The 60,948-nt window shown below is 48.4% G+C and overlaps 1 protein-coding gene across 1 annotated transcript; it reads right to left on the bottom strand.

Moving 5' to 3' along the window:
• Positions 1-15,550: 15,550 nt before the first annotated feature.
• Positions 15,551-18,229, bottom strand: LOC149347938 (dol-P-Glc:Glc(2)Man(9)GlcNAc(2)-PP-Dol alpha-1,2-glucosyltransferase-like). Its single transcript, XM_089585697.1, has one exon. It carries the CDS (start codon positions 18,202-18,204, stop codon positions 16,588-16,590), a length of 1,617 nt encoding a protein of 538 aa, XP_089441823.1. The 5' UTR covers positions 18,205-18,229; the 3' UTR covers positions 15,551-16,587.
• Positions 18,230-60,948: the final 42,719 nt, after the last annotated feature.

The raw sequence follows: 60,948 nt of genomic DNA, 5'->3' as shown, positions 1-60,948 counted from the left end.
CCAGAAGAGTACTGCATCTTTGCAACTGATGAAACAATGCTCAATTGTTTCTGGTTCATCACAAAGGCGGCAATTAACGGTAGACACAAAAATGCCCTTTTTCTCTAACCATGTTCTAACGGGCAACGTACCGGTGTGTAACTTAAAGAAAAAGGTCTTTGTACACGGCGAGACTGGCATCTTACGTGCTCTTTTGAGTACGTCATGCCCCGGTAAACCAAAATACAGAGAGCGGTACATGGGCGGAGGGAAGAGCATACTAATCAAATCCTTATGCAACTTTTTCCTCGACACTAAAAAAAGGAACTCAGGAGAAAAACGAACAAGTAGGAAACGGGCAGCCAAATACACCTCTTGCATTATGCCCCACAAACACGGACGGTCACAAACATTGGAAGACACAATGAAATTGGGTAAAACATGAACTAAATTTGTTTGCAGGAATGAACGTACTATTGGGTGTGTAGTGCCACGGAAAAACATGAAACATGACACTATCTGTCGGACATACAGGTGAACTAGACCAAGGCCGCCAGCGCTTACAAGCCGAAAAAGGTTATCACGCCTCATGGATTCAAAAGACGAATCCCACACAAAAGTAGCGAAAACCCTGTGAAAACACTGGATAGGAAGTCTAGCGCAATGAATAATTTGCAGTACATAATATATTTTAGTGGCGAGAAACAGATTACAGGCGGTCGCCCTGCCAAAAATTGAGAGGCCATGGGGAACAAACGTTTGAGCATAGCGCTGAAGAGTTGACACGCGGTCTTTCCAATAATGTGCGCTATGCTTATAGGCACTCAAAGGGACGCCAAGGTACTTTGGTGGCCTGCATGTCCATGTTATACCAGCATATTCAGCAGGTGTCGAACCCCAGCTACCAAACCAAAGACCGCAACTCTTAGAGCGATTAATCTGACTTCCTGACACCGAACCAAAGTCATCCGTTAAACGAATAACCTCATCGATGCTTGGCTTATCAGTACAAAAAAAACGCAAGGTCATCTGCATAAGCCAATACCTTCAGTTCGTGGCCCATTATTCGGAAACCATTGACAGCTCTACTGTTTATAACACTTATGCAAAGTGGCTCCAAGTATAATGCGAAGAGGAGCGGAGACAGTGGGCACCCTTGTTTCACCGAAGACTGAATTGGGACTGGTTGCGAGAGACAGCCATTAACAATCAAGCGCGTAGTACAGGATTCGTAACAAAGGCGTATGCCAGTAGAAAGTATTGAACCGAGATTGACGTGACTTAAAGTGCAAAAAGAAATGAATGGCACACTCGATCAAATGCCTTTGCCAGGTCAATTTGCAGCATTGTTAATTGTTCTTGAGCGTCACTGGAATACTGCAACACCGTACGCGCTACATGGAGGTTAGATTGTATTGATCGTCCCCGCAAGCCACATGTTTGATGAGGCCCAATCAAAGTAGACATTGCAAGCTGCAGCCGCTTTGACAGTACTTTAGCAAAAAATCTTATAATCTACATTAGAAAGCGTGATTGGTCTGCAACCATCTACAAATCGAAGTTTTTCCTTATCCTCGGTTTTTGGTATAAAGACAATATGACTTTTCGTAAATGACTGAGGCAGAAATTCAACATCAATACTTGTCTCAAAAATTTGGAGCAGGACAGGGGCTAGAACGGATTTAAATGCCTTGTAAAATTCTCCTGAGATGCCGTCAGGGCCCGGGGTTTTCGAAAGCAGCAATTGATCAATTGCATCTTGCAATTCACCCAAGCTTAAAGAGCCACTTATTGCCTTGCACTCATCCTCATTGAATGGGTTAATCATGGACACCAATCGCGCTATATGATCATCATCAGCAGTGTAGTTCTCCTTGTCCAGGACGCTGGAGAGTGTTTGCAGAAAGGCGTCGAATCAGACGGATGCCTCCCAAACGCCCTCCAGTGTCTCCAGCATTTAAGATTCACAAATAATTGTGTACTTAATCAACATCTTAACCACGCATCAGTGACACAAGCTGCAACACCGCGCAAGAGGCTTTCACCTCACTGCACTTTAGGTCAACAAAGTGCCCCCCCCCCCCTCCCTCCCCTCCTGATTTTTTTTTTATTTCATTCTCCTGTCGCCCACACACATGCGCGTCGGAGATAACGGCATTCTGGTCGTAACAGAAAACGTCCTGCTTCTGAGCGGCTCGAAAGCGCTCTCAGGCCCTTGGCACGGATGCCAACATGACCAGGCTACCCTTCGTGCACCTGCCTTCGTTATCAGTCGTCGCCGTGTGTCGCGGACAGCAGGCCTTGCAGGTGGCACGGGGTCGCTGCGTTGGAGTGCATCCGTTCGTCTAGCAGCCTCAGCAGAGCGAATACTGCAGTTCTCACCGCCCGCATTGCCCGCCGGGTTGTACTATTTGTACGGAGTAGTAGTAGTGGCTTTATTTTTGCATTTAATATGGAAGGTAGAAGAATTCTTTTCTACCCCGGCATCTGCTATCGCTGCTGGAAGCACCTGAGCTGGGGCAGCGGAAATAAAGGATAGCAGGCAGTGTGTAGAAGTGAAAAGAAAGAGGTGAGGGGATAGTAGAAAGGACAGGGGGAGCGGTACACTGGCAATAAATCCATTTACATATTAATATGATAACATATTTACAGGTCGTGCGCGAGTGAAGGTCTTGCAGAGCACAGCACAAACACACGCGCACGACACAAAGCACAAAACAGCTGGAGTGAGGGGGGCGTGCAGCTGTTCATCGTCCAAGGTAGCACACGCGGAGCGTTCGGTCACTGCACGTAACTACCTGGCGGAGAACAGGTCAAGCCCGCCTGTTCGATACGGAGTGCCTCCTGGTCCCGTATTCATGCTACTAAATCTTACGACTCTGCCAAATAATGGTAGTGAATTGTGAAGAATGCAATGCAGCTGGTTACAAAGAAGCGTGCATTATATTGCGTAATTTTGCTGGTTCACAACGTTTGTGAACACTACATAAAGCGACACTGACTGCACTGATTTCTTGTGGAATTAATTTTCTCCTTCATTTTCAATGCCTTTTTTACTTCAAATACAAACTTCGGCCACCTTCGGGTGCAACTATTTGGTCAAACAGTACTAAACTTTACGTTATGCAAAAAAGGCAATTCGTATAGTTACAAACGCTGCATACGATAGCCACAGTGGGCCTCTGTTCATGGAAGTGAACATTATCGTACATCTTGACATTTATAAAACAATACTTATTAAGCATTACACTAACGGAATTAAACAGAATCAAACATTTTAAGTGACATAGCCAACCTTACCATAAAACAACACGCACGTAATACTCACAGTATTGAACTCTGGGAAATACCTCGAGCACGCACTGACTGTGTTTGCCATATGCTACGCAATGTACTCCTACAGCTTCTAAACAAGACAAATGTTCTATAGCCACAATACTATTTTTCAAAATGTATCGTAGCCACACTACCTGCACTTTTATGCCTTTTTCTTAATTTCATCGCACGCTGTATACCAACAAACTATTTGTCAATCTCGCAATCAATCTCGCTCACGTCTTGATTTTGTGCCAGATCCTTCCATGTCTAATACGTTGTTTTTGTATCCTCGTTTTTTGCCAATGCCATGTTTCGGGGACGTGGACCCTGTCAAGCCCAGTTAGAGGCATCTTGTTCACGGTTCTCAGCATCTCTATTGTTGATGCTGCAATAAAACGAAATGCACTGAAATACACGAAATCTTGCGGCTGCATATGTGTTAAAATAATCTTCGAAAACGTTACGAAGGTCCGACATTCGCATATTGAGGAACACATACATCGACCAGCAGCGGGAGGTCAAATTACTAAAATGGTGAAAATATCTCTGCCACCTGAGGACACTCAAGAACTAGAGCATATCTGAAGTGCACTGAAGTGTAAAAATAAGTCGAAAATACAAGTACGGAGTAATTTTTTATTTTTATTTTTTATTTTATTTACGAATACTGTCAACCCTCATTTGAGGGTCATTACAGGGAGGGAAAGTGAAGAGACAAAAAAAAATGCATATATAACCATGAATGAACAAGCTTCTTTGAGCATACAATACAAGAGAGCATTGAAACGCAACACAGTCCACACCACTGTAGAACCACCTGCTACACAAAAAGCAATATTGGACAATCAGTTACGCGCCCATCTACAAGAATCCCATGCCTAGACGGAATCACCAAGTGCATTCAAGAATGCCGCTACACCTGTAGACTCAGCAACGTGAGCGGGCAGTTTATTCCAGTGCTCAATAGCATCCGGAAAGAATGAGCAGCGAAAGACGAAGAAATTATGTCCGGACGTAGTATGCTGAGGTTGGTAAACAACACGAGTGCTTTATAAAATTACACTGCTTATCAGAAGTAAAAATAGAAGTAATGTCAATGGCGTGACACCCGTAAATACAAAGGGTATAAGCTTTAAATGAGACAGTTTCCAATGACCATAACTTTTTTGTGACCATACCCAGCAGTTCCGGACAAAACCGCTTATGAATATACTTTTCTCATATAATGGAAGATTTCTCTATAACAATCAATGTATCCACAGATCACCCGACGGCAGACTTGTATTTTTTTCTCTATTAACATTTTAGCTGTCTTCAAAAGCGGTTTTCCATGGTATTCTTCTTAACTGTTCGATGCGATCTACGGATACTCTTCAAAAGAAAGATTTTGCTACACATCAGAAGAATGTACCATTATCTTCAATATTTCCATAACAGTATCGTACACTTTTCCAATTTTCTAAATTTTTCTCCGAGAAGGTCGGACTTGTTTTATGCACGAATAAGCGTTTTACAAAATGCTGCGTAGTGTACTGCATGAAGCTCACGTCCTGTGTTGAATACGTATATGAAAGAAAACATGTTCACATCTTAAGATTTAGCTGCCATGGTGGTCTAATGGTTAAGGGTTCCTGCTGTTTAGCTCACAGTCATCAGATAAAAGGCCCGTTAGTAATGTCCTTATCAGTTTTGAGCATTTGGAAAACGCAATCATCCTTGGCGTTGTGGCCCAAAGAATTTTCGCAATTTCGATTAGTTACGTGCACCGGAGGGGTTGCTTTGTTTGTAAGTTTCTCAAAAGCGCGCGAATTTTGTCCCGATGCAGCCTAAATTTATTGGGCCACAGCACCGAGGGTACGTTCGCGCGTTTTCGAAATTCTAAACACTGATGTGGACATTACGTACGGTGGGCTGCACGCCTCTCAGTGATTAAGGAGGCTATGGGAGTAATAATTTATATATTTATTTTATTTATTTCGTTACTATCAGGGCAGTTAAGGCCCTGATAGGCCCAGATGGTAGTGGCAAGTAATTATACAAAATCAAATACAATAAAATGAGTTAACATACGTGATGAGCCGCCGCGGTGGCTCAGTGGTTATGGTGCTCGGCTGCTGACCCGAAAGACGCGGGTTCGATCCCGGCCGCGGCGGTTGAATTTCTTTGGAGGAGAAATGCTAGAGGCCCGTGTACTGTGCGATGTCAGTGCACGTTAAAGAACCCCAGGTGGTCAAAATTTCCGGAGCCCTCCACTATGGCGTCTCATAGCCTTAGTCGCTTTGGGACGCTAAGCCCCATACACCAAACCAAACCAAACATACGTGATGAAGAAGTGCAGATTTGAATGATTCTCAGCAAAAGCGAACTGCTCAGTATTAGTTAACCAGCCTACTAGTTAGCACGGCTTAGCTGTATTACGATGCGCTACCCACCGCAGCGGTAACCTAGTGGTCCAGGATGGCAGTCAGACATGCAGACTTTGACGCGAGGCCGATAAGAGGGTATTTTCGTGAATCTTTTGGAAGAGTTATTGAAGGCCACAAGATAGAAAACCCAGCGATTTCGGAGAATGGAAGCTTTGTTATACATGCGAGAATTTTAATGTGTTGACATAACCCCAAGTGCGGGTGACGTATTTTTATCATGTATTTTTATGTGTTCTTTGCGTGGATTGGTTGGTAAATTACGTGCGGAAGTCGGCAATACAGAAAAAAATAAAAAACGGAAAAAAGCGGTGGCCTAGTGGTCTGAGCATCTGCCTCGCATGAGGGAGGTTCGGGGTTCGATACCCAGTGCCGCCGGGTGCCCACCGGTGATAGAAAGGGTACGAGCTCTCCCCTGCCTGGTGCTCGGCTTATTCAGGGTGGAATGCTTGGGAAGTGGGTCTTTGACCCCAGCTTGAGTAAAAATAGAAAACTTTGTGCCATGGCGCTCTTTGGCCGCAGATGCCTTCGCGCCATAAAATTCGCTATCATCATGATGTGCTAACCTGCTGACAATGCCATGCCGAAAAAAGCACTCTTCTAACTCAAAAAACCTATTTTTAAAATTGCAGAACATCTGAGTGAAACACCCGGTACAAACAAGTTCAGCACATCGTGTATCGTGGAGAATCAATGTCGGACCACGCAAAATACCTTAAAAAAAAAAAAAACGTTAGAGGTCACTGCGGCACCCGCATTGGGGAAATGCGTACGCATTGTACTGACACTCCTTTACACTGTTTCGCTTCCTTTTTTTTTAATGCGTATTTTTCTTTCTTGGCATGTTGACTTCTGCATTGACGTCCCAATTTATCATGTCACACTTTATGACGTCACACCTTATCACTTCATCATCATCATCAAAACGTTTATTTCCACCGAAATGAGACTCCTTTTTGGACCCCCCAGGCACGCAGGCCTAAACTGAGCCCTACTTAGGAGCCTCGCAAACTAAGGTCTGGTGAAGACACATTGTCTCTTCACGGCCTCAGCCGCCAGGCGGATGGCTTGTTGCTGCTTAGCGGGGTCCTCGCTTCGCAGCAAGGTCTCCCAGGCTTCTCTATCTTCTACATTTTGCTCGGCGCCCGGGCTTCCAGCACATTCCCATATGACATGGTCGATAGTGCCCCTCTCCCCGCAAGTTATACAATATTGGTCTTAAAATCCCAACACTGTGAGCCTTGAACAGGCATTCTGCGGACAAACTTCGTCGTCAGTCTTCTCGAGTCGTCGTTAATCGCGGGGTTCAAGGATTGGGCGTGCTCACAACCAATCCCTCACCTTATCACTTCTCACCAAGACGTCGACGTAACACCTCCACACTTTTCACGTCAAGTGAGACTCGTGACCGGAAGTCGAAATCCTCAAACCGGAAGTTGGTGACTTGTCGATGCCTTATCGATACCACAATTAATTATCTTACTCAATCAAGTTTCATCATTTGCCAATCTGAGTTTTCAAACTTCGCGCCACGCTTCGTTTTCAAATTTGGCGCCGCGTGTTTATTCCGCCCACACTTGCGGTCACGTGGTGCCACACTACTTGGCGTTTTCAAATTTGGCTCCACTTTTGTTCCGGCCCCGCCCACTTTTTGGACATTTCTGGCTCTAATTAATCCCCTAATTAACCCAATTCTACACCCCGATTTCCCATAGGAGATTTTTTGATGCTCTATCTGACAGTACCATTCTTTTTCGCACAAACCCATTCGCTCGGACGTAATCGTGCGGACAAGCTCGGGATGACACGAAACCACAAACATAGCCATACAATGTTGGTCAAATGTTTAGGGGAACCTCCCAAGGTGGAGTAAATTTGTAATAAGGGAGTAATTACTCATTGACGTCCACCCGAGCGCAGCCATACGGCTACAAAGGAAAGCTATACATATTTCTCAGAAACTTCGTAGTTTCTGTTAGAAACTTTGTTCCGGCATGGATATTAACGAAGAGGAGGAGTAAAAGCAAACCATGGTTTACTCGGGAGCTACGCAGTATTACGCGCAAAAGGCAACGTGTTTACGTTAAATTTAAAGGAAATCCGACGCGTGAGAATTGGTTCAAGCTTCAGGAAATTGCCGGAAGAATGAAAGTTGCTGTGGCAGCTGCAAAGAATTCGTTTGGCATTTCAATGGAGACGAAATTAAAAGAAAATCCAAAGGAATTTTGGAAACATGTAAAGAGAAATGGAAAAGACTCTGTAACTATACCACCTCTTGTTTCTGGTGACACCTTTGTTGATGATGATGCACAAAAAGCTGAGTTCTTTAATAAATATTTCAGCTCTGTTTTCAGCTCTGAAATCGAACATGCCGATATGAATACCCCGAGTTTCCAGCCAGTGGTGAGTGTTATGGATGATGTTGTGATCAGCATCAACGGTATACAGTCTCTGTTGCAGAATCCGAAGATTGCTAAGGCAGGTTGTCCTGATGACTTGCCAAACAAATTCTACAAACTGTGTGCTGAGTCGGTTGCACCCTACTTAAAGATAATTTTTGAAAAATCGCTTGAAGAATCCTGCCTTCCAGATGACTGGAAAATTGCAAGTGTTGTGCCAATCTACAAATCTGGCCCTCGCAACACTGTATCAAATTATAGACCGGTATCTCTAACTTCAGTTGCGTGCAAGACACTCGAACATATTTTGTTCACCAGTATAGCAGCACATATGGACGCACATTCATTGTTTAATCCTCGTCAGCATGGTTTTCGAAGGGGCCTATCGTGTACTACGCAGCTGACTGAATTTGCGCACGATTTGGCTGAGGCACTGGACAGGCGACTTAGCGTGGACTGCGTGTTTTTGGACTTTAAAAAGGCCTTTGATACCGTGACGCATTCTTTACTAATTCAAAAAATGTCTTTTTACAATATTAGCCCTCAAGTGATATCATGGGTAAAAGATTACCTATGTTTACGGCAGCAGTTTGTGGTTATGAATGGCGCCGAGTCTCAAAGAGTGCAGGTTGTGTCTGGTGTTCCCCAGGGCTCCGTGTTAGGACCACTATTGTTCCTGCTCTACGTGAATGACATTGGGGACGGAATAGTATCCCAAATGCGGTTATTTGCGGATGACTGCGTTCTTTATAGTGTTGTCACTAGTGATCAAGATGCTGAAATGTTCCAAGAAGATTTGAACAGAATCTCAGAGTGGTGCGTTAAATGGAATATGAATTTGAATTTGTCCAAGACTGTCCATATGAAGTTTACAAGAAAGAAAAACCCTGATGTGTATTCATATGTTATTAGGAACACAATGTTAGAACAGGTATTCGAATTTAAATATCTAGGCGTTTATTTTACTCCTGATTTGAGCTGGCGCCGTCACGTCGATTATATCTCTGCTAAAGCATGCAGAAACTTGGGATTTCTTCGCCGAAATGCAAGCACTTTTCCACTGTCATGTCGTGACATTTTATTCAAGACTTATGTCAGGTCGGTTCTGGACTACGCGTGCACTGTCTGGGACCCGCCTACTGCTAGAGATAAAAATAAGTTGGAGAGGGTGCAGAACATTGCCTCTCGTTTCGTGTCTGGCACACGCGGGGCTCGTTACAGTGCATCGCGTACGAAGGATGCACTCAACTGGGAATTGCTTGACACGCGCCGAAAGAAGTTGCGTCTGAAGCTGTTTCATGCTGTTTATTATTCAACTGTTCGGGTTGAACGCGAAAGGTATGTGCAGGAGCCTTTTTATAGATCCAACCGTGTTCACCATGTTTTTAAAGTCCGCGAATTCGCGGCAAAAACTGAATTGTTTAAAATGTCTTTTTTTCCGAAAACCATTAGAGAATGGAACAGACTACCGAGCGATGTTGTGAGTGTGACATCTAATGATGCGTTCTTTCGTTCTTTAACGATGTGATGCGATTGTGATGTGTTCTTTTGAAGTGAGATGTACATGGTGAAAGTTTTATGCTTGTAACTCTGCCTGCGAGCGGAGGTGTCATGTGTGCTTCTTTGTTGCACATTGCCCCCCCCCCCCCCCCCCACTGTAATGCCACGGCGCTGTGGGTTCCTTACTAAATAAATAAATAAATAAATAAAGAAAAAAAAAGCAGACGGCGGCAGAGCACTGAACCCCTTCCCTCCTTCGGAGCGTTGCAAAAAAAAAAAAATGCTTGACGTCACGAGGTGACGTCGCGATGGCCTTCGCGGCAGGTTGCAAGCTAGCTTCGTCTATATAGCAATCCACGACCTAATGGCATGCGCACTGTATGCGCTCGAAAACCGGAAACAGCTGTGTCTACCGGCTGGTGGCCATATATTCACTCTTCTGGAAATGCTAGATGCAAGAGTGATCTGCTTCCTAGAGGTACGAAACGGAATTCGAGAACTGCCGCTAGTGGAGGGTCGTCATACAGAAAAAGACGCGCAAATTAGGCATCGTTGATTGGGTTCGCGTAGTGTCCGTAATTTACTAACGAGATCGAACTGATACGTACAGTTACGTCAACAGCAGTTTATCTTCGACTAATCGCCCTAAGACCAAGCTTTAGCTGCAACCGTCTCAATGCGAGAAAATGATTATCTCAATACACAGGAAAGGGCATATCTCCCTTTGTATGCCATATCTGCGCATGCTTGGGTTCTGTTCAGATATGGATATAGAGGGCTACGCACAGATCTGGCTATACGTGACCTTATATCATGCCCCGTTAATACGTCTCCTGTTAATATGGACGACTCGAACTGGGGACAATTTTCTGAGGGCCACACTTTTTTAATGTATTTACGCCTCGTTAATATGGGAATTCGCTGTCTGTACAATGTACAGGGCGGAAATTAACAAAGCCCATCGGGGTCCATGTATTTCTGTCACGTTATCCTGGACAGCGAACCAACTCTCGACTGCTCCAACCAGATGTTTTCCTTCCGGCATTCTGAAAGCAGGAAACCACTGAAAGGCCGTACAAAAATGCAAAGGCCTTAGTGACAACCCTTTTTTTTTTTTCTGCGAGTTCATATTTCGAAGTGTCAAAGCGCCCATTTCACGTTTTTTACGGTCAGCTGTATTTCATGACTTGTGAAGAATGTGAAGCCACTTTTAATAGCTGCCAGCGAAAAACTACGGATATGCCACCGTGGTGACTCAGTGGTTATGGCGCTCGGCTGCTGACCCGAAGGACGCTCGTTAGATGCCGGCCGCGGCGGTCGCATTTCGATCGAGGCGAAATTCTAGAGGCCCGTGTACTGTGCGATGTCAGTGCACGTTAAAGAACCCCCAGGTGGTCGAAATTTCCGGAGCCCTTCACTACGGCGTACCTCATAGCCTGAGTCGCTTTGGGACGTTAAACACCCATAAACCCTAAACCAGAAAACGATTACCATTTCCCTGCACTGAGGTGTTTGAGCTAATCGGGAATCTCTGTGAGGAGAGTAAGGGTCCTTTACTCAGGCCTGTTCAGCCAGCTCTCAGTGAAAGGCAGGATATGGGGACAGTTCCCAATGACGCGAAGTGTGCGACAGGGTTGTCCCTTGCCGCTAGCATTGTTCGCTGTCACTTGACCCTCTTTAGATGGGGTTTGAAAGCGACAGCGGAATTCGAGGCTTCCCATTCACGGGAGACGACAGCGTGTGCATTTCTGCGTACGCAGATGACGTTTCATTACTTCTGTGCAATGTTGGAAGCTGAAATGTTTTCTTGAACATCTTCGTTTAGTGCGCTGGGATATCTGGCGCTCAGCAAAATCCAGAAAAGAGTGGTTCCTTATCTTTTAAGGAGAAAGCTTGTAATGCCTCATCGTTGTCGACAGAAGGTTGTCAGCAGAGATGTCACGCTTTCTTTACTCAGGCCAGAAAAAAAAAAATCTCTGTGCACGATAGGATTCGAACCACCATCCTTCCGTTCGGCGTCCAAGCGTGGTAATGGCTACCCTACTTCCTGCCAACGCATATGTAGTTCTCGTTGTCTATAGGACGCTGGAGAGTGTGCAGAAAGGCGTCGAATCAGACGGGTGCCTCCCAAATGCCCTCCACTGTCTCCAGCATTTGAGATTCACACATAATTGCGTACTTAACGTCTTAACCACACATCTGTGACACAAGCAGCAACACCGCGCGGAAGGCTTTCGCCTCACCACACTTTAGGTCAACAAAGTGCCCCCCTGAATTATTTGGTTCGTTTGCTCAAGCTTTGCCTCATGGTGTACTCTTTACGTCAGGAGTACGGGTACTGGGAGTGCTTTTCGAACCGTAAGGGGTCTCACCCGGGGCGTGGGATGAGGCGCTTGAAGGCTCTCAGGCTGTCAACTCAGTCGATTCACATGATCGGACGTTAGATGAAAAGGCTCTTTTAAAGACGTGTGGAGCGGCGTATGCTTCCTTATGGCACGCATTGTCCACATGCCTCGTAGCGTCTCAAGGACGCTGTCAACGCTTTCCGATCGTTTTTTGTTCAATGGAAAGCCCACATTGCGGTCCTAGTAGAACCTGGAAACGGAGAGCGGGGGCTTAGGACTGCCGGCATGGCAAGTTACCGCAAGGACTTTCACTGTGGAAACCGTCCTCGAATTGTTAGCGAATGAGCCAAAACGAGGTCGTAATGTCTTGTTGTATTGGCTCGCCACTGCGGGTGCTTTGTTCCTACCACGTCATTATACCGGGAGAGCTGCTGCGGACTTTTTATAAGGTCGTTTAAGGTTTTATGGGGTTCTGGCAGGGTTAATACCCGGATGAGGACCCCAGGGAAGCGGCGGTCGCTAGGACTGCACAGACTGATGCAGCGTTGGAGCTAGATGAATATCGGGATAGAAGATCAACAGTAAGGAGGTGGTAACTCTCTGCGTCTGGCCTCTTACCTCCTCAGGTTAGGGATTTTCAATGGCGACAAACGTGGAACGACCTCCCCACTAGGGAGCGCCTTGCGGGCTGGGGTGTTAGGTGTTGGATCCCTTAGGGCAAAAGGGCGAAGAGACGCGGGGATAATGAAACATAGGGCATTATGGGGGTACAACAAATGTGAACTACTGAGAGGTATTTGGAAAGGAATAATGGTGCTGGGGCTTAATTTCGGCAATGCGGTTCTGTGCTTAAGGGCAGAAGTTCAGTCGTGATTAGACGTCATTCAGAGAGCTGTTGGAAGATCAGCACTAGGTGCCCACGGCAAAACCACAAACGAGGCAGTACAAGGGGATATGGGCTGGGCATCGTTCGAAGCACGGGAAGCTCAGAGTTAAATTCTACATGAAGAACCCCTGAGGAAATTGGACGATAACAGGTGGGCAGCTAAGGCATTAAAATACTTATACAGAAAGAGCGTTGACTCACAGTGGCGGAAAAGAACTAGAAAACTAACCAGTAAGTATGCCGGACACGAGGATGGAGAAAGAAAGAGCCTTAAACGACAGGTTAAAACGAGGAAATTAAAAATTGAAATAATTCAATGAAAAAGAAGCATAATGTAGAAAATGTAGATCACGAAGGAACTGTTCTATGATAACTCAAGAGGCAGTGCCCGACTCTTTGAAGGTAGGTCAGAGTGTCTTAAAACGCGCAGCTGCACAAAAAAGTTAACCACGATGATGATATATGAGCTGTGTGTATTAGATCTGTAGAAACAATGGAACACCGCATACTCAAATGTGATGGTATCCATTCGTATGTCTATGCAGGCAGAGTCATTCTTCCTAGGGCCCTAGGGTTTAGGGATAACAATAATCATGTAAATAAATCTGCGGTGGAAATTAACAAAAAGTGATTGGAAGATTTGTGGCTGGAAAGCAGAGAGGCGACACAAGGTTAGAAGCGTTCCTAGGAAACCCTGCTGAAAGAAAATGGCGAAGTTTACTGACAATTTACGACACAGTTAAACCAAAATAAAGAAATAAAAAGCCGAGCGCGGTGGCAATTTCTACCACGCCGTTTCAAAGGGGACGCTCCTATCTTCCACCCATTCCATCCCTCCATCCATGTTGTGCCATCGTCGTGGTGCCCGAATCGTGATGCTATCGAGACCCAACATCATACCTTAGTTGAGAGTGTTGCGCGTGCTATGTGGCAGTTGGTGCTGCGGATGTTTGCTGTTGAGGTGCACAGCCATCGTACATCAATGTTGTCGCTTGATGAGCGAATAATTATTGTCACAACCATGTGCGTACTATCGAGGAGGCGTTGCCTCGACGTGTTGCGCGGCCAAAGGCTCCCCGCAATTTACCCGTTAATGTGGAACTTGCGAGTATTGGTTTGGACTTTCCTTCAAGACGAGCCGTCTCTTGGTGGGGAGGCATTGCTTCTCCGTCGATAGACGACAAGGTTCATGAGGGTGAACAGACATACTAGCTGTGGATACTGTTTATCTCATACATGTCACGAGTCAGGGTTGTATACGTTGCTTTTGTTTGGTGTATGTTTCCGTCCACTGTACGATCTTTTGTGCGTCCCACGTTTACATTTTGTGCCCGAAATGGCACCGGTATTGGCAGTGTCTGCGTGCATTGCATAGGCCTTTGAAATGTCTATAACTCTGTCTAATCGGTGACTCAGTCAGTCCGTGCATAATTCGCACCTGGTACGTAATGTCCAGAAATTGTGTCTGTGCGTGGTCCAAGCGTGAACCTGTCATCATAGTTCCACAACGTATTCCACTGTTAGTGGAAAAGCACTAATCCGGAAGTTTAGAGCATAGCAAGATAGTAGCCCGTAGTAGCCCGCGTCCCACCCGGCGCCAACCAAGGTTGCACGATTCATGAGGTGCGGTCTGAGCGCTCGGGTTAGTCATCCGCTCGTAGCAAGCATCTACGCGTGGTCACGTGATGTCAAGGGGGGGGGGGGGGGACGCGTCACACGAAGGTCGCATGGTGTCACAGGCATGGTGTTCATGTTATCAAGGTCAGTCTAGTGAGCTCTTCAGTGTGAAACCCAAAGTGGTTCTGCGGAGAATTTATGTCCAATCCCGAAGCGGTGGCCTTGTGGTAGAGCAGCTGCCTAGCATTTGGTAGATGCTGAGTTCGATCCCCAGCGCTGCCGGTTACCCACCGGTTTCTTTAACGGGTACAAGATTTCCCCTGGCCTGGTGCTCGGCTGTTCTAGGGTGAGATGCTTGGGGGGTCTTAGACCACAGTTGCCTTGACGGATCAGAGATCAGTTCCGCCGTTAAGCAACCCCAAATCCGCCTCTTGCGGTAGAAGCCCAACTTGGGTCCCATTTCTTTTTTTTTTTTCGCTAGTCAGACAGCCGGAAAAACCGTACTGTCTGGTCAGCTGTGATACTCTACAGTTTCCTCTTCGGAACAAAGTATCGCTTACAGTAGTGTTAAAAGCAGCAGTGTTTGGTGTGAACCCCAAAGTGGTTCTTTAGGAAATTGACGTCCAATCCCTAAAGTGCATTTGTTAATCGCAAAATCTCCTAATTTTTCTTCACCTAAAACAGTAATTGGCATCTAAAGATGAGCGACGAAAATTTCCTTTCACTGCTTCCGCAATTATTCAGAAAAATATGTAAATTTAGCGGTCAGCTTGCCTCATGACGTCACTGTTTTGAGGGGCCAGTGTGGCAACACTTGTAATGCGTCTGTGTTGTAATGCGTTGTAATGCGTAGTGTCTGACTGGATGTTTTGATTATAGCATCCAGTATGATTTCCACAGCGAAGGCCAGTCTGGACTGGCTTAAAAGCACGGAAAGCTTTTTCAGTGCCAGACCCATGGTAAGCAGCCGTGCCTTCTTAGTACAAGAAAACTGAGGCTTGAAAAAAGAATGAGCACACACCTTTTTTCAATGTCATCAATGCTTGTTTATCTACAACATCAGCAAAAGTGTGACACGTAAGCAACAAGCACATCCAAAGAGCACATGTGAGCCGCATTTTGTACGACGCTGTTCATGGAGTAGCGGAGCTATACTATGCCTCAAGTTTGTTAGGACTAAAAGTGCAGCTAAAGATGGCGCCAGGAACACGGGGGCCAAAGTATGAAAGTAGTTCGTTTAAAGAGCGGTTTGTGAATGACTGGTGCCCGTGCCGTATAGTTTCAGTAATCGAAGTGCTCCGGTGAACGATAAACAAATCGTCGGTGCTATTCACACCACTCAAAACCGCGAGCAGCTAAAGCATTTGACCCCTTGTAAACGGGAAACAACTGCAGATACGACTACAGTGGAAATAGATTGTGAAATGCAGCGGGGTCAGGTTCAGAAAGGTGTTTGTTCATAATAGTAATGGCGGTTGGTCGACTCCTCAACTTAGCACAGGCTATCGTTTGGGAGCAGCCTAGCAAGCGTAATTCCGTTCCCTCAACAGTACGGATCCCGCGACTCTCGGTTTCGTCTCCCGGTTCGTCTGACTGCTCTTTTAAACGGCACTTTGGATCAAATGCTTCTCAGAATGCAGCCCATAAGTTAACTAATACCCAAGAGAAATTGTAAACAATTAACGTAGTGGTAATTATACGTGTACAAAGAAATGAGGAAACAAAACTTCTTTTCAAAAAGTGAATTCGAATTGCGGTCGTGTGCGTTCAAAAACGCAGCCCTACTCCATTGCACGACAGCTGCGATGGAAATATGCTATTCATATTAAAAAAAATTCTCCTACTAGCCGCCGCGAGGCGCACCTTAACCGGAAGCTGGGAGACTGAGCCGTTTATAGAACCAGACGAAACGGATTCATGCAAGCAAAGATCTCCAACCATTAACAAGCCAAACAGCGAACAACATAACATAACGCAGCCGCCGAACATAACGTTAAATACTCGCGAAAAGCGCGTAAAACATGTTCGAAGCTCTGTTAGTGCCAGCGAAAAAAAGATCAGAACAAAAATTCCACAATCAGTTGCAGAACCCCGCTACAAAAAAAAAAAATACACTCTGCCTACCAGAAGAAACTTTGAGCCGAACCGTCAATGTTCCACACAACGGTACGGGCGAGGAACATATAAAGCATAGCGCAGTACACGGTAGCGTTGAGGATCAGTTCTAGAAGGAGCTCTCGGTACGTCTCGTTCTTCATGTGAAGCCGGAAGAACACGTAAGGTACGATGAAGTAGCGAAACTCGAGCATTTGGTGGAACGAGGTAGCCGCAAAGGTGCACGCGATGAACAGTACCCGCCATAGAAGCTTGGTGTGTCCCAGTCGGTGCAGCAGCGCGTAGCCAGCGTACACGTAAGCCGGCACCAGGCAGAAACGTACCAGGGGGCCCTTTCCCAAGACGTGCGTCCAGACGTGGAACGTCAGATGCCGGTTGTCTAGTAGCGTATACCGGTGCAAGTGTGTGTGGTTCTGTACGGCAAGCACGCACACCAGCCCAACCACGGCGTACAGGAGCGGTCTACGGGCGACGCTGTTGGCGAAGTCTGCCACGACCGAGGGCCTGAACATGTGCGGGGCAGCGTGCAGTAGAGTGAAGACCAGGAAGTAGCCCATCTGGGGTGGGTGGAAGCACATTTCGTGATGCTTGCGGTCGCCTACCACGATGCCGTCGTTGTAGACAACAAAAGCCACGAAGCAGACGCCAACGAGCATGTAGCCAAGGCTGTCCTTGAAGGTCGTGCAGAGGTCGTTGACGAGCCGCTTCCAGACGATGCGGACTCGCACTTCTTTGTGCTCGGTTAGGTCTTGCGTCGTGGCTGGACAGGCGTCGGCGATGCCGTTGACGACGCCATTAGTGATACCGCTGACGGCACCCTTGCTGACACCGTTGGCGACACCATTGGCGACACCATTGGCGATCCCATTGGCGACGCCATTGGTGACGTCATTAGCGACACCATTGGCGACGCCATTAGCGACACCATTGCTGACGCCATTGCAGACACCATTGACGGTACCATTCTTCTCGGAGTCGCATCGCTGAAGTTGGAAGCTCGCCTCTAGCTTGTCCAGGAGCAAGGACCCAGCCGTCATGGCCACCCACAGGACAGAGGACTGCCGGAAGAAGATGGCGATGGCGCCGAACGTCGCGGCCAGCCAGTGGCGTCGGTTCAAGTACGAGAGGTACATGAGCAGGAGGAAGAAGACGCTTCCCGGGTCGGTGTAGTACACGTGCGTCAGGGAGAGGAGGATGGGCAGCGAGTTGACCGCGGCGCTCACCAGGACAAGCCTGCCACGCGGAGCGCCAGGTCCTGCCATCTTGGAGGCTACGGCGTAGGCGACCATCCAGTTTCCCAGTCCGACGAGCATGTTGGTGCAGCGAAGCACGTACACGGTGCAGAGGTTCGCGGAGCTGAATAAACCGAGCACAAAAAGTAGCGCCATGGCGAGCCCGTAGACACCCGGAAGTGTGGTGACCTCTTCGTCCCAGTGGCTGTAGTTTCCGGCGCAGTAATTGTACGCCATGGGAACGTGCCAAATCTCGTCCATGAACGGCTCGGGCTCAACCCTGTGGATCATTAGCGACACGGCCACGGAGCAGAGCGATACGGCGCACAGGGTGGCCCAGAAGTAGACATGCTCGGTAACGCGGGGCCTCAGCCCTCCCCAGGAGTACATCGTCTCTGATGCTCTTTAAGCGGTGGCTGGCTCCAAACGGGAAGAACGCTGCTATTCGCCTCGCCCTTTATAGTGGCGTGCAGCTGGGAGAAGGCAAGCGGAAAGTGAGAGTACCGTCACAACATGCGCCGTCCCGAACGCATCCTCGTAACATCCTTGCCGGCTAGCCCCATCCATCCAGCTGGTGCGGAAAAAAGCCTATACGTGGATGACGGCCTTATAGGCAGCGGCCGCGCGGGTCTGGAATCCGTGCAGATGCAGAGACTCATTGAAACCGCTTCTCGTTTATGCTTTTCACTGTTTTTGCGGGTCTGGCCTAGCGGCTCAGAACTTGACTGAGCGTTTCGTTACAAGAACAAAGAAAATGAGGCCGATGCGTGACTTCCACGCTCTTGTTAAAAGGCCCTTCAGTCTTAAATTTTAGATTCATGGCCGACGTGTACTTTTTCAAAGAAGAACCATTCTCTTGGTGTATAAATGCATATGTAAAAAAGATTTACGCGTATCTATGGCTGCATATGCATCCAAAGTGCGTAAATTAAACATGTATCATGATGCAAGAATCGCCAGTATCAGCACAGTGTGGTTAGTTCGACAGAAGTAGCGTGTAACCCTTTACGTTCAATAACTGTTTGCGCTACGATGCACGCATATTTATACCATTTTGCTAGCACACTCTTTTATTAAGGCCACTGTTAATCATTTGTAGAGTTATCGTTTGCCTGTATTTTTCACCTTTTTAACCCAGGCGTTTGCGTTATGAATTGTATCACGCGTAGCTGCACAGCTTTTTGCATTAGGTTGCCACTCCAGTGTGAAGTTGTCAACTGTGTTCAAGACGAATGCATTGACTTGAGATCAGGCTTCATTGTGAAGACATTCTGTGCAGTTATACCTATCATCATTATCAGCATCATCAGCCTGACTACGCCCACTGCAGGGCAAAGACCTCTCCCATGTCTCTCCAATTAGCCCTGTCCTTTGCCAGCTGCAGCCCCGTATCCCCGCAAACTTCTTAATCTCATCCGCCCACCTAACTTTCTGCTACCCCTTGCTACGCTTGTCTTTTTTTTTTTGCAATCCACTCCGTTACCCTTATGGACCAGCCTATACTAGTAGTGTTTATAATAAAAGAAGGAAAAATCAGCAATGCTTTGCGAAGAAATTTCCTTCGAGTTTTTGTTCTTTTGCTCGTAACTCTAATAACAAAATATGATTATAAGCACTGGATTACTAATTTATAGTGGTTATGCAAACTTTCTCTTTCTTTCATGAGAGTGGAACCCTTCTTGCACTGCTACTGCTGCAAGTGTTGGGTTAAGGCGTAGAAGCTCTAAGGTATGTTTTCTGGTATAGTATCTCGGTATTCTTTAATAGTGCAAAAACACTATTCCGATGGGCAAGCCCCGAGCAAGGTCTTGCGATATTTGTGGGTTTGTGCCAAGCCACACCCAACAATTCAGGACAAAGCGGGAAACGCTTTATGAACGCAATTTTTTCATATAATGCAAGATTTCACTATAAAAATCTATATATCCGCAGACCACCGGGCGGCAGTTTTGAATTCTTTTTTCCATTAACGTTTTTGCTCTCGTCCAAGCCGTTCCTTATCAGCTGGGAGTCTGAACTGTTCGGTGCGATCGATGGAAACACTTTAAAAAGATTTTGCTTCATATCAGAAGAGTGGACCATTACCTTCAATATTTCCGTAAAAGTATAGTAGTAGTAGTAGTAGTAGAAGACCTATTTTCTGCCAAAATTTACAGGCCGGGCATGTCGACCGCCTGGGCGACCAGAAGTCGCTGTTCTTCCTCCCCTTCAGCGCCAAGCCAGTCGAGCCAGGTGGTGGTGGATAAAGAAGGTGGGGGGTAGGAACCCGACTGCTGAGCAGCCAGGCAATAGAAGAGGCAATGGGCAAGGTCCGCATAGATACAGGGGCAGTTGGGACAGGAAGGGTCCGATCGATAGCGATTTACAATTTTCCTGTATTTAAAACTTTCCGCCAAAATTGTTGGGCATGCCAAGTGAAATAAATGAAAATAAATCAAACAAATTATTGTCGCTACTGGGATTCGAACCCGTGGCGGCGCAAGCAGATCACCTTCACAATGGACAGCGCGCGAGAGTACTAGGTTATCGCCGCTTTTTATTTCCAACATGGTATTTACTATACGAGGTTATGAACCCAATGAACGCAACGAACGTCAACGGCTTATGGCTTCAGGGCCGTGTTTCTGCCTGCCTTACCTGAAGGTCAAATGAAGGTGAAATCCACAAGCCCGGTGACCTTGCCTTTACCTAGCTTAGTGAATCATTCGCTCCAAAAACATGTGATAGGGTTCGCAAACAGGTTGGATGGCCACGAAGTAACGCACACAGTAGGAATTTAAAACAAAAGTCCCTCTTTAGCGTCCTTTGCAGGACATCCGAAAACAAAATCGCATCCTTGCAGTTGGTGAAACAGTGCTCAATGGCTTTAGGGACGTTGCACAGACGGCCGTTAACACACGGTATAAAAATGTTCTTCCTGTGGAGCAACGTTTTAACAGGGAGCGAGTGCTTCGGTATGTTTATAGAGAAACGTTTAGTTGCAGGGAGGATGCGGCATCTTGCACACGCGCTTTAACTCATTGTGACCCCATGAGGCCAAAGTGCACACAACGATACAGTGGCGGCGGACAGTAAGAGCAACGCCATCAAATCTCTGTACTGACTCACGCGAAACATAAAATAAGTGCACGTCGTTTTATTGCCATACTTCGACAAAACAGCAAAAAAACTGCAACCCACTCTTACGCAGTGCATTCCACGTCGTCTTTCTCAACTTCCACCTACATGTGCGCAAAAGTCACGAAAGGAAAGGAAACGCGCATAACTGGTTCCCTGGGTCAGTGCACACCTCAATCGCGCGCTGAGCTACGTGGCGGTAGTGAGAGATATGCGCTGCTTGGGTTTGCTTTGACACCGCTTTTGCAAAAACCCGGTATGATTGCCACGGCATAACCGGCGATTATCGGGTTCATTGGCGTTGGCGTTGACAACGTTGTAGATTCCGTTGATTTTGAAGGGGAGGAGGAGAAAACATTTATTGCAACACTGTGCCGAATTGGGAAAGGGAGGTGTGGATGGTCGTTGACCTGGGTGGCAGTCCCTATTCCGGGACGCCATTGGCTGCCGCCGCTGCCCGTGCTCTCTGGACCAGGGCCCGCTGGGCCTCCAGGTCCGAGCTGGACAGGGCCGCCTCCGAACCCTCCCTAGTTGGCTGACTTATAACGGCTGTATATGTATCGTACTGGCAGGCCCACACCTTGTGGTATAGGTCAGCGTACTGCCCGCAGAATGTGCACCTGCCCGTGAATGTCGCGCCCACATGTTTTACTACGGCAGAATTAAAGAAAGGCCCGGTTTGGAGCCGTCTAAGGTGGTACTCCTCGGTTCTGTCGAGACCCTTGGCGGGTCCCGGGAGTACCCTCCTGCAGAAGCGTAAATGATTTGTAATATCCGCGTAAGAGATTAGCGGAATCGGTATGACTGCCGCGGCAGAACCGGGGGATTGAGCGGAACCCGGGGAAAGGAACGCTCGGGAAGCCGCGTGAGCGGCCTCGTTCCCCTCAACCCCCTTGTGGCCGGGCACTCATATTGTGTTTTACTCATAGCCGAATCCGAATTGCTCTCAAATGCCAATAGTATTCTGCGGGCGAGTGGCGCTATCCTACCCCGCACGTAATTTCGGCAGGCCTGCTGCGAGTCAGACATTATGTACGCTGCGTCGGAGTGGGTGGCGGCCAGTGCAATCGCCACTTCCTCCAACATTAGCGCGTCGCTACTTTTTACGGAGAGCCCGTTCACCTGCTTTCCCTCGTGCACCACCGCAATGGTGCAGATGCCCTCCTCGGTTGGACCCGCTGCATCCACGTAGTATATGCCCATCTTATTGCCGTAATAATTTTGTATAAATTTTGCCCTGGCTACACGCCTCCCCTTTAGGGCATCCCCGTACTTCCCAGCGTCCTGATCTGCCACAGCGGGCCCATACTGGTGAGCCGTGACGCAATAAGGGTGATAAAGACCGCTGAAAGCGGAATTATCCCTCCTACTCTTCTTATTACATTCCCGAGTGTCGGCACAGCTGCAGACACAGGATCTGTGCTTCCAAATCGCAACAGATGTTTCGGTCCCCAAACTGGCAAAGATTTTAAATTTAATTCCGTAACCGAAGTAAACTCGTTGAGAACAAGGGCTACCACAACTGCTACAGCTCATGATCCAAGTAACAGGTATGTACAGTCTTTGTCAAAAATATACAGGCCAAGTGGTTGGCTTCCAAGCCATGTAGCGGTGCTCTTAAGTACATTTCACAGTCCTAAGCTTGGAAGGACTGAAGACTTAAGCTCCTCCCGCCTTCGTCGTCTTAGGGTCCCTTAGCATGCGAGAGGAGCCGCGCTGCAGGGCTCGGAAGCAGATTACTTGGGCTGTATACTTTTGACAAAGACTGTACGTATACTGATGTTCAGCATATACTTGCGACCAAACACTCTGAAACACCTGAACAGGCTCAGCTTGACGATAAAGTGTGCTTGTATGTGTTGGTTATCCTGCTCAAGTGAGCTCCCGCAGAAGCTCCTGTATTCAAGTGAAGAAATCATCATCGTCATCAGCATGACTACACCCACTGCAGGGCAAAGGCCTCTCCCGTGTCTCTCCAATTAACCCTGCTCTTTGCTAGCTGCAGCCACCGTATCCTCGCCAATTTCTTAATCTCATCCGCCCACCTAACTTTCTGCCGCCCCCTGCTACGCTTGCCTTCTCTTGGAATCCACCCCGTTACCCTTAAGGACCAGCGGTTATCTGTCCTTCGCATTCTTCCTCTTGATTTCGACTAGGATGTCATTAACCCGCGTTTGTTCCCTCGCCCACTCCGCCTGCTTCCGATCTCTTTACGTTACACCTATCATTTTTCTTTCCATAGCTCGCTGCGTTGTTCTTAACTTAAGCTGAACCCTCTTTGTTAGCCTGCACGTTTCTGCCCCATAGGTGAGTATTGGTAAGAAACAGCTGTTGTATATTTTTTTCTTGAGTATTGCTAAACTGCCAATCATGACCTTAGAGAACCTGCCATATGCTCTCCGCACCCCATTCTTATTCTTCTAGTTATTTCCCTTTCATGATCCGGATCAGCTGTCACTACCTGCCCTAAATAGACATATTCTCTTAATACTTCCAGCACCGCGTCATCAGTTGCGAACTGTTGTTCTCTTGCTAGACTTTCTGGTCTACTTTGACTTCCAACCGCATCTGGATAACATCGGCAAGCTATAGCCTCCTACTGACGCGGCCATTTATGTTGCGTTCGCTACATGTGGTTTCACGTAAGGTGTAAATGTAGACGTATAATGAAATGGATCATGCGTTTCGAGAAATTTTGGATTGTATGTCGTGAGAACTAGTTTATTAAACCTTCGAATACTACCGAACGCCAGTTAATCGTTTGCTTACTGATCGGGAAATAGAGACAGTAACAATCATATTCCACTGAATAAAAAGTTCCTATCTCTTCGCACCTTTGACATTGTTGCTCCATTGAGAGTATGAATATCTTTGCTATGTTTTTTTTTGTATTATACGTCCACGATTGCATTGTTCATCCGCTTTTCCGCGTTCGATCTACCCGTCAGCAGCTTCCACACAGTTTTTTCCGTCCGTCTATCCGCCGACAGACGCCACATCTGTGCCCCAGTAAAGCTCAGCTGGATTACAATGGAGCCCGAAGATAACACGATAACAATGAATGGAAATAAACAATAATATAAATAACAGTGAGTATGCGTTTATAAGCCCACACTGCGTGTATGGCCACATTCTATGGAGCGCACAGCAAGCGTTACAGTGTAGGTTGGAGGACAGGTTATTACTGTTACCTGAATCCAGAAGAAAAGGAAGATGATGATGAAAAAGCAATGCATGAAGACGAATACAGGCTCGATGAAATGAATGAATTTGCGTGGGAGCCCCGGCAGGAATAGCCGGAGACAGTAAGTCGCGAGAGGCACTTAGCTGTCTTTCAATGCAGCTTAGACCTTACCTAGCAGCACAGGTAATTGGACCAATATTGCAAATGGACGGTTTCACTATGGTCCTTTGTAGGACCGGCATTTACCAGTACGTGGCCAACATTGGGCCAATTACGTGTGCTTCTTGGCAGGAGAGCAACCATGTATTTACAAACTCAAATAATTTCCGCGAGAAACTCATGGGTCTCTATGGAAGCTACGTGAAGGGATACGCAGCCAGACGATATTAGTGCACAAAAGAATGCATGTTTCTGCAGTAAATGCATCAGGATAAAACAGGCGTAGCACTAACTGCCCTCGTAAATTTTTATCGGTCATAGATGGAAACGTGAAGCGCTGCTGCACAGTACCCCAGTAGCACAGCTAACCGGCTCAGTATTGGAAATGTATTCGCAAAGGCATACAAAGGAGCACTGTGAAACCATTCATTTTTCCAATAATGACCCGATTACCTGTGCTCCTTGGGAACGTTTATATTTTAAGGCGAAAGCCTTTAATGGCTCATACTGTCGTCTGTTAGCAGGGGGTGTCACACCTTTTGCAGCGTGTTAACTTGGGAACCTAGAAAGATAGGAGAAAACGAATCGTTGCTTCGGATAGAGGAGGAAAGAAAGGAACCTAGAAGTCACGTTTGATGACTGTAGAGTAACTAGTTAATTATAGTCAAAAATGTCAAAACGGCGTCGAAATAACGCAGACGTCGATATAGCCACGGGAACGGTGTGACGTCACATCCACCAGAAGTCGTCACGGCTTAGTGAAAATTGTCACATAATGGTCGGAAAAACGCCGTATTCGTGTCAAATTAGATAGAAAAATTTGTAATTAGGCATAATTAACACTTAAAATATCCGAAAGATGTATAATTCGGGTATCGATATAGCCATGAGAACGGTGTGACGTCACATCCACCGGAAGTCGTCACAGCATAGTGAAAATTGTCACAGAATGGTCGAAAAAACGCCTGATTTGTGTCAAATTAGATTGAAAAATGAGTAATCAAGCGTAATTAACACTAAAGATTCCCGAAAGATGTATAATTTGGGTATCAATATAGCCATGGGAACGGTGTGATGTCACATCCACCGGAAGTCGTCACGGCATAGTGAAAATTGTCACATAATGGTCGGAAAAACGCCTGATTTGTGTCAAATTAGATAGAAAAATGTGTAATTAAGCGTAATTAACACTTAAGATCTCCGAAAGATGTATAATTTGGGTATCGATATAGCCACGGGAACGGTGCGACGTTACATCCACCGGAAGTGGTCACGGCATAGTGTTCTCGGCTTTCGCCTCCCAACACTTTAGTTGCGAAAGTGTCCTCGCAATTTTTGCATTCGATTTCTGCGCCGCATAGGGTGGGAGCCCAGGCAGGCAGACTAGATGAGCTTGTAACTGAGGTACCTTAAATAAAGTTTCTTCGACCACTTCGTACTAAGCTCTTCGTTTTAGAGTGCTCCCACGAGAACGAACTAGCATAGCGCGGCTTCCTGCGGTGCAGTGATCGGTGATCTGCAACGTTGTGCCAGCGCTGCATGTAGAAACTCGCAACATGCGCAGCTTGCACGGCCTGTGTGAGAAACTGTCGCAAACGTCATCCCTGCGTTTGTGCGTCGAAAGGTACCTGAAAATATCGTGGATTGCCGCGCAACTGAGTGTCCTTCGCTCGCCGTGCTGAAACGTTACAAAAAAAACATCTGCCGTGTGTGCCAGCCGTAGAAAGGGCAGCTCACGTCGGGCAGACGTAATGTTCTCATCATGTAGGGGTATACAAGAGCGGCCGCAATATCGTCTGCTTTTGTTGCACAGAAAAAAAAAACAAGAAAAAGCGCTTCCTGTGTGGTATGAGCTGCATATGCGTCTACCCTGCTTTCAGCATGCGCTGCTGCCTCTGCCCTTCGCTACTACTGCGGCAGCGCGGCGGTTGTGGAAGCTTTATTTTTTTCTTCATTCTCTTAACCTATTTTTTTTTACTTTGGCCGCATATTCGCCGCCCGGCTCCAACGCCATAACTGGCCCCGGTTCAGCGAATGACAGATAGATATTTGAGCTTGAGTTTCTTTATCCCGCCACAGACAAAATTTTGCATCATAGGAACATACGAGAAAAAAACGCTGTACAGCAAACTGTGATAAGGAAGGCGAGAAAAAAGCCATGGTTTTGTTGTTTTACAGGCCACATCTCCCATAGAACAAACATCTGCATCGACAGCGGCAGAGGAGAAAAGAATATCATCAACAACAAAACATCACCAAACAGAGCGATACAACCAATACAACTACACCAGTACAGGAATAAAACTTTTATTTAACAGAAAAGAAGTTGTATTCCCTGTTAAGCCTGCACTGGTCCACTGGGTAGACCCATTTCTGGGACGACCTCTCAGTGGTCCATTCCATCAGTTCTTGCTGAAATTCTTTGTCTTGGAAATGGCGTTCCCAAGAATCCGGGGTTGGCATGTGCTTTTTCGGGGGGACTTTTCCCGACATCCCCACATAATGTGATTTTGTGTAGCAACCTCGCTAAAATTTGGACATAGGGGACTGAAGTCCTCTCTAGTGATTACTTAAAGCCTGAGAGGGCTTAAGATCGGCGAGGTTCGAAGCCTCCTCAGCATAGTGGCCTGTGTCCTACTTAAAGATCCTTAATCGTGGGAGGGCAGATTCTTCTGCCTTCCTTGTACAGCTGCGTGATTTCATGGTATGGGCTTGCAGTGTCTTCTAATTTCGAACATCTCTGACTTACGTACAGTCGTGAGTAAAAAATATTAGCACACATGACGGAACACCGGAGCGCCGGAATGACAACGCATGGCGCTGCGGGTGGCGAAGAGGCTGATAACGAGAGTGCCGGGCCGTTCCCATTCTACAGTATCAGGGGGGTTCAGCGGACTGTCACGAACCACCAAAATTACTGGCTAAAAGCAGCGCTATCTTCTATTGTTCCCGCGAGCTCCTTTTGACAAACCATCGCGAACATAAAAAAAAAACAGTAATTTTTAAAAGAAGTCATCTTTGCTCATGATAACCGAGCCAAAATAAATGCCACATGCACAGTCACGTGGTGTCGGCACTTCGACGCTCGGGCGGTGCACGCTTGATAAAGCTTACTTCCTGCCGTCCCCCACTATAGGCTGCGAACATGGAAACGGCCTGATAGGCAGGTCTGCGAACCGCAGCGCCGCGTGGTGAGATATACGAATTCTGATCGCCAAAGATCTTTGCTAATATTTTTTGCTCGCGACTGTACATCCGGTTGGTTAAACCTCGGGCCACCGTGTCCGCTGCTTCATTTCCTTTGTTCGTGGCATGTACCGTAACCCAAAGAATACTGATCTGTTCTAATACTTTCCCTGTGGCTAATATTCTAGCCGCTGCTTTCTCGACTAGGTCCTTACTGTAGTTTGATACGGCTCCTTTAGAGTCGCTCACTATGATCCTGGGGGAGGAGTTAACGACCTCCAGGGCTATGGTTGCTTCTAAATGTTCCCTGTCCACTTGTTCACCTGAGTCTCTCTTGAGTCTCTCTTGTGTGCGCGAGCCTCTTGCGGTACTGTTACTACGCAACTTTCCGCTGCCTGCCAAAGTACCGGAGGCCGTAGGTCTTTGGTAATGTCAGTTCTGAGACCGCCTATCTCTAAAAATGCGGCACATAGCGGAGAAAATTGCGCTTAAAAACAGGACAGAAGTTGACTCGCCATAACACAGCGCCCTGTGTTGCGCCGTTCGTCGCATCTTCTGGCAAGTTAAAACGCGGTTATTTCTCACCACGTACTCACGCCATCTATTAGGCAAACTCGATAACTGTCGCCAAAAAACGTTCACGGCTCTTGTTGGTCCAAAACTCTGGGTGAGGAGGTGAGCTAATTAATTAGCCTTAAAGTTGAGGATTGACTCAAAAGATTAATCCTACAAAAGGAAATAGTGTGTTGCCTACCCATTTCGTAAAAAGTATCGTGCAAGCTTCCAGATCGGAAAACAGATAAATTACTAGTACCGCGCTCAAGTTTCTCTTTTACGAGAGAAATCAGAATCAATTTATTGGAAGAAAAAATAAAATATAGGGTGGACAAATTTGTACAGAAGGAGGTGCCGTACTCAGTGACTGTATTGGGACTGTAATGGGAAGGTGAAAATAAACCCATTGAGCTTGTTGGAATAAAGGTAACCAACATGTAAAGTTTCAGTCTGATCTCTTTCAGAATGACCTGTGCGATATTGATTGACTCTCACGTTGCTTGTGGCATTCATGGGAGCTGCAATGATATTTTGATTGGGTCTAGGTTATGCATGTTCCGAAATTGAGGTGTACGTACATGAAATCAGAAAAACGAACACGCAGATTGGCACGAACTACCGACACAGATTTATTGGTAAGTCACACGTTTTTACGCAGTCCACACTTCATCTGACACATAGCACATCTTAGAGGAATATAATTTGATATATCAAATAGCTGTGATCATGTGCGCTGCCTGATCCCAAAAAATTCATAGGGGCACTTAATTCCATTATGTGTTGGAAATGCGAGGCCATTAGCAGCTGTTGATGCCTGTATCGGAAATGACTTCTCTTTCGGTCTGGTGACGTCACTTTCCTCCAGCCATTGGGAATGCTACGTTGTGATGACGTCACTTCTCTCCAGCCAATCGGCAAATATAATAACCACCGAGGCATTTGGACTCCACAGTTTCTACGCAATTATATTCTATATAGCCACCGCGGTGGATCAGTGACTATGGCGCTCGGCTGCGGCCCGAAATATGCAGGTTCGATCGCGGCCGTGGCAGCCGAATTTCAATAGAGGCGAAATCCTAGAGGCCCGTGTGCTGTGCGATGTCAGTGCACGTTAAAGAATGCCAGGTGGTTGAAATTTCCGGAGACCTTCACTACGCCGTCCCTCATAGCCTTAGTCACTTAGGGACGTTAAACCCCCATAAACGATAAACCAAACCTTCTTTTAGCCTTTGATTTCTGTTTTCCCTCCCGCACCTGTGTGACTGGCCCTGTACTCCCACGTACACCGCACTATTAGCACTGGTTTTCAGTTTGCTCCGGTGAACGATCAAAACTTTAGCGCATGCGATAGAAACGGCTGCATCGTAGTCGGCTGCATGAACAATTGCTCGAGAAATACCGAAAATAAAGTAACGTTTCACATAAAACAAGAATTGATCATTACCGAGTTGTAAACATAACAATTATTGGGGCTTTTACTTCGGCCGATAACTTTGGCCCTTGATGGTGGCGCTCTGAAGCAATAACGGGGAAGAATGACAGAGGAATTATGCCGCTGCCTTTTCAGTGTGCATGGAGCTTACCAACTTTGTTTTGCTTCAGAATTATTAGTTCGCCATCACGCTGGTATAAAGCGGACGCTTTCAATTAACTGTCTCCAGAAACTTGGCGCCGGTCATCACCGAAATCTCGTTGCGAGTTTAATAAATGGGAGGCTCGAGTTTCTGGCATCGAAAAGCCCGCTCAGCAGACGACATCGTCTCCCTCTAAGTAATTTCGAAAAGTTTCATGTTCCACAACGATTACAGAGCTTTATGAGACTAAGGTCTACGTAGATGACAAAAGTACGTAACACCCGCACCACGGCCCACCGATGCGTCGTCTGCTTTCGCCAACAAGATGGCTGCCGCTTTCAAGTATCGCGCCAACAGCTACACTGCACCACGGCCCACCGACGCGTCGTCTGCTTTCGCCAGCAAGATGGCTGCCGCTTTCAAGTATCGCGCCAACAGCTACTCTGCACCACGGCCCACCGACGCGTCGTCTGCTTTCGCCAACAAGATGGCTGCCGCTTTCAAGTATCGCGCCAACAGCCACACTGCACCACGGCCCACCGACGCGTCGTCTGCTGTCGCCAACAAGATGGCTGCCGCTTTCAAGTATTGCGCCAACAGCTACACTGCACCACGGCCTACCGACGCGTAGTCTGCTTTCGCCAACAAGATGGCTGCCGCTTTCAAGTATCGCGCCAACAGCTACACTGCACCACGGCCTACCGACGCGTCGTCTGCTTTCGCCAACAAGATGGCTGCCGCTTTCAAGTATCGCGCCAACAGCTACACTGCACCACGGCCCACCGACGCGTCGTCTGCTTTCGCCAACAAGATGGCTGCCGCTTTCAAGTATCGCGCCAACAGCTACACTGCACCACGGCCCACCGACGCGTCGTCTGCTTTCGCCAACAAGATGGCTGCCGCTTTCAAGTATCGCGCCATCTCAACAACCACACTGCACCCTCGAGCAACAGCAGGGTTATGATTTTCAGCTTACAGCCCACACGGGCCCGAGCAGCACAGAACAATGGCCCTACCTTGGAAATGTGTTGACAAAGACCGCTCCTACGAAGGAGCAGTCCTTGCCAACACATTTCTAACATTGGGGCCGATGCACTGTGCTGCTAGGGAACTCTCAGTCTGTCACAGATGTTTGTTACCCTTACTCCCTGTGATGAGAGCGTGTTCCCAAGCAGCACATGTAATTGGCCGAATATTAGAAATGAATTGGCGAATGCCGGTTCTACAAAGGACCACAGTGAAACCATTCATTTCCAATCTTGGTTCAATTACCAGTGCTGCTTGGATATGGTCGTTCCGCTGCAGGTGTTTAGATTCAACGGCCTCATTAATAACAGCTTTGCCACGTGGTGCCTTTGTGTTGTTGTTTTCGCGTACACTCTTTGCGGTTGGCGGAAAAAAAAACGGGAAATCGTTCAACATCCCAGCACGTGGATGTTAAGGCTCGTGTGTACGGCGTACAGCAGCGCGACCCTTCATGTCGGTGAGAAGATATAGAGGTGTGGAAGGACCCACTTTTCGAAACCTTGAAACGTGCTCTAGTCCCACACGTGCTCAACTTGTGGGGTACTGAAAAAACATTCGCAGCTTTACAGCACTACTTACTGGAGTGATCTGCCCTTGTTTTTTTAAATTCTGTATTTAAAGTGGTATCGAAAAACTAACGCTGAAGTCATCCTAGCTACTACCGCATGAACTGCAACAAAAATTTCATCCGTCACAGTTGTTCATCGCTGTCGCAGTGCGCGTGTGCGGCTTTGGACGAGATAACAAAGAAGTACCGCATTATTCACTATTTAACCCCATGGTTGTTTAAGAAACACCAATTCATGAGCGGACACTTAAAATTGAGAAATTGATGAACAATTTTAAGCGTGCCGTTGGTTGCGAGAAAACGTATAGTATTTCTTGTTTTTGTTTATTCTTGCCAGCTCAATTGCCTGCTCATTCTTGCCTGCTCATTGTTTATTCCTGTAGGAGCATCACAAAGGCGACAATTTGTCGCAGACACATGAAACATAACCATACTGTAATATATATCATGTTCAAAAATAAAACCTTGATGGCCTAGGGTTAGCGTGTCTGACTCGGGATCTAAAGTGCATGTGTTCGATTCCCATCGAACACAATTTTCTTCAGAGCAATTACGTTAATTTACATGCTTACATTTCGTTTGAGTAGTGCTGCGACCTTATATTCGCAATTTATGTGACTACCAGCGCAAACATTCAATACGCTGCCATTTCGTTCCCCGACACTGGGCCTGGGGGAAATGTCACGGTAGAGACCGTCCTCCGAGGGTCCACGAATCGCAGGGCGAGTTTGCCGGCCGAACCCTTCAGCACGCCAGATTCTAACGGGGACACAAAGAAGGCGTTGTTGGAAGGGCGTAGAAAGTGCGCGAATCAGGCGGAGATAACCTTAAAAATTGCGAGGACAATTTGGCAACTAAAGTGTTGAGAGGCGTAGGCCGAGGACACTACGCCGTGACGACTTCCGGTCGATGTGACGTCACACCGTTCCCGTGGCTATATCGATACCCAAATTACACATCTTTCGAGGATCTTAAATGTTAATTACGCTAAATTACACATTTTCCCCTTAATTTTACAAAACTCCCACGTTTTTCCGACCATTCTGAGACAATTTTCACTATGCCATGATGACTTCCGGTGGATTAAACGTCACACCATTCCTGTTGCTATATCGACGTCCGCGCTATTTCAACATTTTTGCCTATAATTAATTCACTAATTACTCTACAGTCATCAAACATGGCTTATAGGTTCATTTTTTTCCTCCTCTATCTGAAGCAACCATTGATTTTCTTTTACCTTTTTAGTTCCCGAGTTAAACGCGTGCGACACCCTCTGCGAACGGACGACAGTATGAGCCATTAGAGGCTTTCGCCTTAAAAATATGCGCATATTATGGAGCGGGAGGAAACGTTTAGGTCATTTTCAACAGGAGCAAATATAGCCGTGTTTTCGGCTTCATTAAAGGCCGAAAGGCCTGGATTTGCGAATTCGTTCCGGAGATGAAGCGTCGTTCGAGAGTATGTATCGTTTCTCGGCCAATATTCGTCACAAGAAATGAAGTTGCCGTGGGCAGCGGGCAAGGAAATGGCGGCGATTTTCTTCAGCGAAACCAGCCATAGCGTGACGGTGCTTTAAAGCAAGAAACGACTGCCAATACCTCAGTTTTAGTTCGCTGTGCCTTAGGTGATGCGGGAAGGGCGAAGTTAATTTTAGTTCTTTTCCCTTCCGCATAACTCAAAGTATGTTGCTGCTCAGTGGTACACAGCAATGCGTCCACCCGGCAAACTGAAAACAAAAAAAATTACGAAAAAGAGAACTATTTGTTTTTTAGCGAAAACTACACTAGGCTAGTCGGCGGCGCATTTCGGGCGGTCGCCGCAGGCCAGTACTGCGAATGCGCTGTAACCATGGCAACCATGGCAACCGGTTGTCATGGTTGTTAGGCGCCGAGCATGTTATGTTAACGTACCTTTCGCTATATATATCCTGGCCAAGCTGAGCCAAGCCGCAGCAAATTTTAAGGCGAAAGCCTTTAATGGCTCATTCTCCGTCCGTCCGTCCGTCCGGCGTTACATCCAGCGCCTGGGGTGACTCATCGACGAACGCAGCTGCCAAAAAGTGACGACATCTTCGTCGACAGGCAGAGCTGCCGGCGCGGCGGCGTCGAGCTAGTCGAGCGCTGCTCCGTCGTCAGTCGGTGTGCGGCAGCTAGTGGAGGAGGATGGCTCCCAAGCGATGGAGCCCTTAAAAAAACATAGCCTGTCATTGGTAGTCGAAGGAGCGCGACGAAGGCTTTCGCCTAGCGCGCTATAGGCTGTCAAAATGCCCCCATAGTTTGTGTTTGCCTTGCATCATGAGAATGATTCTTAGCGCATAAAGCCAACTCGTTCGGTTTCTGGAGTCCCAGAAGGTTATAGTAGCTACTAAGTTCAATATCCTTTCAGCCTTCACCTGCACCCAATGATTACCTCTTGTCTCCTAGAGTAAAAAAAAAAACTAATTACACCTTCGGCTAGAGGTTCACAAGCCGCAAATGAGAAGCTCACATAGCGAGGGGGAGTTTCCAGTTCTCGAAGATGGCAGAAAAGAGTGTTTTCAGAGTTTTTAAAAATGCACACGTGCATGCCAGGGCACGTGCATGACAGGACGCGAAATAACAATGATAAAAAAACGTGTTAGAAAAAGTTCGAAGCTGTAACATAAAAACATCGCCCCTGGTCGACGTTGTATTCCTGAAAGTTAGTTGCATATCGAAAATAGGTTGCTCTCTTGTACTAGCTTTTCGGTATCCCGAAAACATGTAGCGTTGGCAGCGGTTCAAGGCCGACTTTGTTATCCACATGAATATTCCGTTCGATAGTAGGTAGCGCAAATAAGCAGTCAAAGCTGCGTATATGGTCCCGTATGTTTTCAGTCCTATAAATGCTTATAAAGAGCAGAGCCAATACGGTTTTTAACACTGCCACGTGCCTTGCTTCTACTCTGCTCTTTTTTTTCTCCGCCAGGAACGATCCCATTCGACATCCTACTCGCTAGGAGCAGGAGGCGCCTGCGTCAACAGATTCCGATGGTACCGACGGGATGCTCGTAGTATTTTTCAGAGCCGACGCGATGTCGCTATTATTATTGCGATTAATAGAATGAAAATAAAATTTTAAATGTAAAGGCTAAGGTATGAGACAGCTTTGAAATCCCAATATTTCTAAAAAAAAAAATCAGTTTTAAAATTTTTGTTTAATCAGAAGAATCAGTGATTTCTAAACAAACTGCGACAAAAATTATCTTCCTAATTAGCACCGATCTAAAGATACAGTCGAGGCTGTAACCACCCCCCTCCCACGCATTAAGGGAAATCGAAACTAAAACTTTTATACCAAAATTATTAGCTGATTCCTGTATCATTAGTTATATTTTATTATTGATTTTTCAAGCTAAATTAATAACGATTTTTTGTGCAATTTGTGCCTCTTTTTCGTATTTAGGAACTAACGCTCACAAATGCGACTCAGGGCGTGTGGAACATATTGTGCAATCTGTGCCTCTTTTTCGTATTTAGGAAATAACGCTCACAAATGCGACTCAGGGCGTGTGGAACATATGTCAAACATTTTCGGATAAAAATTTGCAAAACTGCAACATGCTGTCATGAAAATATTCAACGTAATGGCCCATTCTTCTGATATGTGGCACAATCTGTAATAAGGGAGTAATTACTCATTGACGTCCACCCGAGCGCAGCCATACGGCTACAAAGGAAAGCTATACAGCTTTCACAGAAACTTCGTAGTTAAAGAAAAATTCGTCCTGGTCCGGGGTTCAAACCCGGGACCACCGCTTCACCGGAGCAGTCGCTCTACCAATTGAGCTAACCGAGACGGCAAGCTTATGGTAGGGCGAGAGCGAATTGATCAATAACTCGAAGTGGGAACAGTGTTGACCAAACTTCTTTCTTTTACAGTGTTTCCACCTCTCGCATCGAACAGTTAAGACTGCATCTGTAGTTACAGTCGAGCTCACTTATAACGAACCAGACGGTCACGCGGATTGTGTTCGTTGTATCCGAAGTTCGTAGTAAGAGGATTCCACATATTACCTCTAAAGGTACGGTTTCCCAACATAGCTGGCTTTCATTTCTTTACGAAAAAGTGCGTTATGTGCTCCTATTCCTTCAAAGCACATATTGTCGTGACGCTTTCGAAGCTTCTCAGCGCACTCATATTCTCGCTGACATCCATGGTGCAAAACAGATGATTCAGGGACGCAATAAAACCAGCCATAAGCAGCACAGGTAATCGGCCCAGTATTGCAAACGGACGGTTTCACTCTGATTCCTTTGTGGAACCGGTCTTTGTCAATACATTTCCAATATTGGGCCAATTAGCTGTGCTGCTGCGGACTGCATTTGAAGTATATGTAGTATTCGTTAACTTAGCAGTTCGCTACAAACAGCACATAACTACCTCTGAGAGTACAATGCTTTCGATCGCCAATTTAACAACACTTACACGAACATATCCTTCGCGTTCTGCTCATAACTGGACGGTACCTTTGGTACGGACGACGTTTGGCCAGCAAATGCTCGCCCATACTCTGCCCACCCTGTTAAACTATTTTCGCCAAAATAAAGTTAATATTGAAAATGTTAATAACAAATCAATACATTCATTCTTTCTCTCGCAAATGTAATTTTTTTTCTGGTTTCCTGCAGTGTGTTCCTCCTATGTCTTTTTGTAATTTTGTGCGTTTGTTGCTATGCACAATTGCTGTTATTCGCTCATCATGTTTATCATTCACATTGAGCCTTTACCCTTAACACACACACACACACAAAAAGTGAACTATATGTAGTAAGAGTTACAATCTCTGGTAAATGTACTGGTATAACTGTTATTACCGACACCTCGCTGTTTTGCCATGTATGGGGTCCGAGCGCCGTCAAGTGAATTAACGTTCACTTTTTGTCTCGGGTCCCTCATTTCTTACTGAAATGGGAATAAACTTCAACTTCAAACTCAGGTTCTCGGTGGTTACGAAGTGTTCGTACTTCACGTACAATCCCAGACAGGACAGGTAATAGGCCCAGTATTGCAAATGCGTGGTTCCGCACTGGCCCTTCGGAGAACCGGGCTTTGACAATGTGTTTCCAATGTTGGGACAACTGCCTGCTTAGGATGTGACTTCTCAAAAGCACGGAAATGCCATATCAGGGTCCGCACCAACATAGTCGCCCCAGTTGGCATCCAGCCAGCTGCGCATAAGCGGTGCGTTGCATCATATTCTACGCGACTGTTCGAATGCTTTTTTTTTGACAGCGGAATTTTGTTCCTAGGCGCACACAATGACGAACGTAGCATAGCGCACACGTGCGCACATAACGTACAAGCTGCACTAGCTGCTATCGACTCGCTACCTGAACACGGTAGCAGTACAAAAAATTTGGCAGTGGCGTAGCTGTGGTTAAGCCTGGATATACAAGCGAAAAGGTTCAGTTACGCTTGGTTTGACGTCATGGCTGTCGCAGTTCGCGCACAATGCACTGGGAGCAACACGATAGCGGTGGACGCGTTCGGCCGTCCACACACTGCCTGTGCGGAGGCGGAGGAGACGGAAATCGGCGCGGTAAAAATTCAAAGGGGCAATTTGGCTCTGTAAAGTGTTGCAAGGCGAAAGCGTTTCTTGGCGCGCTGTTTTTTTTTATTATTTTTCGTATTTTATTTTTCATTTTATTCTTATTTTTTATTTTTTTTCTGATTGCTTATTTTTTAATTTTTCGTATTTTTCATTTCATTTTTATTTCTGTTTATTTCTTATTTTATTGTCTTTAACGTGGCCGCGGTCGCCTCCTTGGCGACCTCCACATCGACATCTACATATCTGATACGTGTTGCCATTGCCGTGATACGTATTTTGACGGCAGCAGCACCCTAGTTTCTAATAAGCGATCGTTATTTATATGTTCGGCCGGTTAATAGGGCTGGCCAGTATTCCCAGTCTTGGTCGTTTTAATGCGACAGCGTTAAGAAGCTCGTGTAGCATAAAATCCGGCGTCGTCGACGCCGTTGATCGTAAGCGCAAAATACGCGAAAAATTCCCAGAGAAGCAACCTAGGAAAGAGGTGGGCCACCTGGGTCACGTGACCTTGTGACGTCATCACAACCTGCCCGCCTGGATTATGAGCGAACTGCCCACCATGGCAGGTGGCAGTTGAAGTAATGATTGGTCGCTACAGTGGTTGTTCAGCAAGAGCAACATCGGTCACACAAGCCCCACAGGATGGCAGCACCTGTCATCGCAGGGCAGTGGCGCATCCCTTAACCGCTGCACCCATAGAGTTTCTTACTATTACCTAGAGGGAAAGCTGGCAGCCCGTCTATGGGAGTTTGCATGGCGACCCCTCGAGACGACTTCAGCCACCATGGGCGCTCAAAGCATCATGGGGCGGTGAGCTACTTGTTGCGGAACTGCAACTTTTGGCCAAAATATAATAGAAAAATAAAGCTGTTTGATAACTACAAACGTCCTAACATTCAATATCTTGTCTAATGATTGCAACAAACGAGCAGAAAAGCATTTAAGTGCAAAGTTTGCCCAAAATTAGAGACGACTCGCTCTCCTATTGGCCTAGTAATGAACACTATAGAAACTAATATTTCGTACTTAACAGGCGCACTTTTAAAAGTAAATATGTTTTCAAAAAAGTTGTTGTCGCTTAAATACTATAAGAGGTTTTTTAATGGCATTTCGGAAAAGTGAAACCTTTTATTGGCGTCGTGTGTCGTCGCGTTTTCACTACTATGGGTTTTGCCCACTGCGTTCGCGCGAAAGTCGTCTGCGCACACACGAACAGCGTTTTCGGAATGAAAAATTTTAGTAGTGCCACTCCATGTTCCCGAAAAACTACGACTGTTCCGCAACAAGTAGCTCACCGCCCCATGATGCTTTGGGCGTCCATGGTGGCTGAAGTGCAGCGCCGCCAGCTTTCCCTCTAGGTAATAGTAAGAAACTCTATGGCTGCACCACTGGGCCAGGAGGGGTATGAGGACTCACAGAGATCTATGAATGTCAACCAGAGGATGAACAAATTCGGGCATAAGGGCACTAAACCCGTTAACGCTCAAGCGTCATAGCCTGCAGGCGGAGCTTAAGCCTCTTCTCAAATTTTTTTCTCGGAACTCACTCTCTTGCTATTCCTGCCAACTTTATTCCTGTACCAGATACTTTTTTATTGGTTGGTTTATTTGGGGTTTAACGTACCAAAGCAACTCAGGCTATGAAGGACGCCGTAGTGGAGGTCTCCGGAATAATTTCGACCACCTGGGGTTCTTTAACGTGCACTGACATCGCACAGTACACCGGCCTATAGAATTTCACCTTCATCGAAATTCGGCCGCCGCAGCCGGGATCGAACCCGCGTCTTTCGGGTCAGCAGCCGAGCGCCCCAACCACTGAGCCACCGCGGCGGAGCGATACTTTTTTACTGAAACAATGTAGACCACTTTTGATAAACTTAGCTTTGAAATGAACCACAATAAGCAAAATCGTGCGTGTTATCTCTGCATGTGTTCTTAAAAAAAGATGGCTATATGAAAACCATTGTTTTTAGTCATTCCACCACGACAATATGACAGGTAATGGTCCCAATATTTTGGTTCATCATCGTTTTTATGCATGCCAGTGAGAAAGCAATTTGCCTAGCAACGACCTCAACTGAACTTTTTACTGCCGGTGTCAGATGTGTTTTTAGCACGCTTATTTTTTTCATATTTCATCCGCTTTACCACCTGATCAGGATTAGAATTAGACGCAAGCGACCTGAGCTTAGGAGCAGCGTTGCTTCAGGAGCATGAAGGCGTCCTCAGTCCGGTTGCATTCGCGAGCCGTTCGTTGACGCCGGCAGAGAGAAACTACTGCGCGACAGAGAAGGAATGTCTCGCGATAATTTTTGCTCTGCGGAAGTTCGACTACTACGTCGACAGGGTGGAATTTGTGATCGAGACGGATCACTTGGCGCTCAGCTGGCTGAGATGACTCAGCGATCCGAGCGACTGCCTAGCGCGTTGGGCCCGGTTGCTGCAGCGGCACGACTTCACCGTGCGCTACCGCAAAGGGAAAAAATGGCTGCGGTTTGCAAGCGAAAGTCACGCTTGCATAACCAGCGTGAAGTCACGCTTCGACCTAATAAGGCGAAGCCTTTAATGGCTCGTACTCGCTGCCATGACTCTGTCCGTCCGTCTGTTACATCTGAAATGAAACTCATAACTAGTCATTACTAGTCGCAAATCATGACAAACTAGTCATTAACCAGTCATCAAATAATTAGTTATGACTAACTAGTCATTAATCAATCATCAACTAATTAGTCATGCCTAGTTAGTCATTAACCAATCATGACTAGTTAGTTTCGCGTCGCGCGCTTTGGATAGTCAAAGTGCCCCCTGAATTTTTTGCTGTAGTGCCGCACTTTCCTTAAAATCATCGCAGTTTGAACCATTGTCAACGCCATCGGCAATGAACGCAATAAACGCCGACGGCCTATGACTTCAGTGCCCCGTTTCTGCCGCAACGTTGTCAACGCCAACGCATGCAGCGCACATCTGTCACTACCGCCACGTAGCTTAAAGCACGACTGAGGTGTCCACTGTCCCAGAGGACCAGTTATGCGCCTAACTAACCATCGCTTTCGAAGTGTCCGCCCTTCATCGGTTTCGGCTGCCCGTTTAGCTGTCGACTGCTAAATCCCTCGCACGGTTGCCAATGTCGACCGGATGATCAGACCCGGCCCGATCGATCTGCGAGTACCCACTCTCGAGGACGTCGGCTCCGGCTGACTTGCTTTGTACAGAGCGGGGCACTGGATAGGCAGACAAAAGGGGGGGGGGGGGGGGGGGGGGGGGCTGCAAGCGTTCGTCACGAGCGGACGTGCGATACATGGGCTCCGTTGTGGCAATCTTCGATTGCGGCGGATTAAAATACTGGATCACCGTATAAATTTAATCCCTTAGTTGACCCCATTCCCAACCCCTCGGAGGAGCAGTGGGAGGTCATTCTGCTCAGCGATGATCCTGACCGTCAGCACTGGCTGGTGGGGAGGGCCAGCGCAGCAGCAGCAGCCAATGGACTACAGGACTGGGCGGTCCACCCACATGTTCTGAGAATATTCAGCAAATAAAGATGTTTTCAATCAATCAATCAATGGATAGGCAGCGCGAAGCGACCGCGGCTGCACGGCTGCGAGTCACGTGGTACGTCACGTGGTTACTTACTGAGCTCCGCTCCTCCTGTTCAAGGTCATTCGTGCAGACACTTCGAAATGGGCGCAGCTATAGGCTAGTAGAGCTTTCGCTTTAAAACAACGCCGTGGCTGGCGCACTCTCGCGAGCGCCTGTACAGGGCGGGGAAGGTCAAACGACCGACCATCCCGACAGCCAGAGAGGGTGAGGGGCAGAACCGAGCCGTAGCCCATGGAGGGACGCGGTCAAACCGTTGATCCCGGGCGCGAGTGTGAACCACGTGGACTACGCGAATTCCGTGGGGATCATGTTTAGCAGAAAGGAGCTGCTTGAAGCTGAGCAGAATGATCCATTTTGTCGAAAGGTGTTCGACGAATTCCGGGAACCGGGCGACACTGCCGCGGCGCACACGGAGACAGCTGGTTTTGCTGTCGGTGCGGTGCGCTTGGAAACAGCTGGCAGTGCTTTGAGAGCGCTGAATTTTCTTCTTGCTGGATTCCGACGCCGTCCTGCTGAAATGCACCCCCTTCCGAGAACGATACAAGCGAGTCGTTCGAGGTGGTGATACCGCGAGTGTTGAGAGCGGCACTGTTACGCTACTTTCACGACTCGTGCATCGCTGGGCATGCGAGCAGCCCCAAGACGTACGCCAAGTCGTGTCGCTTTGCTACCGGGCCTGGCATGAAAAGGGACGTAAAATACGCTACGCCCACTCGTGTCATGTGTGCCAATGCGTGAAGCCCCGAGGCGGACGACTGCCCGGCATCATGCAGCCGATTAACAGCCACAGTCCTTGGCAAATCGGGCCGTGTGACATCATGGGGCCGTATCCCATGACGCCAAGCAGGAGCAAGTTCTTGCTGGTGGTCACGGATCCCTCAGCAAGTGCCTAGAACTTTTCCCCCTTAGAAAGCTGTCGGCACGAGTGATCATGGAGAAGCTGATGGAGGTATTCAACAGGTTCGGTTACCCAGAGCAGCTGATAACGGACAACGCGTCCTACTTCACTGCGAATGCATTCGTAGATTCGTGCGCTGAACTCGGCATTAAGCGCAAGAAAAAATTCAGGGGCACTTTGACTGTCTAAAGTGCGTAGAGGCGAAAGCGTTTTCCGCACCACTTTGGCTGCTTCTGTGGCACTGGTGGCGTCACATGTAATGGAATACTAATTACTAAGTGATGACAACTCACTAATTAATGGTTAATTACTGATTAATGCCTGAATACTAATTAACTGCTAATTAATGACGTTTAAGCTTCGCCTTTAGGAGTGGAATGCGACAGCGTGTTGTAGCGCTGCCACAGAACGCCACCACCCGTTCGGCGCGATGCCTTGCCGTTTGAACGCAACGCTTTTTGAGGAAAGGAAACGGCGCTGTAATTCTCTGTCATCTCGGTGCACACCTGAGCCGCACCGTACTCGTTTAAAGACATTACTTTATCAATCTGGCCATAGTCTTTATCCCCGCCCGTGTAAAGGTCTCTCAAAGGCGGAGGAGCGGCTTCTGCTTCGCCTATATACAAATACTTTGCTGTGCCCGGCAACTCTAAAACACTTTGACCCTTCTTTCTCTGGCAGCTGTCCGCACTGTGCGGAGAAGTCTTCGGACATCTACCACATGGTGTGGGCCTGCCCCTCCAACCCTGCTATCCCCCCTCACCCCAACCCAACCCGGGAGGACTGGGAGGCGACCCTGCTCGGCTGCTCTGACCTGCAGGCCCAACGGGCCTTGGTCGCGCGAGCCCGGGCAGCGGCCGACGCCACTGGGGTCCCGAACTAGGGACCTCCACCTAGTACTTGTGAGGGCTCGCCCCCTTTGGGTCAGCTCATACCTCACCTCCCGAAGTTTATCTGTAAATAAATGTTTTCCACCACCACCGCACCGTACAGGAAGGGAGGAAGTGGGAGTGAAAGAAGAAACACAAATATGGCCCATAATGAAGAAAACGAAAATTGTATTTGAGGAAAGGAAATTACGCAGTAACTGTCTCACATATCTCGGTGGACACCCGTCAAAATTCAGTGGGGGGGTGAGGGGGGGTGCACTTTTCTGACCTAAAGTGCAGTCACTGATGTGTGGTTAAGGTGTTAAGCTTTGCCTCTAAGAGTGGAGCCAGTTGGCAGACCCATGCACTTTTCCTTTTCATCCTTCTCTCAGTCGCAACCAACCAACCCTCTAAGAGTGGAACGCGACAGCGTCTTGCAACGCTGCAAGGGAGTCCATAGAACGCCATCGCCCATTCGGTTCTACGCCTCGCTCGTCGGTAAATTGTTTTTTGAGGAAAGGAAATCTGTATCTCATATTTCGGTGGACACCTAAACCTCGCCGGAAGGGAAGGGAGGAGGATGGCAGTGAGCGAAGACACCGTATTCACTAGACGCGCCTTTGTTCATTCCAAACCATCGAGCTGGCATGGCGGAGTGGATAGCATGCTCGTCTCGCACTCCGAAGACCGGGGTTCGATTCCCGAGCTCGACCAATTTCCTACTCAGTTTTATTTATTTATATGGCCTGACTAGGAAAGTTAATTAGGCTAATTGGGTAATTAAGCAATTAACTAAGCACAGTCCCACTCTCTTGGAGCATCACTATATGATCCCTTCAATTGGTTGCATGGTTACTAGCCAAAGTACAATTGGCCCCGTTTGAAATTACCTCGCTGTGACGTCACGACCCTTTCGGCCAACTGAAAAGCGTGACATTTCTGTCGACAACTGCTACTTACAACGATGAGACATTAAAGGCTTCCGCCTTAAAACGACCCCCTATCATGCTCAGTCGAACCCCACGGAACGAGTCAGCCACAACATCAAGCGTATGCTTTTCGCATTCTCTGAGAGGAGCAAAGATTGGGGCTGCTATCTGCCGGAGATCGCGCTTGCTTTGCTTTCCACCGTAAACCGCTCGACTGGGTATGCGCCGTCTACTCTCAGTCTGAGTAGAGAGCTGCTAAATCCGATGGACCGGGTTTTAACGGACAGCAGGAGGACGCCAGTCGCTTCGTCAGCACCAGCTGAATACGCGACGCAGCTGCGCGCTACGATGGCGCAAGGCCTTACGCAAGGCCCTCCGCAACCTGAGGGTGCAGCAGAAAGCGCAGTACGAGCGCTCGCCCAGGGGTGTTCATCACTAACTGGGTGATCTGGCTCTTCGGCGCCAGCACGTTCTCAGCGACGCTAGCAAACAGTTCGCGGCCTCGTTGGCGCTTAAATGAATCGGGCCATTCCGCGTGCGAAAAAAGCTGTCCACGCTCGTTTACAGGCTCGAGGACTTGAGGTCGAAACCGACGGGCGGACCGGTGCACGTATGCGACCTGAAACGTTACGTGCAGCGGGATGAGTGGGTAGAGGACAGAGCCCGACCGACGCCTTAATCGGACAATGAGAGCTGCGATCAACCGGCGAACTCCGCGTCCCGCTACAACTTGCGCCGTATAGGCAGAAATAGAATCTGCCTGCGCAGCCTGGAGCGAGGCCGTGAGCCGGCAGGCAGCCTCGGTAGATGCATGAACGTACGGGCCGCTCATACCGATCGATCAGTGTTACGTAAGACTGACTGGCGTTAACCCTCATGACTGTCGTGAGGGTCGACCAGCTATGTATATCCCGCGCTGTGGTAGTTGGCTGCGTTGACCTCTTTCAGCGCAGATGGAAAAGGAGCAGGACACATCCGAACATTGTTCACCACTCGCAACCTCCAGCCACCATCCAGCATGGGCAACGCGCCGTGCCCATGCAAGGCAATGCCATGCGTTTCCGGCGACCTGCAGCCGCCACCTTGATCCAGGCCGCCCCTGCCACACCGTATCGGAGCTGTCCACCTGTCGACTGGACGCCGCCGCCTGGTGAGAGCGCATCCGGCGTGTTCGTCGCAGCCACCTACCTGAGAGCAAGCTGGCCAAACACAGAGAGGGCAGGTGCGGCCCCATAACCACTGCGTGCAGCCCTGAGCCCTCGCCTGCTTACCAAGTATGCCACAGCAACCTAACCGTGGCGTCGACCATAGAACGTCGCAGCCTTTGTCCCTAAACTAGAGATGTGAAGGCCTGAAAGAAAAAAAAACACTGCAATTTTGGAACAAAAAAGAGAGTTTTTATCGTTTTTTTTTTTCAGAGGAGAAAAAATGGAAAGAAACATCGGAAATTTCACAATGCAATTTCAAGGTTTTATGATTGCTTGCTTTTAGTTTAGGTTTTTGGTTTTGCTTTGAAAACCATTACAGCGTGCACCGTTGAACGATTGGAGAGCAGTCGTCACCGCCGGTGCCAGGTTGTGCTTTTAAAACGTTCGTGCTGCGAGTACGCGGGTTGAAGGCCAGGTCACATATAAGATCCAGGCTTGACATAAAAACACACGAATACTTGAACCCACGGCTGAAGTAGAACAAAATGGCTGCAAATTCTACAGCCCTAAACACATGACATAAATAACATAGGCTGCTGTGCACGTAAGCGGCTTTAGCCAAATACACGCCTAGCTTCGTGATTTCCAACGTAGCAGTGTACAGGACATCCGCAGGAATTTGGTCCAGGACAGAGGTCTTCAGCGAAGCACGTGGCCACATCTACCTGGTGGCAAGGCCTTTGCGCCAACCAGCCGCTAACTCGTCTGGCTTGCCGAGTGCTGCAGATACCACCATCATCCGCCAGCTGCGAACGAAACTGGTCACGTTTCGGAAACGTCCATACAAGGATTCGCAATAGGCTTTCAGGGGAACGCGTCCGAAAGCTTGTGTATGTGCAGTCGAACCCAGCTGTGGACACAGCTTCAATCCATGCTGCTTAGCGTAGTGCCGCATCCATCGATAGTGACTGGAGTCCGATATGGAGTGACTTATAGATCAGTCTTCATGTTCCCTTTCTCGGAGCAATAGAACAAGTTGTTCGTTCCACAAATATGATATTTATATCTCCATATTCGCCTGAAGTGCGCATCATTATTTATCTTCTCGGTGCAATAGAACAAGAACCTCGTTTCACAATATGACATCTATAACTGCATATTCGAGTGAACTTCGGAGTATTATTATTGAACGTTGTGCTGTTGAAGATAAATCTGTGTTTGTCACGTTTTGCAAAATTTCCAATTTTTCCATGGAAAAAAAACCTGAAAAAACGGTTTAGGGCCTAAACCCAGTCTCTCAGGGTGGCGCAGCCATAGACATGGCCTCTAAGCAATCGTAGCCGGTGCCAAGGAGGCGATCGAGCAAACTGACCGCAGCGGCCCCGCAGCACGTACTGGGAAGACCGAGACTGGGAGCCTTTCGACATCGTCATCCTGCTGGAATCCAAGCCTTCTGAGCCATAGAGTTTCTTACTATTACCTAGAGGGAAAGCTGGCACCCCTTCTATGGGAGTTTGTATGGAGGCCCCTCGAGGCCACTTCAGCCACCACGGGCGCTCAAAGCATCATGGGGCGGGGAGCTACCGACTGCAGAACTTCAACTTTTGGCCAAAAAATAATGCAGAAATAAACGCTGTTCGATAATCAAGAATGTCCTAAAATTCAATATCCTGTCTGTAAATTGCAACAAACTAGCAGAAAAGCATTAAGTGCAAAGTTCGCCCAAAATAAGGGATGGCTAGCTCTCCTATTGGCCCAGTAATGAACACTACAAAAACTAGTATTTCGTGATTAGCGGGCGCACCTTTGAAAGTAAATACGTTTTCAAAAAAAAATGTTGTTGCTTAAACACTATAAAAGGTTTTTTAATGGCATTTCAGAAAAGTAAAACCTTTTATTGGCGTCGTGTGTTGTCGCGTTTTCACTACTATGGGTTTTGCACACTGCGTTCGCGCGAAAGTCGTCTGCGCACACACGAACAGCGTTTTCGCAGTGAAACATCTCAGTAGTGCCACTCCGTATTCCCGAAAAATTACGACTGTGCCGCAACAAGTAGCTCACCGCCCCGTGATGCTTTTAGCGTCCATGGTGGCTGAAGGGCAACGCCGCCAGCTTTCCCTCTATGTAATAGTAAGAAACTCTATGTTCTGAGCAGCTGATCGGCAGGGGCGAGGCGCTGCAGTTAACTGATGCACGGGCTGGAACCCATTCCTGGACGGCGAGGAAATTAAGTAACGTTGTCCCTGCTTCTACGTTGGGGAGGCTTCTAAACAAGGGGAGGATGTGGGATGCACTGGTATCTCCCTTGTCCCCCGCGCAAGCGGTGAGCGCGCCGGAGTCATGTGACCACTCGCGTCACCGCAGGGACTTAGGAGAGAAAGTACTTCTCCCTAGACTCCGCAGACTCCGCATACTTTCCCTAGACTCCGCTGCAGGGAGTTGGGAGAGAAGGTACTTCTCCCTAGACTCCTACAATGATGTGACGTCACTACAGCGCGCTGGCCACATCGGAAAGGGTGCATTTTATTGCGAAAGCAATATTGCTAGCCCTTTTCTGCCGTCGGCGGAGGTCGTTCCTTCGCTGTCACGTTGCACGACCACGTGACAGCGTGACGTCGCGACCAGAGGAGAGCAGGGGCCCCAACTCGTCTCTCCGGCCGTAGTCGTTCCTTCGCTCGGCGCGGCGGCTACCACGTGACGGCTTCCTCGGCCCTCCGCGTGAGGGCGCTCGCTAGGAGAGGATAAACGGGGCGCCGCAGGCGCGCTCCGCTTAGTCATGTCTGAGGAGTTGTACAAGGCGTCGCTAGAGCGACGTGCTGCGCGCAAACGCCGGCGCCGTGCCGAGGAGACAGATAAAGAAAGAGCAAGGCAAGAGCGGTTGGCTAAGCAACGCGCCTATGCCGCAGAATGGCGAGCCCGGCGGCGTTCTACAAGTTCTCTTTCTTTCAGTCGCAACAACAAGGCATCGCGCCGAACGGGTGGTGGCGTTCCTCCCTTCCTTTACGGTGCGTTTAGGGTGTCTACCGAGATGACAGAGAATTACTGCGCCATTTCCTTTCCTCACAAAGCCGGTAGCCACGCGTGACCTGTAGACGCGGCGAACTGCGTTCCTTCAGTTGGAGGCGCTGCGCGCTTTCGCAACCTACGAGGCTTAACCAAAGCTAAGCCCCCGCCAATTTTTTATGCTTGCGAGACTGCTGCGAGGTGGTGGTGGTGGTGGTGGTGGTGAAAAACATTTATGGGCAATTAAATTTTTTACAGAAAGGTGATCGGGGTAGGACCCTATTGGCCCTTTCCCCTCACAGTACTAGGTGGAGCCCCTATTCCGGGGCCCCATTGGCAAGCAACGCCGCCCGCGTCCATTGAACCAAGGCCTTTTGGCTCTTTAGGTCTTGACAGCCGAGCAGGGCCGCCTCCCAGTCCTCTCTGGTGGGGTTGGGGTTGGGGGGGATAGATGGGTTAGATTGACACGCCCAAACCATGTGGAAGGTGTCAGACACCTCCCCACAGAACTGGCACGTGCCATCAAAGGATGTATTGAAATGTTTAAGCACCGCCGGGCAGAGTACAGTGTTAGTGAGAATTTTGATGAGCTAGGCAATGCCCCAGAGGTTAAAGGAGAAGGCGGGAAACTGCTGTCTCTCTCCTGGCTTCCTGCTCACCTGCCCCGAGGGACCCCTCTCTGCCCGCCGATCCCCGGACACAACGCCAGCCGACAGCCACGACTTGGTGACCCTACCGAACCTCTATTTCATCGGAAAGAACATTCTTCCGCAGTGTGCTTCGCGTTGCGTTAGGACAGTAAACTATTTCCTAGCGTGCTCTCCCATTGCCTATTTCGTCCGAACCTACCATGGCTGCGACTCTACACCACGGGTTGGGAAAACATGTCGCGTACGAGCAACGCGCCTGCCTGTAGCCGGCACGGAAGCTCGCCTTCCGGCACGGAAGCTCGCCTTCCCGTCCGGCTGGACACGGAGTGACCCTATGTGGTGTAACGGTTAGTTTGGGGGGACAAAGCCCTGTTACAAATCAGTGAAGACACTATTCTCTTTTCTTTTGCAAGACCTCCACATACGAGTAAGCTATGTTAATGTGCAGAAGTACACAGCATTATGCTCACCCGGCAAGCTGCTAAAAAGGTACGGAGAAAGGGGCTGCGGGGTTAAACATGCATCGAGGAAATGCGTCCGAGCATTGCCATGAACCTAACCTAACCTAACCTAACCTCACTGTCGGTTTCTGGTGTCCTCAGAGACTGCACTGACTCCTACAATCCCATCGACTGACAGTCCAGACCTGCCCTGGCACGGAATGATTACATCTTGTCTCCTAACTTAAAAAAAGAAAAAATACTTCTGCGGCTGGAGGTTCAGAAGTCGCTAAGAAGATGCTTGTCTAACGATGGGGAGCTTTCAGTCTTCGAAAATAAGGAAAAACGATGCTTGAACACTGTTTTAAAAGAATGCACACGTGCATAGAATGTCAGGACAAGTATTTTTGCAAAATGGCCGAATGATAAAAAAAAAGTCTAAAAATAGTTCGCAGCTCCTCCATAAAAGCACCGCCGCTAGCACGATGCCGTATTCCTGAAAGTTATAACACAAAAACAGGCTGCTATGTTCTTTACTGGCTTTTAGGTATGCCGGAAATACGTCACGCTGGTAGCCTCTCATGGTCACGTGGTAACGTTATCATCCATCGCGTTGTACGCAGCGCAAAAGTGCAGTAGAAGCCATGGCTACGACTACGCATGTCTCCAATCCTATATATACCTGTATCACACACAGCCAATGTGGCTTTTAACACTGCCACGTGCCTTGCACCTGCTTTGTATTTCTCCTCGCTGTAAACGATCCCAGCTGGCCTACTGCTGACTCAGAGCAGGAATCCCTAGCGAAAACAGATTCTGATGACACTACCGGGATGTTGGCAGTACTTTCCAGAGATAAAGGGATGATTTTAATATTATTATTATTATTATTACGATTAGCAATTACGATAAGAATATGATAAGAATATTAAAATTTAATCAATCTTGAAACAGAAATGAAGGTGAAAGCACCCGCTCCGTTTAAAGCGGACGCGACAGAGTAGGCAAGGCTTTTAAGGGGGCTAGTTGGCCATGCATCTTAGCATACAGTCTGCACACCCCTATGCTAAGGAGTAGGCAGTCGTTCGGAAGAAAAGGGGAACGTTTAACGAGCCCGCAGGGTACTGCACAAAGGCATCATCATCGTCATCATCATCAGCCTGACTACGGCCACTGCAGGACGGGGACATCTCCCATATATCTTCAATTAACCCTTTCCTGAGAGAAACTCCGAGAGAAACAGCTGCTCCTTTTATCCGCCAGTGAAATGTCAATGAGGTGGACATTTCGTGGGAAAAATTGTAGCCGCAGTTCGGGAGGCGGGCAAATTTTTTGAAACTGTGGAAGACAAGTCAGATAAGAGGTTTTCGCTCTGCGGTACACAGATGTCGCCACCAGTACAAGCTGACTACGCAATGGCTAGTGGTAAAGCAGTGTGCTTAAAAGCACGAGCAGCTATCCAATGGAATGGCAAATTTCATTGTGGTATGTGGGGCTGAACAGCCTAAAGCTACACATAGGCTATACGAGAGAAACAACAGTGGATGGCTACGAATTAATTCGGCCACCCGAGGTTACTTCCCATATCGCTAAACACACCTGTGTCTTTTACATTTCGCCTCCATCCAAATGCTCCTCTATACACTCTAAAGCGATAAGCAATCGCTTCAGGCTTACCTACTCCATATCAACTGCTCTAACACGGATAGTTACAGCAAGAACGCTGCAACGAATACTTGAGCTTAGCTGACCGAAGGAGTCTCCTGCACCGTCCTGTATAGTTCCTGACTATAAGTGATCGTCACGACACAAACAATTTGTTCGTCACTTTCAGCCGGAACGAATGTGATTACTTTCAAATCACGTTTGACATTACCTTTGACGCACTTATTCTTAGCACAATGAGAAGAGCAAAATTCGCGGTGGCTCAGTGGTTACAGCGCTCGGCTGCTGACCCGAAAGACGCGGGTTCGATCCCGGCCGCGGCGGTCGAATTTCTATGGAGGTTAAATTCTAGAGGCCCGTGTGCTGTGCGTTGTCAGTGCACGTTAAAGAACCCCAGGTGGTCGAAGTTTTTCCGGAGCCCTTCACTACGGCGTCCCTCATAGCCTGAGTTGCTTTGGGACGTTAAACACCAATAAACCAATAAACCTAAACCAAAATCCAAGAGATCGCACTGATCGGTGCGGTGCGGTTCGGAAAAACTTTACTGTGCGCTAATAAATGATGCCGTTGAGGTTAGAAATTTGGCGGCCTCCTGGTCGTTTTCGGGCCCATTTCCGCCCAAGCAACACAGGCAATCGACCCAATATTGGAAATAATAGTTTCGCTCTGGTCCTTTGTAGGACCAGTTTCTGCCAATGCATTTCCAATATTGGGCCGATTACCTGTGCGGCTTGAGCGGCCCGTCGACGAAACTCGGCAGTCGCCTTCATCAGTGGTAGGCTGCCCTCAGTCCAGGGTTCCGCTCGATTGTGCTGACCTTTGAGCTCGCTGAACCAGACCTCTTTGGTCTTCGCAGCGGTCGATCGCTGGCTGGCAGTGCTTCCTATTGGTCCGCATTCGGGTTTGTTATCTGGGAAGCACGTCAATCTCCTGACGCTACCATGTTTGGTTTATGGTTTATTGGGGTTCAACGTCCCGAAGCGACTCAGGCATGAGGGACGCCGTAGTGGAGGGCTCCGGAAATTTTGACCACCTGAAGGTTCTTTAACGTGCACTGACATCGCACAGCACACGGGACTCTAGCATTTCGCCTCCATCGAAATTCAGCCGCCGCGGCCGGGATCGAACCCGCGTGTTTCGGGCCAGCAGCCGAGCACCGTAACCACTGAGCCACCGCGGACATGTGACGTGATAAGTTGTGGGTTTAGCTCCGCACCACGGGCACTTTAGGTGCAATCCGTGGGAGTCATTCTGGTTGGCATGTGTAAGTTCGGATACGCGCCCATCTGGAGTCACCTCCACGTCACCCACCGACCCTTCTCTGTTTAGGTTCTTTTACGGTGCCGGGTGTGTTCGCCTGTTGCCCTTGTAGTATCCTAGGATGGCCAAGTATTCTCGACATACTGGCGGGAGTTTCTCGAGGTCGTGTTCGCTGGGCGCTCGGCTGCTTGCGTATCCTCAAACTACCCTACCCGCCTCTTGAACCCCCTCCCCCCCTCCCCCCCCCCCCTCCCCCCTCCTCCCCCCTTGTCCCGGTACCCATACGATCCTGCGTTGGACCTTCGTTGCGTTCTCGCGCGCGTTATTTGTGCCTCTGCCTACCGCTTCGAGGAGTCGATCAGGTCATATTCACGTTCCGTCATATTCGACAGAATCAACTCTGGACGGGTTTTTCGCATTACTACAGCTGATAACAGAACACCTGATACATTCTTTCCTCGCTCAGCCAAAGACTGGAACGGCCTTCCACACGATGTCGCTGCAACCACCTGTCCATCCTCATTTTTGAATTGTATAACTGCCATATTTAACGAATAACATCTTTGTATATAAAGTTTGATTCTATCTGTACCCACCCCTTATGTAATACCCCCTAACTGGGGGTCTTCAGGGTAATAAAGTGATGTGATGGTGATGTGATAAGACCTGGATTTGCCAAATTCATTCTGGCGAATAAGCATCTATCGAGAGCACGGATTTTTTTCGCTGCCACTATCCACTAGCAGTAAAGGAATGGCCGCGGACAGTCGACATGGAAATGGTGCCGTCTTTCTTCGGGAAAAGCAGCTATGGCGTAACGGTTCTTTTCGAGAAACGAATGTCTGCGACTGCTCAATGGAGGCACAATTTTGTTTTTCTTTGGAAGATCGCCCCACAAATAATATTAATGCGCAGTGATAACATTTTGTCCCCTCGGCAAAGCTTAAAAAAAAAAGGTGTGAAGGAGAGGACTTCGGGTTAACCCTTGCATCATGACAATGCGTCCAAGCATGTTCAGCAAATCTCACCATTCATTTCCTGGAGTCCGCAGGCACTATACATATTGTCACGTTGTAGTGACGGCAGTATAGCGGTCAGGAAGACACCAGCCAGTCTTGGAAACGAAGCTCTTTATTAGGGCTGACTTGCGCCCACAAAATAACTGAATCACTCGGCGGCGGCGTAAGCAACAAGCGTGCTCGTCGGTCGTCGAACTACGAATGTCCGTCGCTCGCGGCATCGGTCAACTTAAAGGCGGCAAGAAAACTTCCAGATAACAGGACAAGGTCATCTACAGTAATCTAGAAAAACCTAGATGCAGCCTTTCATGGCTGCGATCAATCGAGATTAGACTGGTCGCTTCTCGCGTCACGAACAAAAATGATAACAGCCCTTTCCTGCAGCCTTGAGCGTGAACGAACACTACAATGATACGTGGCATTACCCCCCTTCCAAAGAAGCATCGTCTCGATGCTTTAAAATGAAAATAAACACGGAGAATGCTAACTTCGAGTCCTTTAGCGTTCATAGTAAGGTCTAAGTGCAGCGGTAAAAGCTTCAAGTCTGGCAGTGTCGTCGGTGTTGTCGAAGTTTTCGTCGTCGTAGTGGTCGTCGTCGTCGTAGTGGTCGTCGTCGTCGTAGGGGTCGTCGTCGTCGTAGGGGTCGTCGTCGTCGTAGGGGTCGTCGTCGTCGTAGGGGTCGTGGTCGTCGTCGTGGTCGTCGTCGTAGTCGTCGTCGTCGTCGTCGTAGGGGTCGTCGTGGTCGTCGTCGTAGTCGTCGTCGTGGTCGTCGTCGTGGTCGTCGTCGTAGGGGTCGTCGTGGTCGTCGTCGTAGTTCTCGTCGTAGTTCTCGTCGTAGTTCTCGTCGTAGTTCTCGTCGTAGTTGAAGCATAGTCTTGTGTTTTCGTCGATGGAGGACCTTAGTTCTTGCGCTCAGGCGGCTCGGCGATGAGCATTCTTCCCGACGCTAAAAACTCTTCTGTTTCGGCTGGTCGCTGGCCGGGTCGGGGTCGCGCCGTAAGAGAACCCTCGGATGCCCATTCTCCTGTATGGGCAGTACCGGAGAATGTGACCGGCTTCGCCACAGTGGAAGCATAGTGGGCGGCGCTGGTCGGGAGTTCTCCACTCGTCGCATTTCCTCGGCTGCGCGCGTCGCTCGTAGGACGGGCGGGTTGGGGCGAGTGGGCGGCGGTCCAACGCAGCTGGCTGAGGGCGATAGGGGCTTGGGTCCCGTCGTCGAGGTGCAGGACGGCGCACAGCTGCGGCGTAAGTCATGGCTGGGGGCTGCAGAGGCTGCGTGGGTGTCGGCGTCACACCCAAGGCCTGTTGAACCTCGTCCCGGATGACGTCAGTGAGCGATGAAAGTTGCGGCTGCGTTCCCGTTGGCAGCAACCGTCGGAGCTCCTCTCGCACAACTTCACGTATAACCTCCCGCAGGTTATCATTGTTAGCGGTGTCCATGCAGCTTGCTGACAAAAAGCGCTGCTTGCGGTCATACTGGCGGGCTCGGGCGTCGAGAGTTTTCTCCATTGTGGAAGCCTCTTCTACGAATTCAGCGACGGTTTTCGGTGGGTTGCGAACGAGGCCGGCAAATAGTTGCTCTTTAACTCCTCGCATAAGCAACTTCACCTTCTCCTCTTCCTTCATGTTCATGTCGGCACGCCGGAAGAGACGCTTCATCTCCTCAGTATACACTGCAACGGTCTCGTTTGGGTGTTGTATGCGAGACTGTAGCAGCTGCTGGGCTCTCTCCTTTCGCACGACGTTTGTGAAGGTCTTCAGAAGCTGTTCCTTGAAGGTTTCCCAGTTGGCAAGGCTGGCTTCCTCATTCTCGAACCAGACTCTTGCTGGTCCCTCCAGGGCGAAGAAGACGTACCTAAATTTCATGGCGTCGTCCCAGTTGTTGAAGACAGCCACACGGTCGAACTGCTCCAGCCATTCCTCGGGGTCGGCGCCAGGCGAAGCGTCGAAGGTTGGTGGCACCCGGGGCTGCTGCAGAATGATTGGAGTGGTCGTCTGGGGCAAGGTCATGATGGACGTTGGTACTTGCTTTCGCTTCCGGGTAGGGTCCGGCAGGGTCCCGAACTCAGGTGCGTCCCCTTGCAGGCGTCGGCTTGCGCGGTGGACTGGACTCAGGTCCTGCGGTAGATGACTCAAAGGGCTGGCGTCTCGACTTGTAGGGGGTGTCCGGTACTTGGAAGGCTACCCAGCACCTCCACCAGATGTCACGTTGTAGTGACGGCAGTATAGCGGTCAGGAAGACACCAGCCAGTCTTGGAAACGAAGCTCTTTATTAGGGCTGACTTGCGCCCACAAAATAACTGAATCACTCGGCGGCGGCGTAAGCAACAAGCGTGCTCGTCGGTCGTCGAACTACGAATGTCCGTCGCTCGCGGCATCGGTCAACTTAAAGGCGGCAAGAAAACTTCCAGATAACAGGACAAGGTCATCTACAGTAATCTAGAAAAACCTAGATGCAGCCTTTCATGGCTGCGATCAATCGAGATTAGACTGGTCGCTTCTCGCGTCACGAACAAAAATGATAACAGCCCTTTCCTGCAGCCTTGAGCGTGAACGAACACTACAATGATACGTGGCAATATACTGCATTCAGTTGTCTTATAGTGCTGCCCTGACACTGAGCGATTGCATTTTTTCTCGTAACGTAACAAAAAAGTTAGTTCTGCAGCCGCAGCTACAGATGTCGTGAAGAATACGCTCATATAGCGAGGTTGAGCTTTTATTCCTCGAAGGTCAGTGAAAGGGTGTTTTCAAAATGGTTTTCGAGAATGCACACGTGCATAGAATGCCACGTGCAAAGATTGAAGTGTTTTTTGCAAAATAGGGAAGATAAATAAAACACATAAAAAAGTTGTTCCGCTGTTACATCAAAACATCGCCTCGTGGCACGATCCTGTATTCCTGAAAGTTAGTTATAAATCAAAAATAGGCTGCTGTCTTCTGTGCTGATTTTTAGGTATTGCGAAAACGTGCCGCGCTGAAAACATCCCACGGACGGCGTTATCATCCGCAGAAATGTTTCATCCAATGTGCAAGCAGCAAAGCCGCAATAGAAGATGCGTATACGTCCCCGTATGCATGTACAATCCTATATATACCTATTTCGAGCAGCTACAATCTGGCTTTGAACACTATCACGTGGTAAGAGAGCACGCACATAGGGCAGGTAGTGGCTGCTGGTCCGTATCACGAGGGAAATAACTAGAAGAATAAGAATTGGGTGGAGCGCATATGGCAGGTCCTCTCAGATCACGAATGGCAGTTTAGTCGCTTTGGGACGTTAAACCCCATAAACCAACCAACCAATATCCCTCAAGAGAAAAGTCTACAACAGCTGTATCTTACCGGTACTCACCTATGGGGCAGAAACGTGGAGACTAAGAAAGAGGGTTCAGCTTAAGTTAAGGACAACGCAGCGAGCTACAGAATGAAAAATGATGGGTGTAACGTTAAGAGATTGGAAGCGGGCGGAGTGGGTGAGGGAACAAATGCGACTGAATGGCATCCTAGTCGAAATCAAGAGGAATAAATAGGTTTTGGCAGGCGATGTAGTCCAAAGGCAAGAAAACCGCGGGTCCTTAAGGGTAACGGAATGGATTCCAAGAGAAGGCAAGCGTAGCAGGGGGCGGCAGAAAGTTAGGCGGGCGGATGAGATTAAGAAATTGGCGGGAATACGGTGGCCGCAACTGGCGAAGGACAGGGTTAATTGGAGAGACATGGGAGAGGCCTTTGCCCTGCAGTGGGCGTAGTCAGGCTGATGATGATGGTGACGCATCTTGCACCTATTAAATTTGTATTTTTTCGCGGGGAGCGATCCCACTTTGCTCACTTCTGACTCACAGCAGGAGGTGCTTGCTACAACTGATTGACGGTTGCCAACGCGGTTGAGAGCCAACGCGATGTCGCTATTTTTTACTGCGCCATTAATAACGGTAATAAAGGTCAAAATACAAAGGTTAATCCATCTTTCAGAGAAAATTAGGTTGTAAGCTCCCAGTGCGGTGAAATCAGACGCGATAAGAGGGGGAAAAGGACAGGGTTGATTGGAGAGGCATGGGGGAGGCCTTTGCGCTGCAGTGGATGTAGTAAAGGTGTAGTCTTTGATTAGCCTGGCAAGCACTGCGCATGTAACAGAAACGGCTACTTATTCTTACCGCAACTGATGCGTCGATCAGTGGAGATATTGCAGGATAGATTGCAGCCGCTCATTGGCGAGGCAGGCAAATTTCGTAAAATAGCGGGAAAGCGAGGTTGGCATTGCGTTTTGTTCTGCGGTTGAGAGATGGCGCCACCAGTGCCAGCTGTTATCGTTGTGGCTGGTATCGACGCAGCGCGTTAGTACGTGTTGTACAGGGCGTGGACCGATCCGGTGGTATCATAAGCTTTCATACGAGTGTATCAAATGAACTCCATGAAAGGCACTGAGTAATACAGAACATAGAAAAGAGACTACAGAATAACTGACACTGGGCGTGCTTTGTGCATGGTTTTAAATGGGCGATGCCATCATGGGCGTCCGGAGGGGGGGGCAAGGGGGGGCGGTTGCACCCCCCTGGAAAATCACTCACTCGAACCGTGAGTGATGGCCGCACACCAGGGGCGGTGGTGCGCTCAGTCAAAAGGGTAAAAGCAGCCCCGCATGGTCACATCTGCGAAATGCCGCGTCCGGGCGTGCGTCGTTCCTCCGTTTTCAAACCACGCCATCGTTAGCTCTACTGAAGGGCGACCTGTTCCAGACATACAGCGGCACCGGCGAGCATGTGTTTCGAGCCGCCTTGAGATGGGTGTCTGTTTCTTTGCTCTCTAGAGAGATAGCGACACGGAGGCAGACAGTGCACGGGGCATCTTGTTTTCGCCTATGTCGTTACGCCGGTCACCGATGAATTCTTAAGGAGGGAAGGACAAATCAGCCGTGTCCACCCCCGCTTTGTCGGGCTGCTCAGGGGCAAGCGGGCGATGAGTTGGCGCCGCCGCCGCTCGCTGTCTCCTCCGATCCACGTGTAGCGCAGTTCGGTAGAAGCGCCGCTTTCAGAATCTCCGGCAAAGGGGATTAGCTGCTTTTGTTCACGGCGACGCAGTCTCCCGAGGCGCCCCCACACCAGCGTTCTTTGCGTCTTCTGTGAAAACCAGCGCCTTTGGTCAACGCAGCCCGATGGCGCCTGCCTGGCTCGCCTGTCACCTCTGGCTGGGCCTCAAATCACAACAGCGCCCATGTACTGTGCGTGTCAGTGCATGGTAAAGAGACCCAGGTGGTCGACATTACCCGGAACTCTGTACTACTCCATCCCTCATAGCCTGAGTCGTTTTGGGGCTCTGAACCCCATAAAAACACAAAAACAAATTTTCCGACCGGAGTGGCGAGTGTCCCTTCCCCTCGGAAGTTGCGCGGCGTTCCTTTCACCCCCAAAGTGCGCATTCGGGGATACTGCGGCAAGTAAGCCCTCGCACGTGTGCGCGCCTCTGTGTTTGTGCTTGGGTGTTTTTAGTGGCCGGTTGTCAGCGAAGCTGAGAACAACCAAGACAGCGGACGAGAAAACGACGAGCGGCGAGCAGTGTGTGTGGGGTTGCTCGACTGTGCGGATGCGCAAGCAAGATGGAGCGAGGTGTATGAAGCTGCGAGCGTGCATTTATCTTGTAAATAAGTTTTCGTTGTATATATAGTCATCTTTTGTTTTCAACGTACGCGTTCAACAGTTTTTCCAATCAATGTGTATGATGAGTGTGCACCGAGAGCGTGTAATGAAGCACAGAAGTGAATTTATCACACGTGTAATTACGCAATTCGCCCAGAAAAATCCGAGGCGCCTACAGTTGCTGTTCAAGGAAGACTGACTGAGTGACTGTAGTTGCGTGTTTGCGAACATATTGTGCTGTGTGCTGGTCATCAATCCGGGTGAGTCGAGAACCCGTATGCAGGAAGACTGAGCACTCTTCTCCACGAAGTGATATAGCATCTTTTTGCATTTTTTATTAATTTTAGTTGTTTCTTCGTTGATAAACTCCAATGTACCTCTCCTAGCCGCGCTTTAATTTGCTGTTTGTAATTTTTCTTTCATGTGTGCATTTTGTTTAATTTTTATTTATATATAAATAAATAAATTTACTCCGCAAATAGCGCCTTTTTGCTACGAACATACCCCCCCCCCCCCCCCCCCCCCGGGGCACCAACGGGCCCCCCCCCTGCAAAAAATTCTGCGGACGCCCTTGGATGCCATCCGTAGCCACAAGAAGCATTTTCGTAAACTTTTATTTCGGTTTTTAGAGTCTTTTCTCTTCCGTATTTGTGTTTATGTAACTGGCAAATGTTACGAAGATCCCTCAACCATGGAGCAACAGCAACTCAAAAAACGAGTTGAGCGCGGGAAGCAGGAGATACCAAATAACAGTCTGAATAACCGTGCGATGGCGCTACCTTTTTGCGCGTTTGTAAATTTGGCGCGACGGGCCCGTTACCAAACTTTCCGCAGCCTGCTTAAGCTAGTGGTGCCATCTGTCCGCCGCTACACAAACGGTGCCTCCGGCTGAGCTTTCCCGCCAATTTACAGGAGGGCTCTGACCGCCGAAACAGTAGCGTCTGCAGCCATTCCGACTAGTGCACTGCACGAGCTCGGGCCGGCCCGAAAGCCCGGGCCCGGCCCGGCCCGGCACGGGACATGATTTGTTTTGCCGGGCCTGGGCCGGGCCCGGGCCTGAAGTTGCGGGCCCGGGCCGGGCTCGGGCTTAAAGCTGCGGCCCCGAGTCAGGCTAGGGTCCGTACAGAAACGGCTGGTGTCCGACTATTCATTCACTATTGCAGAGTGAAGTACAAAACTGCGGCATTGGAGCAGCGACACGGATGAGCTATGGGCTATGGTACGCGCTGAGAAAAAAACTTAAGCTTTATTCATTGACTTATCTATTTCCTTATTACCACGCCGCGGTGGCTTAGTGGTCAAGGCGCTTGATTACTGAGCCGGGGAACCACGGTTTGCTCCTAACCTCGGTGGCCGCATTTCTATTTAGGCGGCAAGCATGACAGCCATGTACTTTGTAGTATCATTGCTCGTAGAAGAAACTGAGGTGGTCGAAATGATCCGGAGCCCTCTGCTTCGGTGTTTCTCACAGCCTGACTCCCCTTGGGCTCTTAAGCACCAAAAACATATCTTTTATTTCAGAGCTATATTTTACTCATGTGGTAAAATTCAAAAACTAAAGCGCGTTTGGTTTTATTTTTGATCAGCTGACCGGAACGTCTCGTAAATGAAATAGCCACAAAAGCTCGTGAGAGTTTGTAAATCTCGTCTCATAACATCTATCCCTCCTAGCTTCTTCATCCTGATTGTCATGGTAAGTGTTATCACGCGGTTAGCGCGTTATCTTCTGCTCCACCAATAAGAGTAAAATTCAACCGCTCTTAATTGGCCATTTATCGTTCGTCATCCCAAAACAAACCTATACACTATTAAAAATGCATTCGGGAAGAACGTATTAGTTTAGGACGCTTATAGTCTTCAAAACACACACCGTGAAATACTCAAGCCTTTTAGCTTTTCGTTTCTGCTGAAAGGCGACCAGTTCGGCTATGAGTTCAACCTCTGAGATCGCGTTCACTAAAAAAAATGTCATCCCACTGCTTGCTAGGCAGCTTTAATGTTCATACTTCCGGGCGGCAAAATATAACTGATTAAAATCATGGGGGAATGCAAAGTATATTACGCGCGAATGCTGCCCTTTTTGTTTGGCTCTCGGAACTCCCCGAGTTTATCATTGCGCACCTACACGAGATCGCTGTCCAAAAGACGGTCCTGCCGAGCACAACTTTTAATCACTTCCTTCTGGGTTAAAAAGAACCAACTTTCTGCAAGCCAAACTGTGGTTTCAGAACCTTTGTCGGCCAGTTTCTTATCGGTCTAGTAGCAGTCTACTTGCTCAGAGTGAGCGGTATACCTCAAGCGTTACTGTGAAACGGGCCGGGCCGGGCCCGGGCTTCAGGTCTCGGGCCCGGGCCGGGCTTGGGCCTCAGATTGAGGCCCGTGCAGTGCTCTAATTCCGACAGCGCGAACATCTAGTAGACGCACCGGTCAGTGGATTGAGGGAGCGTTCTGCGACGACGCTTTCAGGAGGTTTCGGACGGTTGCACTCGCGTAGGTTGGTCATGGAATCTATACCGTCTGGTGCACTTAGTGTCGTGTTTCCAGACAGACGCAGTGCATGTTAACCTCATCACTGAAATTCCAAGAGAGTCTGCGTCAGGCTGGCGGGATCCACCACACCTTCCCCCGCTATGAGGAATTTATTTATTTATTTTATTTATTACACATACCTCAAAGGCCCTCGGGTGAGGGCTTTACGTGAGGGGTGGGCTAGCAACCTGGTGTTAATAACATTTTTTCGGTGGCTTTCTTAAAATGGTCCGGGTTTGTATGAAGGATGGTACTTGTGGGAAGACTGTTCCACCCACGCGCTGTTTGGATGAAGAAGGAATGAAGATGGGTCACGGTGCGAGCAGGAGGTGGGTAAACGGCATTTTGGTGGCTTGCCCGGGCTGAAGAACGATGAGCAGGCTGGATAGGACAGTTGGAAGAAAAGTTGTGATACATTTTGTGGTACAAGCACAGCCTTGCAACCGTGCGACGTTGCTTCAGGTTAGGTAGGCATGCATTATTTTTGAGGGAAGTAACACTGGTGTAGTATGAGTAGTTTGAGTAGATGAATCGAACGGCGCGATTTT

Source organism: Amblyomma mixtum, chromosome 4, assembly GCF_055824585.1.
Source record: "Amblyomma mixtum isolate Tamu chromosome 4, ASM5582458v1, whole genome shotgun sequence".
NCBI lineage: Eukaryota > Metazoa > Arthropoda > Arachnida > Ixodida > Ixodidae > Amblyomma > Amblyomma mixtum.
Note: the sequence above shows the minus strand (reverse complement) of the source record. Positions and strands in the feature narration are given on the sequence as shown.

What these genes read in the sequence shown, in the direction of transcription:
- LOC149347938 (XM_089585697.1), bottom strand. Translation starts at nt 18,204, where the DNA reads ATGTACTCCTGGGGAGGGCTGAGGCCCCGCGTTACCGAGCATGTCTAC.